This window comes from Serinus canaria, chromosome 5 (assembly GCF_022539315.1).
Source record: "Serinus canaria isolate serCan28SL12 chromosome 5, serCan2020, whole genome shotgun sequence".
Taxonomy (NCBI): Eukaryota; Metazoa; Chordata; class Aves; order Passeriformes; family Fringillidae; genus Serinus; species Serinus canaria.
The window spans coordinates 59264542-59336145 of record NC_066319.1 but is presented as its reverse complement, the minus strand read 5'-3'; the positions used below and the strand labels follow the sequence as shown (position 1 = coordinate 59336145).

Below are 71604 nucleotides of genomic sequence, written 5' to 3'. Positions count from 1 at the left end.
GCGCTCCCTTCCGGTCTTGGTCACCATCCCAGCACGGAGGAGCCCATTTATTCCAACGTCAGATGACTTCCCTGCAACAAAAGTGTTCCAGGAGCACTTGCCAGCCTGGCCAACAGCAGCATTTTAGTGCCTCGAGCTCTGCTGGGACCTGAAGTGGGACTGGGCCGAGTGGAAGTGCTCTTGCTCTTGTGCAAGAGCAGGACACGAGATCCCAGGTGAACATCTTGGTTTAGACACTTTCCCAGTGGGGTTTTTGATAGGTTACAACATCAGTTCTGAGCTGCCTTACCCCAGGCAAGGGGGGGATGTTGTATTTCCTGACACTTCAGGCTCTCCTAAGGAAAGAAGTCTCCTATTTGAGAAGGAAGAGGCCAGGAAAACAAAGCAGAGAACAAGACTACAAACCAGCCAGCAGCAGAGCCACTCAGCTCAGCAAAAGCAATGACCACGTGAAGACACAGGATTGAGCTCAAAAATATCCAGGGTCTGTCCAAATCCTGTAGGAGCAGAGCTCCAACACCTCTGGGCAGTGGCAGACCTGGGTCCTGTGTATGCAAAACAGGAGATTTATTTTTGCAGCCCTGTGCATGTGTGTGTGTTTTTGTGGTGCATGTGCTCATGATAAGCCAATAAAAGAAACCCAAGTGAAATACAGACTGGGAAAAACGTAACCTATGAAAGCCAAACAGAATCTTTTTTCCCCCCCTCATTTCTTGCTCTTTTTCAGTTTGTCTAAATATACCTCAGGGCTCTTTCTCTTGGTTTCAGTGTGCTCGTTCATGGATAGTTTTCAATGTATGTTGAAGTCGCTGGCTGCTGGCAGCTCAGATTTTTGCACTGCGCGTCTCGGCTTTCTCTTCCATTAAGACAAAGTGCTGGCACTGCTCTTTGACCAAGCACATTGTTCATGGTACTGAGCAGCAATTTTCCATCTCTGACTGTCTTTGGGCTCACCCCAGGAGGAAGGGTGAGCCTGGCTTATTAAGCTCTTGTTTCTCAGAGAGCAGCAACATCTGGAGCGCGGGGTGGGCTGCTGGCATGCCTCAGCGGAAAGGAATTCGGCATGGGGTGAGGTCTGCCCAGCTCCAGAGGTGTCACTGCAGTCGGGTCTGGGGACAGAGGAATAATGAAAGCCCACATAAAGCAGCACATTTCAACCTGTGCTGGGCTGCTCTGAGGTTTTGTTTCTTCTGACAGGAGTCAGGAGGCCCAGGAACCAGGTTGGTTTTGGGTTTTATCATCCAAGGCTACATTTTGCTCTCCTACTATGCAAGATTTTTGAAAACTTGTGCTGCCCTTGATGTCTAACTCCATGCACTACCAAAAACCAAGGCAGATGCAGAGGATGAACTCTGCTAGCTGATTTCATTGAAGTTCCCTCTGAGGCACTCCTGAAAACCCATCCCAAACAGAGCTGTCCCCTGCAGACCATGGTACAGAAACACCTTTGGCTGAAGACAGGTAGCACTTGCTGTGCCCAGCAATGTGGGCATGCCCCCTGCCTCTGTTGGGTGTCACTTTGGTCCAGGTGAGGAGATGACATGTCCTAGAACCAGCTGGTCTTTGGGACACAAGATCTACACACAAGACTCCCATATGTAACTCCTCCACATCTTTTCACCAAAATCCTCCTTTTCCTTGTGCTCTTACACACCCCAGCTCTTGACTTTTCCTCCAGCTTTCCCCTCTCAATATTACTGAGTGTCACATGGAAAAAAAACATTGTTGGATGGGGCTTTCCAATGCAGTGCTGAGGAACTTTAACTGAACCTCCCCCCAAAATGTTTATGCCTTTGGTCCCCACGTGTGTTTGCAATTGCCCTTGCTGGAAAGAGCCCACCACCACCATGGAGATAAAAGCCATCCAGCATGCGACTCCTAGAAGTTTATTTTGGCTGCCAGGCCAAATGTGGAGATAGTCTCTAATTAGAAGTGTTGCCTCTGCAGCAGAGCAGAGCAGTAACAAGAGTGGAATTTGTCTGAAGTGTGCGCTGCACTCGCATGGCCATGGTGAATTAAGCAAAAATGTCAAACTCAGCCTGCAAGCAGCAGACACCCTGCATCACATTCCACGTTTGCACCACACAGCAGCCTGGCTACGGGGCATGTTTCTTGATGATGTTCATGCTACTTCGGATTTAAACCCAGAAGAGCCTGGGATGTTCCCCTCCCCACCTTTTCAGACTACTGTGATGATGATTAAGGAAGGAGCGTTTCTAGTTAGAGCCTGTCATCACTCAGCTTTGGGAAGATGTGGAACACATTTCATCCAGTGAACCCCAACAGCTGGAGTACACCCACTCAGGGTATTCCTCCTTTGCTGCAACATTTATTTACTTAGAGCTGACTTCTCCAGAGATGTTTATCCTTGCAGAAATATTTGCAAACATCAGGAAATCAGTGTAAAAGCTTTCTGCCAAAATAATACCTCTGCCTGATTTTATTTTAAAGACTTTAGACCTTAATGTAATGTACACAGAAATGGTATTTACCTACAGATGCCCAGGAGTTACAAAGACTACGGAGTTGAATGAACAGTAGCATTTTATACCATCACAAATACACTGTATTTCTCAAAGGAAGAACCATATTTTAAGGATTTATGATGCTCTTACTGAGTATATTACTACACATGGACATAATCCTCAGGTAAAAAGGCCTCTTTCCCACTTTTGGGGTTTTTTTCTGTAGCATTTTCCCTAGCACACCCCAGCATCAAAAGACAAGAAATAAATAAGCTAAGGAGAACCTTCCAGGAATTCTTCTAAACCCAACGTTTTCTTATATGATGACAACGTGACTCTAAGGCAAAATGTTCTCAAGAGCTACAAAACTTAGAAAAAGCTCCTCCACCAAATGCAGGTCTCTGGTTTGAAGCCTGGGGGACCAGACCTGCTCTCAAGAAGTGTGAAGCTATTGATTTCCTCCTCTGTGCCAAACACTGTCAGTACCCCCAGCCCCTTGCCAGAGCACATCACTACACACCAAGCAGGAAAGAAAACCAGGAGTGAAAACAAACCTGTCAACCCTCCTGGCCCTTGGCTAGAGCTTCACAGGGTCAAAAGAGGCCAAGACACAACTGTAAGAATAATTTCTCCCCACCTGCAAGAATTAGTCTGTTTATTTAAATCAGATTAAAAAAAAAAAAAAAAAAAAGAGCACAAAAACCAAAAAAACACTCTTACAAAACCTCTCAATGGTCACATATTGCAACATGCTCAAACCTTTCTAAAAACTAGGGCAAGCCTGGTGCTCACAGATGGGCACATCCAGTTACACACCCAGTTTATCCCAGCTTGGTGACACCTCAGGCAGTTTTGAAGCACGGTGTCTTCACCAGGAACTGCCCCTGGGGTGGTTTGCTCCCAGTTAACTCCAGTTAGAAGCTGTGCCTGAAGCACCTGACTGTGAACAATCGTTCCCAGCAAAATCTTGTGCAAGCAGAACAAAGAATTTTCTTCCTAATAAAAGCAAGACCTTCAAGATTGATGGAGCCAACAAGTTAATCAAGTTTCCTACTAAACAGGAAGTTGTGTGACTGTGGCAGGAGGAGAAAATCTGTGTTTTGGCTGGAGAAAGAGTGGAGAGGAATAATACAAATTAACCACTGGGGTTTGTTGTTTATTTGACAGGAAAATACCCTTCAAATGTACCAGTTTGGTCAATATCCAGTCTGATAAGACTGGCAAGAAAATGAAAGCTGAACTTCAGAAAAGGGAAGAGTGAAGCCACCACAGGCATGAGGACCATTGTAACTAAACCATGCTATTAATATTTTTTAGGACTGCTCCCACAATAGTTGTTATTACCACTAATGACAACTGCAGCAATGCTTGCACTGCAGAACTGTTTGGCTTTTCTGCCCTGGAGCAGGATCTCAGTGTGTTGCTCAAATGCAGAACAAAATTAACAGCCCCAAGCCCCAGAAGAAGGTTTCTAACATAGCACGTTCTTTTGCAGGAGCTTTAAAAGGAGAATAAACTCACTGCTGGTTCCATTCTTGTCCATAAAACCAGCTTCCACTTTCAAGGACTTGCACGTTTCCCTGTCATCTGATGGGCAATTAGTCCAGTGCATCTCACAATGGTGGCGACAGACCAAATCAAGAAGAGCAAAAAAGTACAGACAAAAATGCAATCATGTCATTACAGCAGAACATATGACCACATTTTGCTTCAAGCTACCAAGCAGTACTATGGGATGTGTGTATTCATGTGAAAATAAACCCAACCAGTCATTGAGATATATACAAAATGGATGATTCATGGCACTTGTGACACTGGAATTGCTCGACAAAGAGAGGGAAGAAAGCTGTTGATTGCCAGGCACCTCAAGAAAGACCACAGATACAGATAAATTTAATGTTATAGACACTGTGGACGTGCAAATTTCTGTCTGAAGACTAACAGACAGGCCTGTGAAAAGAAATGAAGAAAAACATGCTCTTTAGGTTCAAAATAACTGGGGAAAGTTGAACATCCACCAATTGAAAAAGGGTGAGAGTCAGTATGCAGCACTCAAAGGTCCTAAGGAGCAATACACCCTTTCTAGCCTTAATCCTTTGAAACAGTAAATGGCAGAGAAGACCACAAAGAAAACACAGCCCAGCTAAGGTCCTTCAGCTCTTTGGGATTTATCTTTCTCAAAATAAGCAGCATTATTGAACCCTCAGTACACTGGGCGACTTGAAAGTGTAAGTATTTGTTGGATCAAAGTATGCATTACTTCAAAAGCATGAAATGCTTAGATATTGAAGGCCATAAATCTTCCTCTGTAAAATACATGCATATATAATTTATATGATAAGCTTAATACTGAGATTTTCAGCTTGGCTTCCAACAGACACGAGATGCAGGCAATTATGTTCCCTTAAGAGCGAGTCCATCTGTCCCATCTCAGTCCCAAAGAAAATAACTTTGGAGCCCATTAGCCAATTTCAACCAATTTTGGCAGAGGGATCGAGGGAAGTCTTGAGGGTATGAAGTTCCCATATGCTTTGTGCTCCTAGGTGGCCAGGTAGGAATGGCAGACTCATTGGCAAGGGCCCTGAAGGAGTGGCATCAGTATGGACACCACTCTTTTGGGGACATCAGAGAAGCCAGAGAGACCTCAGGAATCTTCAAAGAGGGATGTGTGAAAAAATTCACATCTCATTAGGCATCAGCACATCAGAGCACAAGACTTGAAGATCTCCTGCTGTTTCAAGCACCCATTTCTCCTTCTCCTCTGGCCCCAACAGCAGCTTTGGTGCCTCCAGAGCACCTTCTCATCCCAATTCCCCACTCACTGCAGTTGTGCCTTTCCATTTAATGGGAGCCCCATTGCATTTTTATGCCTCAGCTCTCTGCTCATAACTGGGGCTATCTCCTAACATATGGAAACAATTAATTTTCTTTGTCATCGTTTGGATCTGAAACTCGGGCACTCTGAAATGTAACTATACATGAATTTCCCTGAACTAATTACATAATATTTATCCTATTTTCTTTAAAGTAATACTCGCTAGCTAAGAAATGAAGAACTGCATTGCTTATAATAAACTCTGCATGCTACATTGTAATCTAAACTGTACAGTTATATATGGTGAAGAACTAAAAGGTTTGAGTTATTCCCCTTGGCAAACATTTTTTTAAGGATTGCTTAAATAAGCAGTACAGAAACCAGATGTCATTTGGTAAGAGTATCTGAATGACCAAAAATTTGCTGTCTGGGTACTTTTTTTTTAACTTTATAAAAACATGAGAAATTCTTTGGATTTATATCATATTTAGCAGCTGTGAAACAGTGCAAACATCTGTTTGTACCTATAGGGAGCTGACCTACGGGGTCCTCATCTCTTAATCACCAAGCAACAAGCCAGTCTCATATACATAGTTTATTGTTTTCTTTTCAGCTGCCTCCTGCACTTCAAAGTTTTTATACTCTCATGTTCCATTATCACCGTGAGAGGGACTGTCCATTCATTACAAGCCCAGATCTGTGCAATAACTGATCAAAAATGGCCATAAAAAACCGTGGACACAGAAGTGCCCTCAAACACAGCCATAAGCAACTCTGAGTATGTCATAAAAATTGTTGCTTCCCTTTTTCCCTCTCTATTATTCATTGTTGGTCTGCTGCTGTGGGTTTGTTTGGTTTTTTTTAATGTAAAGGCTAAAAGAAAAGAAGATGAAAAGCAACAGAAATCTCTTTTTATAGCCAATCCTACTGTGGGAGGAGGGGTTGACAAGACAGCTCCACGAGGTCTCATCTACCCTCTTTTTCTAGGTTTCCACAATTGTCAGTTATTGTAAGAAAAACCTGCTATCTTCTACAGCTCTGGAGCACCCCAATGACTCCAAAAGAAGAAAAATAAAGTAACTTTAGTGGATATCTCCTTCCAAAGAGGTTCTAGTGCTGTGCAAATTCCCAGCACACAGCCTAAGGAAGATCCCATCCTCTGTCAGGAGTTCCAATATAATGCAGGGCATGGAGGGAAAATGAAATTTATTGGAGAAGACTTTTTTGCCCTGTTCATTACCACAACACACATTCACACCCCATCCTTTAGTGATTTAGCCAGGAGCAAAATTTTTCAGCCTCCAAGATAATCTTTTCCCCCTAATGTAATATTGACCCTGGGACCTCGATTTTTATACAGTGAGAGAAGAGTGCAAACAGTGTGGAAGAAAAGATTTGTGGTCCTTGGACATGAGAGTGGAATCAGCACTCCCAGATATACTATGAGAGCTTAAGCTACACTCTGAACTAAGGCTGAAAACAAATGGGAAACACTGTATGATTCCATCCCATTACAGTACAAATAAATCATTTCTGGAAATCTAAAACAAATGGCCCAAGCTCAGCTCTATGGATGATCCAAATGCAAAAAAGCTGCTAATTCCAAAAGGCAGATGCAAGTAACCAATTAAAAATGCAGGGAAAAAAAAATAAGGAGTGTAACTTGTTTAGCAGGAAGATGTTAAGGCCACAGAAGTGGTTCTTCCAATCACCTTTTTTGGTATTCCTGAGCAAACATTCTTTTTTGCTTACGTTAATATGGAATGTATTATGACAACGTTCTTATGGATATCCATGCCTTTTGTCTATCAGTACTTGCAGATACATTCAAAACAGCTGCAAATATTTTTTAAATTATGTAAAAGTCCCAAACACTTTGAAAAGAATATTAATATCCCTTTAAAACAGCAGTGTATTATATTAAATTAAGGATAGGAATTTAGAGAACAAAAAAAAAATATTGTTAGCATTAACATTTTCACTGCTTTCAAATGCAGTCACCTCAGATAAGACTTAGAACTATTTGGTAAAATTTAGAAGCATTATGATGTTTGCACATTTAGATGACAAAGCACATAAGCACACATACAGGTTAAGAGGAAAGGTTTGTCTTCTCAAAGCTCAGCTGGTTTTTGAACATCTATTTGAAAAAAATACAGAATTTTTTCTACATATCATCTCTCCCAAACTTTGCTTTGCTTCAATCTGGAGATCATCATAGCTACAGTCCCATTCCCAGTGCCCATGGAGATGTTATTTCTCTTAGTGCTGCTTCCTCAGTCTTTGTCTCTGCAGCCATAATGAACTAAAAAAATTAAAATAAAATAAAATAAAATAAAATAAAATAAAATAAAATAAAATAAAATAAAATAAAATAAAATAAAATAAAAATTAAACACCTTGGAGGGGTTTTCAGGAGGGATCTGGAAAGGGAAGGTATCATTTCTTGCAATGAGCCCCTCAACCATCTTCCATCTTTCCACATCCATGACATAGCTGGCAGCAGGCAGGGAAGTTATGGGACATAAGCAGCTCTATCTGTCACCTCCACCAAATTCCTGAGGAAGGAAAAACACAAATTGGTGCTTTTCCCTGGCCATGGGAGCAATGCCACAGCAACAGGGGCATTGACACCCTCAAAAGATCACCACAGAAGTACCACAGAAAGTGCAGAATGGGAAAGGTCTGCACTCATCACACCCTTCCACACTGCATTTTTGGGGAGCATCTGCTCTGCAAAGGCAGGAGGATTTGTGTCTTGACTTAGAATCCAGCACAAAAGAGAAAAGACAGTGCATGACACCCAGGGGAGCTGAAACACCATGCTCTGAAATGCACCAAAGCATGTGCATGCAGAAGTGGCTGCTGCTTGGAAATGCATTTCCTGGCTCCTGGGGCAACCACTACTTTTAGTTTTAATTTTAAGGGACACCAATTACATAACCTGGACACAGTATAGGCTGCTTGAGCAAGGGCTTTCCACCATTTCTTCTGGCTGTTTCTTTTCTCATGGACTGCAGTTTCATGTCCTTTGGTCAGGAGTGTCCAGCTCCACTTTCTCCCTCCCAGGATGGACTAATGATATACCAAATAACAGGGAGGATGAACAAAGGAGAGAAGAATAAAAGAGGAATAAAGCTGATTCCATGTGTTAACTCCATTGCCTGGTACTTGTAAGCTGTGGTTACTTTCTTTGGTTTTGGTTTTTTGTTTTTGGTTTGTGGTTTTTGGTTTGTTTTTTTTTGTAAGAATAAACAGCTAATAAATACAGATTTCATGTTCCATAAATAACGTTTTATCTGTCAGCTCACTCAAAGGATAATCAATAGTTACTGCATGAGACTTCACAATACAACAAAATAAGCTCTGCATTTACTTTTCCCAGAGATACCTTGGAATGCTCCACTTCATTTTGTTCTTGCCTAAAACACCAGTTATGTCTCCCAAAAACCAACCAGTGACTTGGTTACACACAGATGAATGCCTTCAAAACTTCTGGAAACATGACCTAGACCTAAATAATTCCTACATCTGTGGAGGCTCCCTTAATATTTGGTCAATCAGGGTACAAATTCTGTCAGAAACATCTTGCAGCTCTTGGCTGTCCCCAAGTGCTAATTCCTTGCTCAGACTTCATCTTGCTGGAGCAGTGTCTGAGGTTGAAAGGTGTGCCTGGGGCTGTGTGTCCAATGTCCATCTGTCAGAGCTGGGCAGTTCTCTGCTGTTCCTGGGGCAGGTTTCTTTATCCCTCCCACAGCCAACCCTCCCTCCAGGAGATCTCTGCTGTCCATGGCCACTGAGTGTCCCTGCAGGGCTGATCACATTCCACCATCCCATGGGGAGATGCTGTGCCCAGGGGAGGAGCCAAGCATTCCTACCTGGATCCAATCTGCCCTGGGAACAGCCCAGCAGCCTTTGCCCCCTGCATTCCCAGAGGAGCAGCTTTCTGCTGCCCTGCATTCCCAGAGGGAGAGCAGGCCCATCTCCAGCAGCCCTGGAGCTGCAGAGGAAAACTCCCCCCTTGGGCAGGATCCCTGCTCCAGCAGAACCACAGCTGGCACTGCAGGAGGGCTGAGCCCCCCTGGGATGGGACTGTGCCACCACCCTGAGCCCCCCTGGGATGGGACTGTGCCACCACCCTGAGCCACTCTGGGATGGGACTGTGCCACCACCCTGAGCCCCCTGGGATGGGACTGTGCCCCCACCCTGAGCCCCCCTGGGATGGGACTGTGCCACCTCCCTGAGCCCCCTGGGATGGGACTGTGCCACCACCCCGAGCCATCCTGGGATGGGACTGTGCCACCACCCTGAGCCCCCCTGGGATGGGACTGTGCCACCACCCTGAGCCCCCCTGGGATGGGACTGTGCCACCACCCTGACACACAGGGGCCAGGGCATGCTCTGACTCTGGCAGGGCATGCTCTGACTCTGTTTTCTTTTTTGTATTATTGCATTTGTATTTTTAATTTTCCTAGTAAAGAACTGTTTTTCCTATTCCCATAACTTTGCCTGAGAGCCCCTTTATTTCAAAATTATAACAATTCAGAGGGAAGGGGTTTACATTTTCCATTTCAGGGGAGGCTCCTGCCTTTTCAAACCAAGACAAGCAGGTTTGGATACACCTGGCTCAGTGCTGTCAGCCCTTCCCTCTGTCAGCTCTCACTGGCTCAGCTCCTGTTATCCTTGCTAAAAACACAGGAGATTTCTGGTGTGCCCATCTTGCAATATCAGCCTCTGAAATGAACCACCAATAAACCTGAGGTTTGAAACAGCAAAGAATTGAAAGGGAACTTGAAGATCTTGTTCCAACTTCCCTGCCATAGGGAGTTTCGCTATACCAGGTTGCTCCAAGCCTCATCCTACCTGGCCTTGGACATTTCCAGGGATGGGGCATCCACAACTTTTTTGGGCAACCTCTTCCAGTGCCTCAGTGTTAACCCAGACAGAATTAGCAATGTCAAACTATCAGATGATTCTTCGCAGTGATCAAATATCAAATCAATAGAAAAATCTCAATTTTTACCTGTAGATTTTTAACTATTAAAAAAAAATCTGCTTGGCTCCTGCTCTTCTTCTTCAGACAGAGGCAAAGCAACACATTCAATGCATTATTATTTTTGCTTTTCACCTTTACCTTCCACCTCATGGGTGGCACTTATCAAATCTGCTTTTGCACCTGTACCTAATTTAAAGGTTATAGTTCATCCATTAACCTTGCTAACACCACCCAAGAGGCACAGCAGCAATATTAATTTAGTGGTATCTGGAACTCTGCCCTAAAACCTCAATTAAAATTTTTTTAAAAGTTTTCTACGCAATGTTTATAAATATAATTATATCTATATAATTATATCTATAATATAATACCTATTACATGTTATGTTTTATATATTTGTATTTATATTATAATACCTATTACATGTTATGTTTTATATATTTTTATTTATAATATAATACCTATTACATGTTATGTTTTATATATTATCTACTATAGATATTATATTATATATAATATAACAGATATATATCTTGGCATAGAGGCACCATTTTTGATGCCACAAACTCTTGTCCTTGGTTTCCCTTGAGCCAATCCCCTTCATGTGTATAAAAACATTATTAGGATGCTTTTTGTGTGGCATCCTTCGAAGCTCCTTGAGTCACCACCCTCGCAGAAGTGGCTGAAATTTGCTGTGTCTGCATGTGGAAACAGCTCTGCTATCTCTGCATGTGGTTACCTGGACATTCCAATGGACAATTTTTGGATTATAATTCCACTATCCGCCCAGCTACCAAATCTTGCAACCTGTCCCTGCCAAGAAAACTCCAGGAGAAATAAAATCCCCTGAAAAACTTGCTTACAATGCTCCAGCTCAGAGCTTGGCAGCTGCCTCCAAAATTAAATTATTCAAGTAATGCTAATGAGACATTCATCCCCTGCACCTTTTTTCTTATAATAAATATGCAGGGCTCTGCATTACAGGTGCATGCAAAATTGCTTAAACAACCATCTTGGAAGCACAGGAAATAAAAACAAAGGACACTCTGGCAGAAAGTTCCCAAAATACTTGAAAATGTAACTGAATAAATAACTCTTGGTTTTGGACTGAAATCTGCAGACCATAGCAGATGTGTCCAAACTAAACCAAATATCCAGGGAACTGGATCTCCTTTCTGATGAGAAATAATGAAGAGCACTGCACTGGCAAGGAGACAGGCTGGAAGAACCCACTGGTCTTTTCCAGCTCCGACTTCCGTGATAGCTCGGAGTTATCCTTAGGCATTGGCTGGATCCATCAATGAAGTTCCTCATTGTGAGCCCAGGCCCCAGGGCTGCCAAACCTTCATCCATATTGAACTGGAAGCATTCAGGCATTCATGGAGTGAATAGGATTATTGGATACTCACAGGCCAGCATGTGCCTCTGTCTTTGTGGGAGGGGAAGCACTGGAAAGATCATGGAAAATAAGCAGGAGGTAAAAGTCCACTCAAGAAGAGGAAAAATATGGGAGCCATTTCTTTTTTTTTTTTTTTTTTTCCTTTTTTCTTTTTTTTTTTTTTTTTTTTTTTTAATATTTAAGAAATGCCACCACGGAGGCGTCAACTTAAATTATTAGGGAAAATCCTAAGGCAAATAAAGAAATGGCATTCCACAGACCTGCATGGAGGTGTAAAGGGGATATTTTCAGTGAGGCTTTTTTTCAGGCCCTGCTCTAACAGTACCTGCCATTGTATTTGCAGGGCAGGGTGTCAAATCTGCTTACAGGATTTTTAGCTGCTCTACTTTGCAATCCTTTCTGCTGCAGGGCCCTGCTCCTCCGAAGGTGAAGCCCACAGCAGAACCCTTCTCCCCAACAGCAATGGCAGCAGGAGCAGGCCCCAAGTTTGTAAATATTAACTTCTTTCAAATGACAGATTATTTACTCTCTGCTCTTCGAACCACCCAGGCCAAATGGACGGGGGCCAAGTTTGTTAACAATAGCTCTTGGCTGGGACACGCCGTAGCAAAGGTTAAATCCTGTTTGCCTTATTCCAGCGTGGAGTCCCACTGCTGGCTTTGGGAGGGCAGCAGGCTTGGACACTGGGACCAGCCCCTGGTTTTGCAGGATGCAGAGAGCCCTGAGCGACCCACGGGCACCGTGCTGGAGCCTCCGAGCCCAGCAGCAAGACCCACCACAGCGAGGGGCTGAAGCCCAGCCAGAGGGGGTTTGTAACCATTGAGGAGAGCCTTTGCTGCCACACCACTCAGGCACATCCATCTGAGCCTTCTCCAGCAGTTGTAGCAGCCCTGGTGGGGACCTCAGTGAGAAAGGAGCTTACAAAATCACAGAATGGTTTGGGCTGGAAGGGACATTAAAGGCCATCTCGTTCCACCCCTGCCATGGTAGGGACACCTTCCACTATCCCAGAGTGCTCCAAGCCCTGTCCAACCTGGCCTGCAACACTTCCAGGGATCCACGGGAGCCACAGATTCTCTGGATACCCTGTGGCAAGGCCTCCCACCCTCACAGCCACCAAGCCATTCCTGCCTGTCCTGTGTGTCTCCATGAGACACCCCTGTTTGCAAGGTCAGGTCTTGCCTCCTCATTGATCAATCATGCAACGCCAAGCAGAGGAAAGCAGCTGCCATTTGGCCACAAATCTCCAAATCCCCACCAAGAAACAAGCCCTGTCTGGCATGATGAACACCCAAAACACCCTCGGCACGGACACAGGAGCTGCCTTTCCCAGAAGAATCCCATTTCCATGCACCAAGGTAGGAACAGCAGTGGCTGACCCACTTTGCACCCTTCCTCAGTCTGTGTATCACCCTCCTCTTCCTGCCAGCCTTCCTCCTCCCAGCTGGTGCCAGGGGTGCAAAACATGCTGATCCACGAGGGCACAGGCTGTGCTTTGCCCGGCGTGACCCGCACAGATGGCTCGCAAAGGAAGCGCTTGCACAGCAGAGCCAAGTGGCCACAGGCTCATCCAGAGACATTCCTCCCCTGATTAGGAAGGCTGGGAGGGAGCCAGGGGTGGATCTCCTTCCTGTGGCTGCAGCCATTCCTGCCACGGCTTGGATCACACCTCTCGGAGACACTCTCGGGTCGGGCACGGGAAGTTCACGGCGGCAAACGCGCTGGCAGGGAAGGGGGAAGAGCACGGGGATGGAGGGGAAGTTCACTGGGGTTCAGCCAAAGCTGGGTCTGGAAGAACAGAGCTCTGATAAAAAGGAGAGAGGAATTGCAATGGACATGACCTCCAGGGACTCCTCATCCCTTATCCAGTCAGTGCAGGATGCTGGACACATCAAAAATGAAGAGTGCAGGTCCAAGAGACCCACAGCTGAGAGTGGTTTGAAGAAGTGCAGGTACAGACCTACCACCACACCTCACCCAGGTGAAAATCAGAATCTCCAGGTCAGAGGATGATATTTCTCACCTCTCCTGGCACCCCCAACGCAAACTGTCCTGCTGAACTTGGACAGGTTTGCTGTGCTGCACACGCTGTGTGCTCCTCAACACAGGAAAGACTAAACAAATCTCTCCAGGCAGCCAGGGTCAAGCCATACCATTTTTATCCCCGAAGCCAAGGAGGAGAAGATTGCACTTCCTAGCAGGGAAAATAACGACACAGCAAAACGAAAAAAACAAGGGAAGCATTACTCAAATTATCTCCACAGCGAGTGGAGGGATGGGAGTCCAGAGAACAAAGAGATCAGATGACCAGATGGGACAGATCAAGCTGACCACAAAGCCTCTGTCCAACATTTTTTGACAACTGCTAGAGCCATATGTTCATGAGGATTGTGGAATAACTGGGAAGGGTGTGTGGACGATTGCAGTTGGAGCTGTGTGGCTCTAGGGTGTGAACCAGGGAACCTTTGGTGTGTGACCCAGATCCCAGCCCTGCACCCTGTGAAGGGAAAGGGGCTGGTAGATCATTTAGCTCACCTCATGATGGGCTCTGACCAGTCCTGCTCGTGTGTTTCCTGGTGTTTGGTCCATCTCTAATGAGCCATGCTCTGGGGGGAATTCTTAGGTCATTTATTTTGCATCATGTCTGCAAGGAGAGGTAGCAGGACTATGGCTAACTAGGAAAGCAGACAGATAGCACCAAACAAAGCCAGGGACAGAGGGATTGTGTCTGGGTGCACGAGGGCTGGGAGTGACCCTTTCTGCCAGCTGCCCCATGGACCTGAACATCAACACTCCTAAGGGCAGAAGCTGCACATCCCAAATGGCCTGTCCTGCCCTTTGGGCAATGTCCCCATAAAAAACACACTTTCCTCATTTATTTTGTCAGCTGCTCCTTTTGATTACTTAGCACATTCCAAGGAGTGCGAGGAAATTCGACGGATGACGTCCTGCAAAGCAAAGGTGACAGTTTTCAGGAGTGAGAAGTAAAGGCAGATACCCCTCCTAGGGATGTGCAGGGACATTCAGCCCTGCCCTGAGGCAGTTTGTCACCCACTAATGAGAGGGTCTGCTACACACAGCAAATTCTGGGCCAGGACCAGCCAGCCACCAGGGCAGGCAATAGTGTTTCCCTCTAAAATTTAAGTGGAGAGAATTTAACCCCATAATATTACCCCTGAGATGAGTGACCAAGGGACCATTTCCCATCATAATATTCCAAACTGCCCCTGGTCTTTGGGACAGAGCCTTGGAGTCCTTCTAAAACCAGAATAACATTAATGACTTCCAGGGAAAAAAAAAGTAAAACAAGTGTCAAAAAGCACCAAACATGGGCAGAGGTGTGCTCCTGCAAAACACCTGCTGGACACCCTCAAGCTGCACCAGAGCAGCCCCAAGACCCCTCTTGCACCCCTTTCCCCACCACTCCAAAGCCCACAGAATCCCACTCCATTCCCTGGATCCCCACACGATACACAATTTTCTTTCATCTCAGGAGACCAGACTGCCCCTCCATCAGCAGATCCAGCTTGTGCTCTTTGCTCTGTTGTAAGTCCCCAAAACTCCTGACCAGAGAAGAAAACACTGCAGCATATTTCTCATCCTAAGGGCTGTAGGTGCTTTGGGATAGTGGTGCTGGAATTCATATCCCACAGGCTGCACTTGGGCAGTGGTGGTGGTGTCCTGGGGTGGTGAGGACACCGAGACAGGAGGCCAAAAGCTCAGCAGATGTCCATGGACCAAAGCCCTGGTGCCACAATCACCTGACTCTCCTGCACACTGTGAAGAAGTGAGTCCAGAGGACTCAAATCCCAATGATGATCAGAGGGTGGAACACCTCATCTATGGGGAAAAGATGAGGGAATTCAGATTGCTCAGCCTGGACAAAAGGAAGTTCCAGGGTGAACTTTCTGTGGCCCTTCAGTACCTGAAGGGGCTACAAGAGACATTGAGAGGGAGTTTGGACAAGGGCCTGTAGTGACAGGACAAGGAAGAATGGCTTCCCACTGACAGAGGGCAGGGCTAGATGGGCTACTGGGGAGAAATTCTTCCCTGTGAGGGTGGTGAGGCCCTGGTAGAGGGTTCTCAGAGAAGCTGTGGCTGCCTCATCCCTGGAAGTGTTCAGAGAGAAGTTGGATGAGGCTTGGAACAATCTGGTCTATAGAAGACGTTCCACTCACAGCAGGTGAGTGGAACAAGATGATCTTTAAAGTCCCTTACCTTAACCATCCTGGGATTTTAGGATTCTGTGAAGAAGAAAAAGGGAGAACTCACAGAGAAAACCCTGTGAATAGAAGCATTCATATTGTGACTTCACCAGCCTGGAGTTAGGGACAGCAGAACAGCCAAGGACTCCTCGGGGAGGGAGTTTCCCACCACTCTGATGGGAGCGTTCCCCTTTGCCAGGACAGCACATCTGCTCTGCAGAGTGGCCACCCTCCACAGGGGCTGAACCCACCCCTCCTCTGTGCCCAGCAGCACTTGGAAGGGGCTGGCTGCCCCTCCCCATCCTCAATATCCCCACCCCCCTATCCAGGGACATTTCCTGGGCAGATGGAAGCAAGGACCAGGTTAGGAAATTCCGCAGGAGCGCGTTCGCTGCCGGGTAATGTAAACAGGGCTGTGGGGCACGGCGAGTGCTGCCAGGCTTTGATCAGAGCCAGCTGCATGGCCAGGCTCTCCCCAGGGCCATGGTCCTGCCTCCTGTCCTGTCCCTGCAGGGACCTCGTCCTTCTGCTGGCAGAGAAATGAAGCTCTCATGGCTTTGCATCTCACACCGGCAATTTTGGGATAGAGGAGAAATAATTTGGGTTATTCCCCACCAGCAGCTGGAGGAAATTTACTCCCTGCTTTTGGACCTGAGAGAGTTTCCCGAGAGGAAAATGGTGCCTTGAGTTTAGGGAATTTTGTGAGCATTTGAGCTCAAATGTAGCTCACTTATGGTTTTTGTCCACCAGCAAAGCCAGGGAGCAGGAGTAAGATCTTCCCATTGTCCAAGCTGCTCATGGCTGAGCCTTTTCCCCTAGATTACCTCACCCAACCTGGTGAAACACTCCAGGTTACAAAAAATAGGAATTTGGGAAGTGTAGACCTTTCTACAGGTCTGGATCCCCCCAGGGATGTGGTTCATGGCCCACCTGCAGATGGTTTCTCACCCAGCAAGGGGCAGTAGGGACATCACACCTCACATCCCACCCAGCTGCTGCTCACCCTGTCAGGAATGCTGCTCCATTCTCCCTCTGGATCTGCAGAGTCTGACCCTGACCAACACCCAGCTCCTGGGATTTGAGCACTGAGGGAGGGAAGGGGATGTATTTGAGCTACAGGGACATCCCCTGCCCATGTGCCAACAAGAAATTTTACAAGTAGTTGTTTTTCACAACAGTTTTTCCAGAATTCTCATATTTTCCTCCCTGCTACCTTAAGATCAGTTTTACCTCACTGTTTTTTCTATTTATTACTCAAAGTTGATGTCTTTCACCTGTTATAAGGCAACCACAGCCTTAAGAGAGACAGAGTGAATAAATTGGCTTCTTTTGGTACAGATTTTGTCCACAAATGTGCGATCCCTGTGTTATGGTCAGGAGAAAAGTGTCCAGGGCTGGGAAACACCAGCATTTTCTGCAGCAGCCTTTTTGAAAGTAGTAACAGCTCAATGAAGTGGTTTGGAGTTTACAAGGGCTTGGAAAAAATTACCTCCTTTTAGAAAGTGTTAATTATATGACTAATTAAATAGAGAGGAGGTTGAAACACTCTCCTAGTCATAACCTGTGTGCTCCTTGCCCACTCCTTGCGTGACAGAGAAAACAGGGAATGGATCCTGTTTGGCCTTCATGGCAGGAAGTGGCTACTAAACCAGCTCTAACTTCTAATTTATTTACCTGGGAAGCCGTAGGGAACTGTTTTAAAATTGACCAACGTTTCTGCTACTTAAAAAAAAAAAACCCCAAACCCACCAGCCATTCAGTAAAAACACATTTGGAACAGCCTGAGTTTTAAGTAAGAGATATAAAAGGCCACTTTGTTTATGTTTTTCAGCAATGGTATGTTGGCTTCTTTTTTTCCTAAATGACGGCGAAGAAAAAAAACATTATGTTAAATCTCTTATCTCCACACAAAGTGGTTGCAGCTATCATAAAACACACACATTGTGTCATTTCAAAACACAAATGGGCTCACGGTCAAACATTCTTCAGATTACCTCCTCTTTTCTTTTTCCTTTATAATTTTGTGGGCATTAATAAAGTGCAGCATATTCAAGTGGGGTGCTTTGTTCCTCCAGTGAGGAATTAATCACATCCTTCTGGAGAAGCACAAAGAAACCACAGGGTCAGGACTGAGCTGCAATTGCTGCAAAGCCCTCCATGATGCCCAGTGCTGAGGCACCAACCTGCCCCTGATCCCATGGGCTTTTATAGTGACAAGAAGTGATGGGAATGGGGCTGTGATGCAGGAATCTGGAGCCAGCAGTAAGATCCCTGGTCCAGAGCTCTCTTTGACTGCAGGCAGCTCATTTAACCTCCCTGTGCCCAGCAGAAGAAGTTTAAAAGTCTCCTTCCATGGGGGATTTAATTTCCATCCAGTGGGACTATATCTCAAACACTTCAGGCCTGGAACCTGAGGACAAAACTGCTTTTTTGACAGTCCCAGGATGATCTGAGCTCCCCAGGCTGCCACAGGGGAGCTGGCAGGAAGGACAGGCACTTCCACCCACTGCCTTCTCCCTGCCCACTGCCAAAACCCAAGCTGGCACATCTGGCCAGCTGCCACCCACCTGGGCAGGTCCCACTGTTTGAGGGCAGGGCTTAAAACCCTGAGCCAGCTCCAAGGAGAGAGCCCCAGCACGGGGGCAGCTCAGCCAAAACACAGGCTCTAAATATAACAAGAACAGGAGAGGTGGAAAGCAAACAGTGCCTGCTGAGGTGTGCTGTGCCTCAGAAGGGCACGTGGGAGAGGTGGTGGCACAGCTGGAGACTGCCCTGACCCACTGAATGTGCTGCTAGTCAAGAAGAAAACTCTTCCAGCACAGACAAATTTATATTTTTGGCACAAAAAATAAAAAAAAAAGGATGTTTTGGCAAAGCTCGGCACTTCTGATGCTGCTGGAGCTATTGGGTACCTGCTGGCCACCTGAGCAAAGGGAGGGGTGTCCCCTTTTCCTGGAGCATCCAGAGCCCCTCCAGGACATTTCCATTGGAGAGGTTGTGCACCCCAGAGCCCTCCTCTATCCCAAACTCCCTCCCAGGGCTGCTGGAGACCTGTTTGACTCAGAGGTTCCCGTGGTGCCTGCTGGTTTTACTTGCCACATCCTGCCCCATTTCAAGGTGACTCAGACAGTGATGTTTGAGTCATGTTTGAAGATGCTGAACCCAAGGCATCATGCTGAGATGGCCCAAAATTACAGGTGGGTTTTCCAGCCCTCAGTCATGAGTATTTCCACCTCCTCCCAGTTCTCTCTCCTTTCTGTTGCTTTTAAAGGCTTGTGGCTGCAGAGAGCTGAGAAGAGGATGTTGTGCAGGGACATGACAGTGGGTATTCCTGGGGGAAGTTGCAGTGCCACCAGGCTGGAACTCCTCCCTGAGCAGATGCAGGTCATTAATATTTGACTGGGTGAAGCAGCCATGAGGTGTTCCAGCCTGTGAGGAGGCAAGGGAGAACCTTCCACTTCCACACCCCTGGAGCTTTTTTACCCCACAGTGACCCTTCAGCCTCCACCATTAACAAATGGCATCTTTAAAGATGCTTCCAAATAAAGGAACCAGCAGGAGGACTGACAAAAACTTGGATGTGACAGAGGTGCTGGATTTTTGAAAATGAGGAACCACAGGAACAGAGATGATCAGAGTTTGTCCTGACCAGTGGCACCTGACCAACCACCACCAGCATGGCCAGGCAGCTGGGACCTCTAAAGTCTGTGCTGTCACAACACCCCAGTGTCACCAGAGCAGGAGCAGCCTGGGGCTGTGGAGATCTTGAAAATTGTGGACCCAAATCCAGCAGAAACCAAGATTTGCAGGTGGTTTGAATGCCAGCATTGACCTGCATCCTCAGGGCTGTGCTTTGCTGTGATAATTTGGTGAGCTTGAAGGTCTGGTACCACCACAGGGACACCTGAGGGTCAGAGATGACCAAACCACACTTGGCTTGGGGAGAGGTTTCCTCCTCTTTCAGCAATGGGAACTTAGAGGAATCACAGAATCTCAGGATGAGCTGAGCTGGAAGGGATCCACAAGGATCATGGAATCCAACTCCTGGCCCTGCACAGGACCATCCCCAAGAGTCACACCCTGTGCCTGAGAGCATTGTTCAAATATTCCTGGAGCTCTGTCAGGCTGGGGCTGTGGCCACTTCTCTGGGGAGCCTGTTCAGTGCCTGATCACCCTCTGGAGGAAGAAGCCATCCCTCATTCCCAGCCTAGGCCTCCCCTGACATTCCAAGCCATTCCTCATGTCCTGTAACAGGTCACTAGAGAGAAGAGATCAGTGCCTTCTCCTCCTCCTCTTCCCACCATGAGGAAGCTGTAGACTGCAACGAGGTCTCCCCTCAGTTTCCTCTTTCTTTTCTCCTCTCAAGGCTGGACAGACCAAATGCCCCGAGCTGAGGTGAACCCCACAGGTCTCCAGCAGCCAGCTGGATGCTGCCAGACCCCATCAGCAGGAACCAGGACCAAAACCTGGAGAGAGAGTGTCCTCTCCAGGTGATTCACACACTCCTGCCCCAAATCCATGCTGGTGAGAATGCAGGACATGACACACACAGAAACCACCATCACTTTGCACATCCATCCTTCCCTCCACGCTGCCCAACCCAAACTCTGAGCTGATCCCCCTGAGCCAACTACCCCAGAGAGAGCTGGGACTGAAGTATATTCGAAATATAAAAGGTTAAAAGCAGCACAGACTGTGAAAACAAAGGCTTGGGCTTCAAAACAACCTCAACACACCATTTCAGGGAAATTTCTGAGAGTGTTTGTTACCGCTAGTGCCACGAAAGCGATGGATTTAAGGAACTTGGACGTGCTGGAAAAGGCTCTGCCGTGAGTCACCCGCTCCGAGCGGGCACGGCCAGCAAACAAACCCCCGGAGCACCACACAAACACTGATAACACTTGCACCAGGCAACAGCCACAGGACCTTTCAGCAGCTGAACTAATCTATTCCCACTGTTACGCCGCGTTACTTCGGGCACAAAGTGGGGAATTTTTTTTTTTTTTTTTTCCCTTTCCCTGCTAATTAACATTTGTTCGCGCACAAAATGCGGAGGCCGGTGCCAAGCGGACATACCTAGATAGAGCCTAATATTAGATTTCACAAAAGCATTCATCCTGTCTAAACAAACATCCTCCATAGAGTGTTAACCTCAAAATCTTTGCCCAGACAGATGTTCCCACCGCGGGCACGGCTCGGCATCGTTTCCCAGGATGGAGCGAAGCCTCCACATCCATGACCATCCCCAATTAACCCAGGCATCGACAGGAAAACACTCTGTTATTTTAGGAAGCTTTGCAGAAAGCTTCCTTTTGAATTTAAAACCGGATCAGTCGTTATTTGTCTCTAGCAGAGGCTTCTCTTCAAGTTACTCACTTTTTGTTACAGCCAGAGACAACGTCCTGCTTGTAAGAGCTGAGGAAATTCTCTGGCAAATGGTATGGGGTGTTGATTAACCAATATATGGTTCGGGTCTGGTCTAACAGGCAGGAGGCTGAAATGGGAAAGCAAGTTTTTTAACAATTTGTTATACACAGTAGCAAGAAAAACAGGAAGTAGGTGTTTATTAGCAGTTTCCAAATATACCAGCCAAAATAAAACTCCCCGCGCAGTCTGAGGTATTCAAAATACAGCGACGACCAGAATTCCTCAGATTATAAGAGGGTAATTAATCACAAACAGTGTTCACAGACCAGTGATTTGGAAACTTCCTTTTTATTGAAGATCTGGATCAAGAGCAAACTTCAAAGCAAAACTAATTGATCTGAGATTCATTGTGTCTGGGCGATAAAGCAAAAAAATAAAATATCATTCTGACGCAGCCAGGTCCGTGGTTTACATTCATCCTGCACTGACAGCCTGTAAAGCACATTAAAAAGCCATTTTTCCCTGGATGCTATAGCTCTGACCTATTGCAACATAAAAGCTATTCATACACGGGAGACTGTTGCTTCCTCACAATCAGTGTATTGCACCCAGAGCCAGCCGTGTTATTCCAGGCTTGTTCCTCAGGAATGTGAGCATATCTTGGAGACTGATTCATAAAAGGAAGAGAGCAGCCCATTTCTGGGCCAGGCTCACATGCTTTATTCAGAAGTGAAATTTTCTGAATTTTGTTTGGCTCCAGCCACTCTTAACTCTGCTGGAGCCAGGAGAGCAACTTAAAATGAACAGCTCTGTCCTCATTTTTCTAAAAATTGCCAGAAAATAGCAGGGTTCACCAATTTTTCTCCATCAAGGTTGTATGCAGGTCCCAGCCAGGGACTGCCATTCACCAGCAGCCAGAACTGATTGAAATATTTGTGATTTAACCTATGTAATCTGTCACCTAAGTCATCTGGCTTTTTCTCCTTGTCCTCCACTGGAGGATTCAACAGATCCCAGTGATACTTCCACGAACACACAGCCCCCCTCTCAATCCATATGCCATAAGACAAATAAAATATAAGATCAGTAAGCTTTCAAAGATATTTTCTCCACACCTGTTCTCATGGCATGTGCCATAGATGCTCCTGATTCCCACATGGGATCCTGTCATCTGAGTTCTCAGGTGGCTGAGGCAGGGCCATGGGGCAAGAGAAGCAGCTGGATTTTGCAGGGTTAATTTTCATGTCAGGCTGAAATGGCATGGTTGGATACAGAGTTTAGAAAAAGGGGAAAGTTAATTTCCTTTTTGACTGCAATAAATTCCCAGGCTGAAAGAACTCACCCCAAGCAGAGCTTTTCAATCATGGAATGGTTTAGGTTGGAAGGAATTACAGAGATCATCCAGTTCCACCCCCTGCTATGGGCAGGGACACCTTCCACTATCCCAGGTTACTCCAAGCCCTTTCCAGCCTGGCCTTGGACACTTCCAGGGATCCAGGGTCAGCCACAGCTGCTCTGGGCATCCTGTGCCAGAATCTCACCACCCTCTCAGCCAAGAATTCCCAATATCCCATCTTCATAACAGCCCTGCCCCTGGCACTGGGAGCCATTCCCTGGCTCCTGTCCCTCCATCCCTTGTCCCCAGTCCCTCTCCAGCTCTCCTGGAGCCCCTTCAGGCCCTGCCAGGGGCTCTGAGCTCTCCCTGGAGCCTTCTGCTCTCCAGGTGAGCACCCCCAGCTCTCCCAGCCTGCCTCCAGCCCTTGCAGCAGCTCCATCATTTCCTCTGGACCGGCTCCAGCAGCTCCAGGTCCTTCTGGATGTTGGGGACCCCAGAATTGGACACAACACTCCAGAAACTTCCATCCATGCTTCTCCTTTGGTTTTTCTGGATAGTCTGAGGAGTCAGTGGCAAATAAGCACTGAGGTGATTCCCCCTCCAGCCCCAGACCTGCTGGGCAGTTCTGCATCCCGGGGTGTGTAAAGGACCAACTGCTTGGAGAAGGAACTCCAGTGGCCTCTGAGCAGGAGATGAGCGCTGGCTCTTCCCTCCAAGGAAAGTTCTCAGGGGGTGAAGTCTGGGGAAAGGTCTTGATCCTGCTAGGAAGACAGAAGTCCCAGCCAGGCCGTGGGATGGGGTGTGTTGGATCACACACCAAACCCTTCCAAAGCCAAGACTTCCCACTTCAAACTCTGTCAAAACACAGACGATGCGGACGCATCCAATTTATTCTCAATAGGTTTTGCAGACTTTCGCTTTGCTGGGCTGCTTTCCTGGAATCAAAGGCAGAAATCTCCAAGCTGCCAGATCGCCAAAACCTCTGATAAAGATTTAATCCTAAACACAGGCTGTGATTATTTGATTTTTATTCCTTTTTTTTTTTTTTTTGTCTATTGTCTGCTGATAGTTTCACCTGTGTCATCTTCTCTCAGCCAGGCAGCCCAGTGCTATGAACAGGAAAGATCACCAGGAACAAAACCTTTTACAAGGGATTAAATTTCATCTAAAAGCATGTAATTCTCCATAGCCAGGAGCAGTTTCTAATCTTCATATATAGAAACTTACAAGGCAAGGAATTCAAAGCCACCGGATTAAATGAAAAATGTGAATGAAAAGCTACATGCTGATACTCAGCTGACCTAGGCAAGTTACTGTACATTTTTCAAAGTTTTAAATTACCACTAATGGAAAACGTGGGGAGTAAGGCTGAAGTGTCTCTCTACATCATTCCTTCTAAAAAAAAAAAAAAATGTAGTCCAAAACAATGAATGAATATTTTCAGCTTAGCCCCTGATGCTTTCCAACACAGTTGGCCTCACTTTGCTCTTACTGTATAGATCAGCAGGTATCATCGGATTAGATTAAGACCAGCTGTTGGTTTCTAGTAAAGGAATTTCCCAAAAAGGTAAAATATAATTCAAGCTTAGCAGCCTAGATATTTTGGAAGAATAAAAACCTCCGCTCGTGACTGTAAAAGGCAGAGAAAAAGACATTATAAAGTATTTAAGAGCTTTGGTTTCAATTATTTTATATTAAAGGATAGGTAAGCTTAAATTGCTCAAACTCTTTATAAAAATAAAAGGGATTGTAAATAAAATTGGAAACAGATATACAACAACCAAGTTCCCACAGGTGCATTTTCTTTACTGGGGAAATACCCGTGTGAATTTCCAGTTTCCCATCATGTAAGGGGAGACAATGAATTCTGAAGTTACCCCGTTTGCCTTCGGACTTTGCCACAGAAGAAGAAACCTCTTGTCTCTTCAGACCCCGATGTCCCCCTGTGTGTGTCACAGCAAAGCAAAGGTTTGTGCTGCCCGCCGGGGCTCAGCCGAGATCAAAGCTCTGGGCCACTCACAACAAAACAAGAGGGTAAAGCCCAAAGAATCAAAGAGACAAAGGAAAGGTTTAAGAGATAAGGATCAGCCCCAGATATGATATTTCATCCCGATCAGATCCGGTGCAGAAGTTCAATTCAAAGTTCATAAGACAAAAATACAAAAGAGATCAGCTCCGAGGTTTTGTTGTTCTCTATCTCTCCAGGTTTGCAGTGACATTCCCATCTTCCAGGCAACAAAGGTTTCACCTGTATTATGCAAAACCATAGAGCTTATCTCATCTCCTGCTCCTGGCTATGCATCTACTCAAATATGTATTTCAGGCATTTCTAATATCCTCACCCAGCCCCAAACCAAATGCCTCCAGCTGCATCTCACAAACAAGGTGTGAAGTCCTGGGGTAACCAGCCAAACCAGAAACTCACTCCTTTCCTCAGAGAAAGGCTCCTCTCCTCTCACTGAAGCTCCACCAAGACATCATGGTGAAACATCTGAAGTTTAAAAAATAAAAAAAAAAAGACCAGGGAAAGAAAAAGAAAAAAAAATCCCAAACCCTGCACCTCTGGATTTCTCAGAGGTGCCAAACCTGGTGCATATTATATTTACATCTATAATTGTTTTGGCTTGCAGAGGAGTGCTTGGGAATTGCTTGGTTGAAAGAGTCCATTTATCAAGAATTTAGGAATGAGGGAATGAGGGCTGGGGAGGTCTGTAGGTGTTTGAAGGTAGAGGAGGCAACTGGGAACTGAGATGTCATTGCCCTCAGGCAAGGCTTGGCAGTGGGAACAGCTCCTCTGAACGAGGTGAAAATATCATCACTGACTCTCAGCTGCTGCAAGCAGGAGCAGAGGCTGCAGAGAGCTGTGATCCACAAAATCCTGCAGCTCTAAACTTTTATAAAAACACAACCAACATCTTCCCCTCGGTGTTACAGACCTCAGCTTTTTTCATAGAATATCCTGAGCTGGAAGGGACCCACAGGGATCATTGATCCAGCTCCTGTCCCTGCACAGACCCCCAGCAATCCCACCCTGGGCATCCCTGGCACCCTCTGGAGCTCTGGCAGCCTTGGGAATGATCCCTGGGGAGCCTGGGCAGTGCTCAGCACCCTCTGGGGGAAGAAAATTTCCTGATCTCCAACCTGAACCTCCCCTAGCACAGCTCCAGCTGTTCCCTCAGGCCCTGCCAGTGTCACAGTGAATTCAGCTCCTACAATCTGGTCCCCAGGGCGTCCCCAGCTGCTCCAGACCAACACAAACCATGCAGCTCTTCAGGGTGGGCAGGTGACAGCACACCTGGGCAGGTGACAGCACACCTGGCCCTGGGCACTGCCCATCCCCAACCTCCACATGAGCACTGCAGGGATGCTTTGCAGCAGCACACAGAGGGCCCCCAGGGATGCAGAGCCTGGGGAAAGGGCTCAGCAGGACTGTTTGCCATGGGGTTTTGAAACAGCTGTTGCCTAAACACAAATGTGATTCTATCACTTGTCAGTCCCTGTGGTCTGCAGACAGCCAGGTTATTTCAGGCAGGGCTGAGCAGAGCACTCAGTTCCCTCACAGCAGGTGAGGTTTCTGCCTGAACCCACATCTAGCAGAGCCTGCTCTGGCATCCTCACACCCTTCTGCTGGCTTTCCTCACCCCACTGCTCAAACAGAGTCACCCTGTTCCACAAATATTTACTGGAATGCCTATTTCACTGTGTTGCAGACGAGAACTCTGTGACCTTGTCAGGCACCACGTCCAAGGCAGCAGTCGGATGCAGGAGAAGACAGGAGCAGCATGGAAAAGTTTGGCAGGAGGGATGAGCACCTTCCTGTGCACAGTGGGAGGCAGCTGTCATTGTCTCATTGTCTCACCCTTAGGTAGAGCTGCACAAAACTGTGTGGAAAAAAAAAAAGCAAAAAAAAAAAAAAAAAAAAAAAAAGGTATTTAGGAAAGTGCAAAAGAAAAAAAATAGCGAGAAGACTTAATTCTTAAATTTGGTGAGTGCTGCAGGCTTGTGGTCAGGTTAGGCTGGTTAAGTAAGTGCTGCAAATATCCAGCAAATGGGTCAGGGTTCAACAGAGCATCCATTCTCTCGCAGGGACGCTTTTGGCAGTAAAATATTGAAGGACATCAGCAGGCCTTGGCTGGGTGAATGGCAGTGCCAATGCCCCCAGTGACAATGGGACTGCACCTGAGCCATGGGATCCATGCACAGCCTGGCAGTGAGGTCACCCTGCTGGCACCAGGGCAAAGAGGCATTTTCTGACCCAGCTGGACCCCATGGTGCTGTCCCAGGGTGGCTCTGGGTTGTCCCACTGCCTTTCCACCCCGAAGGAATCTGGACCTCCCAAAGGAGCAAGGTTGTGCTTGTGGGGAGAACTTGTGGCACGGAGGGAACCACGTGGCTGTCCCAGTATTTCCTGCTTTGAAAGAGGTTTGGGGATGACCCATTCCCAATCCTCTGGCACACAAAGACCCCTGAGAATCAGAGGCAGCTGGACCATGAAGTCTGTCCCCACCACTGTTTATCTGATGCAGCACCACAGTGTCACTCCAGAGGTTTCATTTTGGCCAGGGGGGACACTTTGCTCCCTGCCAACACCAGACAAAGGCACCTCCTGTGGGATGTGGGGTTTTCCATTTTCCCCCAGAGATCACTCACACCTTCTGGGGTTCCCTCACATGTTCCCTCTCCCAAGGTGCTTTCACAGCCTCCACACCACGGGCACAGCAGCCAGCCAGAGCTGAGCACAACTCCAGGCCCATAAATCTCCCAGCAATTACGAGCCCTCATTCAACCTCCCCATGAGATAAAACAATCTTTGCATGGTGGGATGGGAATTTTTGTTCCTTTTTTTCCCCTCTCTTTCCAACACATGGAGCTGGTGAAATGACAAGATGGGAAGAGGTGGGATTGTCCAGGATGATCCTTCACTGCAGTGGCTGGGAAACCTGCACCCCTGCTGGGACCCATGGCTGGGTATTAGGTAAAAACCCAGGTAAAAAAATGCCAGAATATAAAAATAAATATATAATGTAAATAAATACATCTCTAGAATGTATTTATATGAATAATTATAAATAAATAGCAATAAAAATAAAGATAATAAATATAAACATACAAATATGTTCCCAGAATAAAATAGTTTAGACAAGACTATGCCAAAAGTAAAAATAAGGGGTTCTTTAGTGCTGCAGTTGTGGGGGATATTATTAGCATTATTACTATTATTAATATTAACTTCTTGTCATTGTTTTTGTTGTTATTATTTTTTGCTGTATGTAATTACTTCAGTTCTTAAAAAGTAGAACCTATGGCAAGACGCAGAAAAATAAAAAAAAGAAGATGAAAAAATCCCCCATGTTTAAATTTGTTTTTGTATTAAGCAGTCTTATAGCTTTGATCAAAAGAAAATGGCAAAAAGAGCAACTGATCTGTCTGTTCTTACCTGGAGTCTTGTCACAGCACTTTTGCACTTGCTGAGTATTTTTAAAAGGCTCAATCAGATGGGGTTGAATAAAATTCAGAATTTCAGTCCATTGGTCATCTCTAATACCATGCCTCCTGTTTAGATATTTCATTAGAATTTTTTAAAAAATTAAATTATCACAAAATATGCTAAATGAAAAGTTTGGGGTAATTTCTGTATCAGAATCATCAATTTAATGAAACTAAAATGAAACCAAATTAATAAAATTAATAAAATTAAATTTAAAAATAATAAAATTAAGTTAAAATAAATTTCAGAAGGTTTATTTCAGAAAATGCAATTTTAAAATTTTGCACTGAAACAAATCAGGCTTCCTAGAATTTCAGGAGACAAAGAAATGAGGGTTTTACCTTTTTTCTTTGACCAAACCCCATCTTTAATGGAAAAAAATACAGTCACCAAAACTGCAACTGAATCTGTTAAACTGTGATTTTTGGGCCCCACATGAGCACAGGTGAAACAATATCCTTGTCCACAATGCCATGGAGCTCACAGCAATTAGGTGAAGCTGGAACAGTAATTTGCAGCATTTGTAGTTTCATATTTTCAGATCCTAAAGGATTTCATCCTTCCCAGCCCCAGGACACTGATCCAGCCCACCTACTCCTTCTTTCCTCAGACACACAACAGACTCATGGGATGGTTTGGGTTGGAAGGGACCTTTGAAGGGCACCTTTTCCCACCCCTGCCATGGCAGGGACACCTTCCACCATCCCTGGGTGCTCCAAGCCCTGTCCAGCCTGGCCTTGGGCACTGCCAGGGATCCAGGGGCAGCCACAGCTTCTCTGGGCACCCTGTGCCAGGGCCTCACTGCCCTCATCCTAAATAATTTCTTCCTTGTATCTAGTCTGACTCTATTTTCAGTTTAAAACCATTACCACCCCTTGTCCTGCCAAGCATCACCAGCTGTGATCCACCAGGGAGAAATAGAGGAATCCAGTCACTGCTGAGGAAGGGAAGAATTCCCAGACATTCTGAGCCCAGCCCTGTTGGCATCACTGGGTGACAGCCAAGGGCAGGCTCTGCAAAGATTTCCTGCAAGTCCTTCTTGACTTGCCAGAGCTTCCCACTGCTGCTTGTCCAGTAGCTGGGAAATGTGGGAAAGAGCTGAATTACTGGATTTTGCTTCACTTGCTGAGCTCCATAGGGATGGAGCCATGGGTACCCTGCCCAGACTTTCCTGTACCCCCATCAGCAATGGAAAGTTGTTTGGGTTTGATGGGCAAACGGCTTCCCCTGGAAATCTCTTGCCTCTCCAAACACATGACTGTGCTGCTGGACGCCGTTCAACTCAGCAAAGTCATCAAGTTAAGTCATCTGAGCACATTTTTGCAGCGAGAGGAGGCTGTGTGGTGGGCTGGCTTGGGAGAACAGTTGGATGCAAAGGTCCCTGGGGGGAACAGATGCGGATGACACGCTGGAATCCGGCTGCCTTGCACGGCACCGTCCACTCCAGCTCCCCAGCTTTACTACAGCCACTCCACGCTGGCCAAACACTGGCCAAGGGTGGTACCAAGCCATTTCTACATCTGCCTTCTGCCACACATCATCCCAGAGCCCACTGCAGGGGCCTCTCTGCTACCTGGCCCGGAGCAGAGCAGCTTTGGGGCTGCTCTGTGTTGTTTTTGTTGTTGGTCCTGCTCAGCACAGCTGAGGCATCTTCCTTCCAGATGTCTGCAGGGTGTGTTTGTGCTCACTTCGCTGATGCATGAGAACAGTCACAAGACAAGATGCTCAGCACCAGCCAAAATGCCCCAGCCTAAATAGCAGCCTTTATTTCCACCTCACCTGTCCCCAGAACAATGGGGTTTGTGATTTCCTAAGTGTGTAATACAGCAGTGAGCGCTGAGTAAATAAACAGGAAACCCTTAGGTCTGATGATGTTGCTCAAGAAAGGCACAAAAGCAAAAATTCCACTTTTCTGAGCATCCCTCCCAAATCTGCTTCCCACACAACCTTTTGGGACATCACGTTTGCATCAGTTTCCTCAATTACTGATTCTTCAAGTGGCCTCCCAAGGGTGCCCCAGAGATGAGCTGGGGGTGGGAGGAAAGGGGGTGTAGGAACTTAGCTCTTGTTTTCCTGAGTGCGCCTGAGGCCACAAGCCTCGAGCTTGCAGCTTGTGATTTAAGCAGGTTTCCTGGAAAGGCAATTCCTTGGATTCTCATCCTACACCTTCCTCCTGGCTGAGCTCACACCGGTCACACCAACCCAACCTGTGTGTGTGGGACTGGGCTGGGGCTTGTGGCAGGGCTGGAGGGACTGAGATGGGCAGGGAGAGAGCCTGGGGTGGCTGAGGCTGAGCAGGGACCTGGAGCATGGAAAGGTGTAAGAAACCATGTCTAAAGGGATCTGCACTCCTGCACAGGGACCAAGGGATCTGCACTCCTGCACAGGGACCAAGGGATCTTCACTCCTGCACAGGGACCAAGGGATCTGCATTCCTGCACAGGGACCAAGGGATCTGCACTCCTGCACAGGGACCAAGGGATCTGCACTCCTGCACAGGGACAAAGGGATCTGCATTCCTGCACAAGGACAAAGGGATCTGCATTCCTGCACAAGGACAAAGGGATCTGCACTCCTGCACAAGGACCAAGGGATCTGCACTCCTGCACAGGGACCAAGGGATCTTCACTCCTGCACAGGGACCAAGGGATCTGCATTCCTGCACAGGGACCAAGGGATCTGCACTCCTGCACAGGGACCAAGGGATCTGCACTCCTGCACAGGGACCAAGGGATCTTCACTCCTGCACAGGGACAAAGGGATCTTCACTCCTGCACAGGGACCAAGGGATCTGCACTCCTGCACAGGGACCAAGGGATCTGCATTCCTGCACAGGGACCAAGGGATCTGCATTCCTGCACAGGGATTGAGGGATCTGCATTCCTGCACAGGGACCAAGGGATCTGCATTCCTGCACAGGGACCAAGGGATCTGCACTTCTGCTCTCATGCACAGGGACCAAGGGATCTGCACTCCTGCACAGGGACCAAGGGATCTGCATTCCTGCACAGGGACCAAGGGATCTGCATTCCTGCACAGGGACCAAGGGATCTGCACTTCTGCTCTCATGCACAGGGACCAAGGGATCTGCACTCCTGCACAAGCCCCAAGGGATCTGTACTCCTGCACAGGGATTGAGGGATCTGCATTCCTGCACAAGGACCAAGGGATCTCCATTCCTGCACTCCTTCACAAGGACCAAGGGATCCGGAATTCTCGAGCGCAGGCGAAGGAAATCAGAGCATGGGATTGAAAGACCGCTTGGAAAACATTAACAGCTCATTACTGATGGTCTGTTTAAAAAACCCCATTAATGTATATACACATGTCCCTGGACAGCACGTTCACCCCCAGCTAATGGCACTGAGTGGAAGCTGGAATGATCTGTGCATAACGACTGAGCAAACTCCCAGCCCTCCCTCATTTGCACCTCTCCCGCACAGGCTCCTCCTGACCTCTTCAAATCCCATCCCAATTACAGCCTCCCACTTACCCTTCAATGTAAATAAATCCTGCCTGGTGGGGATGGCTGCTACCAGCACAGATAAAAACAGAGCAGGGAAAGCAGGACCTGCAGCAGCTCTGGAAAAGGGCAGGAAAACAAAGCACAGGAGGGAGGGACAGTGGGGCTGAGCCGTGGGATGGGAGGTGACACCCTTGGGAGCCTCAGAGCTTGGGCACAGCTCAGTCCTCTGGGGAGAGCTCAGAGTCATTCAGGCTGGAAAAGACCCCCAAGTCCAACCATTCCCCCAGCACTGCTAAAGCCACTGCACAGCCACATCCCCAGGTGCCACATCCACATGGCTTTAAAATCCCTCCAGGGAATGAGACTCCTGGGCAGCTGTGCCAGGGTTGGACAACATTTTCCATGAAGAAATTTTCCTCACTATCCAATCTAAGCCTCCCCTGGCCCATCCTGAGGCCATTCCCTTTCCTCCTGTCCCTGTCCCTGCCTGTCAGGAGTTGTGCAGAAGCCACAAATTCCCCCCTGAGCCTCCTTTTCTCCAGGCTGAGCCCCTTCCCAGCTCCCTCCTGGTGCTCCAGGCTCTTACCCAGCTCTGTTCCCTTGTCTGGGCACACTCCAGCCTTTCCATGTTGTCATGAGGGGCCCAAAACTGAGCCCAGATCTTGTAAGGAGATCCAAAGCAGCAGAAAGTTACCCACACCAAACAGATGGATATCCAGCAAGTCCCTGCAGGTTATCCATGCAGCTGAGTCTTCTCCTTGCTTGGATGTATAGGAAACTGCCTCAGGAAACTTAGGATCTTCCCCTGGGAAAAATGTCATCTCCCCAGATGTATTCAAGAGGGCTCTGAGAGAAAACACCTGGATCTCTGTTGGCTTCCTGCAGCATCCTTAGGCTGCTGCTGCACTAACAATATTTTCTCTGGATTTGTGGAAGCTGAAGAGGGGCACTGGGGCAGGGTGAATGCCAGATGGACACTCCTCACAGCACAAGATGAATGGAGAGAAGGAGACAGCTGAAGCCATCCAGGCTGTTCACTGCTAAATCTCACCTCTAAAGGCATCTTCCTCAGCTTGCACCCAGCCTCATCCCTGGACTGGGATGCTGGGGTCTCACACTGCAGTTTCCCCAGGAGCCAGCTCTTCCTTTGCAATTCCAAGCCACTGGGGTGTCACAGGTGTGACAGATCTTGGATTCCAAGTTGCTGGAGGCTGGGGGTATCTTTTAGATTTTTTTTTCCTTATTTGTGGGCTTAATGTGGGATTCTTCTACTGATCATTAAACAATTACCCTGTGGCTTGAAATTGTTTTCAAAGGACTAAATGATGTTCTAATGCTCTGGAACTGTCAGCTTAATATATGGGGCTGTATTCAGCATAAATTATAGCAGTTTCCATGCCACAAAAGCCACACAAGTTCATGGATCCAGCCAAAATATTCAGCAGAGAGTTGTGCCAGGCCGCAGGGCCCGTTCTGCCAAGACATGCAGGTGTTCACCATGGAGAGCAGCCCCACCACTGATCCAGGAGATTCCACATCTCCTCCCAGCCAGCCACGTTCTCCTTGGGACACCTGAGCCAAAGCGTGGTGTGATGCCAGAAGCAGCAGTGGGGATTTTTGGAGCTGCTGCAGCCCTGAGGTGACACAGCCTTTCACCTGCAGGTGCAGGAGCTGTGGATGGAGACCTTGCCAGCAATTTCGGAGAGGTTCAGCTCCAGGCTGCAAACAGGGCTTGGAGCCTTGGGCATCACTGGGGCTTTGTGAGGTGACACAAGGCCACCCACTTTCTTCTAAGTCATGGGGCAAGTCCTTTCCTGTCAGGAGAGCAGAGTTTGGAGGTTGGAATTTTGAGGGACAGATTTCAAACACACAGTCCTGGAGACAGGGCCAGCTCTGTGGGACATCCTCTCCTTTCCCCCCTCTTCTGTGCCTGCAGGGATGGTGAACTCCAAAGCAGGGCAGAAGCCCCAGAAGCTGGAGATGCTCCTCACCCCAAGTTCCCAGCAGGTGGGAGATGGGTCCTGTCATCCAAAAGCCTCAGGGGACATTGGGAGGATGGAGTCCCACCAACTTTTCATGGCAAGTTTGTCCACCAAGCACTGGCTCCTCCAAGGCAGGGATGGAAGAAAATTCAGCAGCATTTTTGTGGCAGATTCTTGCACTTGCTTGGCCTGGCTGTGCCTCTTGCAGGGAGCAAAGGGAAGAGCCCTGTGTCCTCACACAAGGGCAAGGTCAGGAAATGCTTAGTCCATCCCTGCTCCTGGTTTTGCTGAGTCTGAAGTGAGCTGTCCAGAGCAAGATAAACGAGAGCAGCGGATGTGTGCACGATGCCATGGGCTCTGTGCAAAACATCCTGTTGTCCTCTGCCTCGCAAAGTGGCAGGGACAAACACAGCTCACCAGGGTGGATGCAGGGCCAGCTGTCCCATCTCTGCATCAGGGACCTCCTGTAGGATGGAAAAATTCTACCCTGCAATCTCCTTTGGGTGGCTTTAATTGCTGGCTGGGCTGAGCTCGGTGTCAAGGATCCTGCAGGAACAATTACCTGCAGCAGAGACAAACCCCTGCTACGGTGTCAGAGCAGGGCTGAGAGAAGGGAGGGGAGGACCTGGCCCCCAAAGCACAGGTGGCTCTCCTAGATGTCACATTTTGCTCCACAAATGACACATTCCAACAGAAAACACTTCAACCCATCGCTCATGTGGCCTCTGGATTGGGCCCACCCAAACCAATCACATCTGCCCCCAAAACCAGAAAATGTCCCCTTGTGTTTCACCTGCTTTTCTGTGAGCATTAACAGCCACATAAACCCTTCACCTTGCAAAGGAAAGGGGAGAGACAGAAAGCAAAGCCATGGCAAGCACCAGCTGAGCCCCAGTTACAACTGAGCAGCCCCAATCCAGGAGGAGCCGAGCTGCTCCAGAAGGGTTTCCCCACACGGGGCCTTGGACCAGGCAGGATCTGGGGATGCCACGTGGCAAAACGATGGGATGTGGCAGCAGTGTCAGGATGGCTGTCCCCTGGTTGTCCCCAGGCTGCTGGGATGCTGCCACCACCCCGCTCCCAGGCACCACATCCAGCCTGCAGCTGCAGGCAGCCGTCATCAGCCCCGGGGCCTGTCTGTGCTGGTTGGGGACTTTTATCCACAGAAGATGCTCCTAACCAAAACCAGATTTGATTCCCAAATATCCCCAATCTCCCTGAAAGCTTACAAATCTTCCACACCTGTGTTTGCTCATTGCTGCTGCTGGGCCCTGCCCTGGGAAGGAGATGTTTATCCCACTCCTCCACAGCTATTTACAGTGGGGTTTTCGGATGGAGATGGAGCACATATTTGTCTAATGGCAACAGGGCAGTGAATTTAATTCTCCTCATTAACAGTCATCAGCTTAACGGGAAGCAATAAAAGATTTTCTTTTTTTTTTTTTTTTCAAGAGCAGCTGCTTGTGAGATAATATTTATGGCTGGGACTGTCAGCAGGATGAGTGCATTGCTGGCTTGTGAGGGGGGAAACTGAGGCACGAGGCCATTCACTGATCCACCCTGGACCACACAGATGGAGGTGGGAAGAAAAGGAAAACCAAGCCCTTCTCTCTCCCATCCTGAGGCTGTGCTGCCCCAAGCCCTGTTGCTATCATGAGCCAGCTGTTCATCCCACAGGAAGGGGAATTCCTGAGCAGTGCCACATTTCCAGCACCCAAGGGAGTCACAGGAGGGCACCCCACCTTCTTTTTTCTGTTCATAAGCCACTTCCAAATCTCTGACTGGCTGGGGACAGGAAATGCCCCTTCCCATGTCCCCCCCACCACCCATCCAACCAGGAAGGAGCATTTTGACCCCACTTTGATGATGATAAATAGTTTTGTCTGTGGTTGTTTCTCTTCTGGCGGTGGCTGGTGAGATCCACAGTGAAGCCTGGGATTGCAGGTGGTCCCTGAGTGACTTGGGGTCAAGGTGCTCCCCTGACATCCAGTGCCCAAAGCTGCAGAGACCCCCAAGCAGGGCAGAGCTGCTCTCTGCTCTCCTGAGGACAACTTTTTGCTGTCCCATTGGTAAAGAGGAGCCACCTCCAAACAAGGACAGATTTTTGACCCTGCTGAATTGGCCCCTCCGAGATCTCCTTATTGATAACTGGATTTTTCTTTCCAGTTCCCCAAATGTTCCTGCTCAGAGACGAGCAGCCCTTCCCTCTCACTGGTATTTACCCCAAGACACACACAAAATTCCCCTCCAGCCTCCCATTTTCCTGGCAGAACCTGACCAGGCTGCTCCCTAAGGTTGTTTGATCCTGATACCAGTCCAGTAAGGTCTGAAACAACTCCCCATGAATGCAGGGATCAGAAAACCAGTCAGCATTCAGCCCTGCCCTCGGCAGCTCTGGGGGAAAATCCTTACTTCATCCATCCCAGGTGTAGTTTGGGCTCTCTTGAGTTGTGTTCAGACCAGCAAAGCCCCCAGGTCTTTTTCTGCCCTATCCAAGAGCTGCTCAGCTCTCTGTGGAACCCTCCTCACTGCATTTCATTGCTTCTACCACCAAATTTTGCTCCCAGATTCCATCCTGCTACCGAGGCACATGTGAGTCCTGCTCAGTGCTACCATTGGTTAATCAAATTAAAAATATTATCTTTGCAAATGATCCTTGGGGACTGCCTCTTACTGGGAAAGTGTCCAACTCTACAAACTGTCTTTCAAGGAACACTGCTGTGATTATTTTTAATCCTTTCAAACACCAAAACAAACAGTGACTCCTCAAGCTGTATCTATTAAATCTCTTCAAGTGACACCTAGTACCTGTTTCTGGTGCTCTGAGCCCAGAGGTGGGAAGGGCCAGGATGTTCCACAGGATGTCTTGCTTGGTGCCTCTGCCAGGAACGTTCATGGGGTGAAGGCCCTTGGATGAGGGTTCCTCTGGTGAAGAGCAGGAGGTGCCATGTGGGGTTGGAGCCCTTCTCCTCAGACACACAGTGATGAAATAAGGCCCTGGTTTTCCTCTTTGATGTAGAACAACAGCAAGAAATGCCCCAGGACCAGCCCAGCAGTGTGGGGTGCCCTCAGAGCAGATCCAGTGGAGCAGTGCTGGGGCTGTGCTGCTCCCACCAGCCCCAACCCACAACTTCCTCCCTTTACTCCCTGCTCCCCAAAGAGCTTCTGTCAGCCCAGAGAAGCATTTTCAGAGACCACAGACTGGTTTGGGTTGGAATGGACCTTAAAGCTCATCTCGTTCTGCCCCATGCCATGAGCAGGGACACCTTCTGCTAGACCAAGGTGCTCCAAAAATCAGGGATAAAAGGCTGTGGGTGGCTCTCCACTGAGCTCCCCAGTCCTCCTCCTTTGGAGATAACTGCTTAGTGTGGCAGTCAAGCAGAGTGTTTGCTTCTATTTATTTCATTCCCTGTTAAACATCCTTCAACCTGCACATCCTGTCCAGGGCTCCCCTGGTGAGGTGTAAAATCAATTTGGCATTTCTGAGCTAATCTTGGCATGAAGGATTTCACTGATTCCAGTACTAAATAGCAGGTGTGCATTACAGCCCAGACAAAACCCACGAAGCCAAGAACAGCAATGCAGATTTGTCACCTTCTTCCCTCAAATCTGATACATAGAACAGTACAGTCTGCATCAGGAGATCAGTTTGTAACATATAATCTCATATTTCTGAAGGAACAGGTGAGGGACAGGTGGATTGTTTGGAAAACCACTTGCTCTTTGCCTCTGGGACTCTACTGTGTCCAAAAACATAAGAACTGTGGGGCATGAAGATGAACTTCTAGGTGATGGTTTCAAAGCAAATAAAAGGCAACTGTTCAAAAGGAATGGAGAAATGAAGTGTGGGAATCACTGGCACAGGATTACACTGGGGAAAAAAAATTATTAAACTTATAAAATAATTCTAAAAAATTACTGGCAGTAAAGTTCGCAGTGGCCTATTAAATACAGTGATCCTGATTTTGGATCTGGAAACTCTGACCTGTAAACAGCTGGAGACTGATGGGTGCTGCAGAAAAGAGTTGTTATAGGCCTGCTGTGTTCCTGCCTTCTCCCACAGCACTAGGTGGACTTTTGGAGACAATTAGCACAGATTTTTCCTTTTTTTCATTGTGATTATAGAGACACTTCAACATTTTCCATCCATAGTCTGCTAAAACTGGAAGCCAACATTTCCTCTGGGAGCTGTGTGCTCTCCCTGGATCTGCACATCTGTGACCCCCAGGAAAAGGGAGAATCAGATCAAAAGTCAAAAGGAAAACCTGCATCTGTAAATACATTCTGTGCCAACACCTGAGTGAAGACTGAAGAAATGCTGATGGTGTGAAGCACCTCGAGGGGCAGCCACACCTGGGGCACAGGGACAGGCTCAAAGCAGAGGGCTGGATTGGGATAAGGATTTCCTTGGCACCCTGATGTCATGGAATGGGCAGCTCATCACAGGTCCTTCCTAGGATGCAATCCTACTGGTGATGAGCAAAAGGTCCAGGCAGCCCTCGTGGTCTGTAACACAACTCTTGAGCTGGGAGTGATTCCCCATCCCTGGAAGGTTGGACAGGGCTTGGAGCAACCTGGGATAGTGGGAGGTGTCCCTGCCCATGGCAGGAGGTGGAATGAGATGGGCTTTAAGGTCCCTTCCAACCCAAACCATTCTAAAATTCTGAGATTTTATGTCCCTGCTCATTGCAGGGGGGTTACAAGCCCTTTAGGGTCCCTTCCATTCCAAAGAGTTCTGGGATTCTGCAGTGCCTCTCCTGGACATGGATCCATTAGCTCCACTGCCATTGCTCAGCTCTCCACAAGGCCAAAGCAGAGTTCTGGGAGAACTCAAGGGATCAGTGGGATCCTGCTGTTCTTGTGTAAAACATGGAATCCAGGCACGAGCAGGAGGCAGTGGATGAAAAACACTGACTGTGTGGAAAACAGCACAGGGCTCCAAGCTGGGGCAAGTTCTGGATGGACCACTCAGAACCAAAGTCCCAGCACATTTTTTTTATCTTCTGGGTGGAATAAATTACTCACAGCTGATCCAGCAGGGCCAGAGTTCCCCATGGAACCTTCAGACCCCCTTAAGCTCTGCTAAGGTGCAAGTGATGGAATTTTTCCTTCACTGATTGTGTATAATGGATACTCTGCAGTCAACTAAGGAGCAAGTTTGAGGCACTTCCTTAGGAAGCCAGGTGAAAATAAGGTATTGAAAGTCCTGTTTTACACTTTCAGACTTGAGTGCAGGATCCATGAAGTGGATGAGCATTGTCTGGGCCATTTCTAATGCTCCCTGTCATTATCACTCCTGCCTAGAAAAAAACAGGGACTTTGTAGCTTCCTCTCCATTGTATTATACAGGAATCCACCTCTGGTTTGAGGTGAAGTGATGGATCTGCAGGAGGCCCGACTCCAGACCAGAGAAGAGTTTTCTGCCATCCCACAGGACAGGGACTGAGGGGTCAGATACCTCTTCTGGCTCTGCCTGCTCTTCACACATGACTCTGGCCAAGCCTCTTCATCTCTGTGTGCTCAAAAACTTTCTCTACAGGGGGTCAGGGATATCTCCTCTTACCTGTTTTAGTCCTGTGATTCCAGATACAGACTCCACAGCAGAGGACCTTCAGACCTGCTTTCATGCCATGAAACCCCAGGATAAAGAGAACAAAGCCTCTGTTGATGCCAAGATTTCCAAGCCCTCCCAGCCTGACTGTGCTCCTCACTTTGTGATGGGTGAGAAGTTTACCAGAGGTGTCCAAGCACTGCAGCAGGGAAGGGCCCAATCTTCCTTTGCTGGCTCTGCTCCTCCCAGAATAGCATCGTGCAAACCTTGGTGCTTCTCTTCCAAACCCATCTGCATTTTTAGAAAATAATTTGCAAAGCCTCTGCCCCTGTGGCTACAAGCAAAGCCTGGCTGGCTGTGCAGCCTCCTCAGCCACGGCATCTCTGGGGCAGCAGCTTTGCCCAGTGTGATGCTGCAAACTTGGATTGGGGCTGGATTTACAGCTGGAACAAGAAAGTCCTGCCTGAAGACTCTTGGGATCCTAAAGCCTACAGGGAAAGGGTTGGAGATGGGCTCAGTGTAACCACAGGTCTCCGGGGGGAGCTCCTGACACACGGCAGAGCCTGGGACCCTGTTTTCCTGCACACCTGAACCCACACTCTCACCTGTGCAAAACATCATTCCAAAGCATCCAGTGGCTCTCACCATCACCACCACAGTGACCATTGGAGCACAGGGAGCTGGCAAACCCCACTGAGCTCTTCTCCTTATTTTCTATATCCATCAGCCACACAGACAGTACTTTTTAGGTATCCAAAGGCACTGCCTTCCTGGGGAAGGCACAGAGAAGTCTCATCGTGGTGAGCTGCAGTCCATCTCCCAGGCAGCTCACACTTCTGGCAATGCTGGTCCATGGGCACAGCCACCAGAAGGACACCAGATGGTGGGAAGTGGCTGCACACCCACCTTCAACCTGCTCCCCTTTGGTTCACAGCTTGGACTGAGTAAGGGGGGATCAAACTGATTTGCCTTATCTCAGCCCTCCCAGGGATCCCTGCACCGGCCAACACAAACACAGCTCTCGCTCTGAAATCAGTCACATTTGCAAAGAGTAAGTTCCACAGTCAGAGGGATGATGGCATGATACATTTGTCATATTTTTAAGCAAAGATAAGCACTTGTTGCCTGATATTAAGCTTCACTCCAGGTCTGCCCTGCTCGAACCAAACCAGCACTTCTATGGCACAGAGCACTTGTCAAACAAGGTCAGCCACCACATTAATTCCAGCATGGGATTAAACCCCATAACTGCTGCAAGAAATGCACAAAACAATGGCCAGAAACACTGTGAGGAATTTCAGGGTCCCTCCAACACTGATACTTCACTCCCAGCTTCCCAAAAGCAACCCTGCTCCTCCTTGCCAGGATGGTGAAGAAAACTCAGGTCAACACCATTAAAACATAGCACAAACTGAAGTGGGGGGAAAAAACACCACCAGCTGTCCCATGGAAACTTGAAAGGGACTCATTCTGACTTCACTTCAGTTTTGGTGGGTTTTCCTATTTTAAAATGATTTAGCAGTTTGAGCATTTAGCTAAGGCTCTCCAATCACACAAGGCTGTGCAGCAGTTTGCCTCCCATGTGTGACAAGGACACACACGAGGAGGGGAACCCTCAACCCCTGTGTTCTGTGTAAAATACAGAAGTTGAGCAGTTATGAATAAATTCCCTAATGCATCCATGAGTATTTTGTTCCTGAGATCACATTTACTGTCAGCAGGTTTATAACCACACTTTAGATTCCTATAAATTTTACACAATTAAAATACTTTTTTTTAAACAGTTGACTTTTTTCCTACACTTTCTGAGCAGAACACCCCATGTAGGATCTCAGCAGCCCAGGCAAAGGAAAATCTCCCAAAGGCCTCAGGACAAGAGCACCTACAGAAAAGCAAGTGCCTGTGCCTCCACAGGGTCAAAGCTTTGATTTCATCATTGAAACGCAATGCAAAAAGAAGCACCAAAATAAACAGCTCCATAAAGCAGCAGGAACGCAGCAAAGCAGGAGGCTCCTCCAGGAGAATGACCTAAATCCAAGAGGCATTTGTGCAGATGCAGCTCCACACCACCCTGACAGCCTCGGGACAGCCCGGGATGCACCGACCAACAGGGAAGCGAACCTGGGAGAAGCCTCTTTCTTTTTAGTAAAGTCACGGTGATTTTCTTTAATTTTTTTTCCTCGATGTACCCTCCCACTGTGGCTGCCCCACATCCAGGGCTGCCTGGGGGCCCGGAGCCCCCTTTTCCCAGCCGACCCCGCAGCAGCCGGGGTTATCGAGGGAGATGTGTGTAATTGCCCTGTCAGGCAGCTGAAAGGCGCTCGCCTTTAGCTGATGCCACTTCAAAATGAAATTCTTTCTTTGGCATGGCTATGTCTGATATGCAGGCATCAAAGGGGAGGCAGCAGGTCGCCGATGCCCCAGGCCACACATTTCCCTTCTAAAGGCAGGAATGAGAGTGTCAGCTCGGGGCCGAGGGGGCCCCGGAGACCCAACACCCATCGCTCCTCCATGGGGCACTGGGAGCCTGGGAGGACCCCCCAGCACCCGGAGACACCCGAGGGCTCTCAGATGGGACCCTGTGGCCTGAACACGGCTGGGATGGAGGGCTGGGAAAGCCTCATGGCACAGAGGAGGTCGAGGGCTGGGGATTTTTCTTTCCAAGAGAACCACAGGGTCATGCTCTCTTTCCCCCCCGCAGCTCCCATCTCCTCTCTCCACCTGCACTCTTCAGGGAGCCAAAGCTTTTGGCAAGCTTTCCGCTCCAGTTTTTATTGGTTTCAACTAAGCTGCCCCTTTCGGAGGGTTGGAAAGGTTCAATCATTAAAGGAAAAGAAGGAAAAAAAAAAGGGGGGAAGGAAAAGAAAGCACCACGCACCCTTCACCCTGCTGTCCATTCCCCACTCCCACGTGGCCCCACACCACCCATCCTAGGCACAGCTCCCTGTTTTCCAAGCCCCTCCAATGCATTTGAGGCAGGGTTTTCAAGGCCCATCACACCTCCAACTGTACCTGCTCAGCTCCAATCACCTTCCTGCTCGGAAGCAATTTAGAAAGGACACAGCACAGGTAGCTATTAGCTAACACATATTTAACTGCTCCAGATATCTTTTTTTTTTCTTTTTTTTTTTTTTTGGCATTGTAATGGAGTGATTTGATCTTCAAAGGACCTGTGGAAACCTTTGAAGCTTCCCAATCTCCAGTGGGGAGGGGAGGAGGGGGGGAAAATGTTAATAGTTTTAAAACCTGGGGAATCCTGAAGTCAGAGCAAGGGTATAAAACCCAGCGGGTTTAGCATAAAGCCCTCAGGTAAATCTTCACCTTCTTTTCAAATGCATTTTTGGTGGGTTGCTTTGGAAAGGCTTGGGCCAGGTTAGCAAGGTCGGCTCTATTCCCAGCGGCTCTTAAATCTCCACGGACCCTCATCTCCCACGTGGCACAGCCCCAGCACCAGGAGATCCGCGGAACCTCGGCGAGAAATAGAAAGACTAAAATTTGCAAAGCCTTTAAGTGAAAAGAGGGTGGGGGGGAAAGGAGTGGAGAAGGAGAGAGTGGGGTAAGAAGATAAGGAGACAAAATAAACTCCCGGCTGCACTCCCAGCCAGCACGGCCTCAGCAGCACCCTGAGAGGCGAGACACAAAATGCATTTACCTTTAAAATAATGACTCATTTTATTTTTTTCTTTTAATATGTAGTTATAAATATATTTTGTCAAAATATATGATCATTATTGTCAAAAACATTTGCACATAAAGTCATAAATAAGGTCAAGGTGAACGTTTAGTTTAGAGAAGAGTCCAGCTATAGCAAGCAGTTCTGGGGTGGGACGGGAGGGAGAGAGAAGGGGAGGAGAGGGCGGCGGGGAAAGGAGAGGTCAGCGGCACCCGCACCCCTCCACCACCATCTCCTGGTAGTTTTTCAGGACCACCTTGTCATACTCATCCAGGTAGAGCATGGAGATGGCGCTGAGCTCCGTGGGCACGCAGCAGGCCTTGGGAATGCTGGAGTTCACGGAGTTCACCAGCGTCTGCACGATGGCGTGGTTCGTGGAGTTGAGGTGGTCGGCCAGAGGGAAGGGGCAGTCCCCGTGGCAGTAAAACGCCTGGTAGCCCGGGGGTGCCACGATCCAGTCGTTCCAGCCCACGTCGCTGAAATCCACATAGAGGGCATGGCGGCGGCAGTTTTTTTTGTTCTTGCGGGAACGCTGGTGCTTGGGGCTCCGGCGGGCTCTGCGGGTCAGAGCGTGGCCTCGCCCGTCGTGCCCAAAAGTGACCAGGAGCGGCCTGAGCTGCGCCCAGTCCCCACGCCCTTGAGGTAAAGATCGGCTAATCCTGACGTGTTTGCCCTGATGAGTCTGTGCGTGGTGGAGGTGGGTGACCTCGATCACCAGCCCGTGGTTCGGCTGCTTGTCCTTGGTCCACCGGATCACGGCCGGGCTCACATCAAAGCTCTCCCAGCGCGTTACGTTGTGGTGCACCAGCCTCGTGTCCAGCAGGCGCGTAATGGCCTGGGCGCGCTCCGACAGCGGCTTCATCACTTCGTAAATGTTTATCCGGTGGAAGCCCCTCTCCCACGCCGTGCTCGGCTCCTCCACCTGCTCCCGGTACAGCCGCAGCTCCGCCGAGGAGATCACCTCGTTTTCCGGCACGCTGCTGAGGTTGAAGACGAAGCGGATCCGGGGCGCCTCGCTGGGACCCGGGACGGTCTCCAGGTGCTCTGGAGGAGAGCAGGGAAGGGGGGGAAGAGGTAAGACAAGCAAACGAGAGCACGTCAGCCTCGGGGCACACGGCCCCGGCACAGCCACAGCTCACACCCACGCTCCACCTGCCCGGCAGCCACCGGCTCCTCTCCGCATCCCCCACGCATCCCTCCCGGCCGCACCGGGAGCGGCTCCTGCCCCGGCACCGCTGGCTCACCCGCGTCTCGAGCACTCCACCCCTTCCCAACTCGCCTCCCCCGTTCAGGGAGGCTTTTTCCCTTCAGTTTTTCCTCCCCCAGTCTCTCCAAAATCATCTCCCCGGCGAGATGCGGCGCCACGGAGCACAGAGGTGCCTTGTTACGGGGGGCAGGGGGAGAAAGAGAAGCAAATTCCAACGCAGTAATGATGCGGCTGGATTAATAATTCAGATTTACTTTGGAAAAGAAACATCCGCTAGGAAACATTTGGATCAGATTACAAGGGTCTATTGAATAAACCTTATAAACACACAGCTGTAAGTATTAAATTTGAGTCGGGGTTTGGGGGGATTTTTTTTTCTTTTTTCTTAAGAGTAAAAGCAGGCAGCAATTGCTTTGATAGTTCAAAAGAAACACTCCAGGGGCGAGATCCCGCCCTCGCTTTACTCCCGCATCCGATCCAGAGCCATTAAATCCACGCGAGCCCAGGCAGTGACCCCGAGGCAGAGGCACCGAAGGAAACTCGCTGTTGTCAACAGAAGCAAAAGCACTTCAAAATATGGTCAAGCTCGGGTTAAGCACAGGATGCTGGAAAAAATAGCGAGCAGCACGCCTGTCACCCACACACGGCAGGCTGGGGGTGGGGGGGGGGGTGGTTTTCCTCCCATAAATTTAGGGCCGGGCACGTCCTGCTTCTAAAGGCATTTGTGAGCTTCCAAACGCAAGGAAATCCCGATCGCTACCGGGGCTGGGAATTTACCGCCTCCCATCACTGACCTTCATGGTGGAAACTCCTCACGGTGTTTGCCCGGCTGGTCGATCGCTCAGGGTACTGCAGGCTAATTTCCTGGAGGCTTTCCTCCTCTTCTCCGGACTGGAGTCGATAGAGATCCAGCATGTAACTAGGAATGACGGCTGACTTGCTGGGCTGAGGCCGCCTTCGGAGCCCAAACATCTGCAGCAGAGTTGTTTCGAAACCCCGCAAGAGTTCATGGCTTTGGGCAGAGCGGCGTCCGGATCCGGCTTGTCCCTGAAGCTCTGCCACTTTCTTCCTGCCGGTCTCAGGGATTAGGCTAGCATGGTTAGTACCTCCTAGAAGGACTTGGCATAGTAGGATGACCATCAGCATTCGGTTACCAGGAATCATGGTGTCTCTGGGGTGTAAAAAATACGATAACAAACAAGAAGGAAAGTCAGGATGAGAAGCGAAACCCCCCTCCTCTTCCGAATAAACTTAAAAATAATAATAATAATAATAGTAGCAATAATAGTAATGATAAATGGCAAAAGGACACGGGGAGCAGCCCCCATTCGAGCGGCAACCGGCGCGCCCCGGCGGGCAGGGACCGGCCGCCGTGCCCGGGCTGTCCGCAGCCCCGCAGCCCCCTCGGGCAGGCGGGTTCCCGGCGCATCCCGGCCCCGCTGCCCCGCCGGGACGGGACGGGACGGGAGCGGCACCAGCGGCGGTGGAGCCCGGCGGGGAAGGAAGGGGCGCGCAGCTCTGCCCCTCTGCAGCCGCCGGTTCGAATGCGCCGCCAGACCCCGGGAGGGGACACCGCGATAAGAACAACCAAAAGTTTTTCTTAAAAAAAAAAAAAATTAAAAAAAATTTAAAAAAATATAAAGCCCTGCGATGAAAACAAAAAGCGAGGAGCGAGGCGGAGGAAGAAGAGGGCTGTACTCACTGACAGCAAGCAAGGCATATCAGCACAGTCCATGATTCTGGAGAGCCAGCCCGGACCCAGCGCGCCGAAAGCCCCGGGGCAGCGGCTGCCGAGCGCCTCCCGCGATCGCCGCCCGGCGCAGTGCAGCCGCCGCCGCCGCCGGCCCCGGTTTTCTGCCGGCCCCGCAGTCACGTGGAGCCGCGCTCGCCGCCAGCCCGGCCCGGCCCGGCCCGGCCCGCCGCCCCCGGCCCGCCCCCGGCCCGGCCCGGCCCCGCGGGGGACGGCCCTGCCCGCTCCGCCGCCCGCGCCCGGCAGCGGGGGGAGCGCGGGGACCCCCGGCGGAGCGGCCGCGCTCGGACCCTCGGGGCGCGGGACGGGGTCGGCGAGGTGCCCCCGGGATCCCCCGCGCCGCTCAGGTGCATCCCCGGGGGACCCTCCCGCCCCGCCCTGTCCCCGCACGGCCGGGGCGGGGTCCCCGGGGAGGTCGGGGCACCGCGGGGAGCGGGCTGCTCCGCGGCGCTCCCCGAGGGACCGGGCTGGGAAGGGAGGCTCGGGACGGGAAACTCGGGAAACTCTCGTCGGCTGTCCCCCGACGAGAAGGGAGGGAGAGCTTGGGAACCAGAAGCAGCTGCGCGGCCAAAGGCACGGCGGCAGAGCGCGGATTTCTCCTGTGCTCTCGCCACCCGCCAGCCCCGAGGGTCCCCTCTCGGGGGTTGGTAGTCCGTTGCCAGCACCGGGGGTTATCCCCAGTGCCTGTCCTGGATTCCCTCTCGTCCTCCAGATTTTCTCTTCCTTCTCCCTGGCTGCCTGAATAGCAGCCCCCTCTCCCCCTTCCCTCCAGGCCGGGTTCCCGGACCCCACCGAGGGTGTGCAGCAGGCGCCTTCCCAGCCCCGCACGGGCTGTGTACGGCCACAGCTGGTGGCCCCAGACAGGTACGGACAGGGGTCTCCGGGAGGAAAGATGCTCCCTGCCTCAGTTCAACCCCAGAATTGCTCTGGGCCAGCTTTGGGCTGAGAGTAAGAACCAGACTTCCCAAGGCTTGAGGCTGCTCCCCAGAAGGGGTTTTGGGACAAACTGGTTTACCATTAGCACACATTAACTGGACACAGCACATTTAGGCACAGGGTGGGATTCTTGGGGCTGTCCTGTGCAGGACCAGGATTTGGACTTGGTGATCCTTGTGGATCTCAGGATATTCTGTGATTCTATTACCTACTGGGTGTGATGTATGAACACAGTGTGGAGAAGGCAGCTCTGGGGAAAGACCCTCTGAAGGAAGTATGACAGATGCACCATCCTTTGGAGACATAGAGAAGACTGAGCAACCCCATGTTAAATCAAGCCAGCTCCACCAGGGCATTAAAATCTGTTCCTTTGCCCTGCTGGGGTATCCCTTTGTGTTGGGCAAACTGTCACCCACAGTGAGAACACAGTTAATTTATGAGACCAAAAGATGTGGTCATGGAGTGGCCATGGGAACTCCTAAGCTCATCAATTAACCACAACCAAAAACCAGCTCAGAAATGATGACTGTGGCCACAAACCACCGGGGCTGCTGTGCCTGAGTGCAGCAAACCCACACCAGTGCCTTGGTGTCCTCCCAGCACTGCCCCAGAGCTCACACACCATCAGAGACGCCTTCTTTTCATATTTCACTTTTTTTTTTTTTAGCTCAGACCTGACCCATGCATTAGAAAAGCCCAGGGATGTCACTGAAAGGACACGCACAGATAAAAGGCAGTGCTGACACTGTAATATCTCTGAGTTATTCCTATACCACTCCGAGTTTAAAAGAAACATCTGTTAGCAAGGTATTTGGACTATGAATCCATCAAAATTTGTGAAATATTGCTATCACCATTTCAAATGTATCACACTGTGTGTTATTCTTAACAAGGAAAAACAATTTTGGGAGTAGCTGCTGTGCAACTTTTTTTAAGTTAAATAACATTTTCATTGAAAATACTCCAGTCTATAAACAAAGTTTACATGAGGGCCTGTATAGTGCTGTTCCTGAAACAGACCTCTGGACTGGGAAAAGCAACCAGCTCCCTCTTTGGGGGGTATGTTCCTCTCTTTGTCTGAAGACCTCACTTGGGTTTTGTAAGGATCAGAGAGTGGCCGTGCTGGAAATGTCTGTCCTGGAGGAATTCAGTGGCACGGCATCCAGCACCTCTCCTCAGCCATCCTGCTGAGCTGAGATCCCAAAAATTGCTTATGTAACACTGGTTAACCATGCCCCTGTGCTGGGGCCAGAGAGCCAAGGCAGAGCAGTGTGGTTTGGGGTCTCGTAGGAGGCAAGAGCGTATTTGAGTAGCTCCCTGGTTACTAAGAAGTGTTAGTCATGGGGAAAGCTGTAGTATTTATTCCGTAAAATGTAAATACATAACCCAAACCACAAAGGAATAACCATGGATGGAAATAGTGTAGCGTTTACTGAAGGAGTTGGGCTGCCTTTCTACAGAAGCTGTATTTCCTTGGCCCCATAGAGCGTAATTCACCTTGAACGGAGCTTCTGCTCCAGCCCGTGGAGTTACACATCAGCTGAACTCGGTCCAGGCACTCTAAACAACCCAGTGTGTTATATATTCCAACCAAAAAAGTGATGCCAAAACGGAGCTAAAAATACAAATGTGGAAGGTTTGAAAAGCAAACACTGCTTAATTCAGCGGTGGATGCAACATTAAAGATCCAGCACATCAAAACCAGAGAATATTGTGTCTGCACTCAATGCAAGGCTCAGCTCCCCTGATCACACCTCACATCGGCAATGGGGGATCGATGGTGGTCTTGCCTGTGACCCAGTCCCAGTCTAAGGGATCTGCTGCCAGGTTTTTTCCTCTCTGTCTTCTGTGAAAAACCTGGGAATCTCTGCACCTGGATCGCAAAACCATTGGTCTCCTCTGGAAGCAAAGCACCGGGGCGTTGGGGACGTCACCCTACAAAGGCTGCCCAGACCAAGGGGTGATCCATCTCGTGCAGACCTTGGCTGTGACAGCAGACTGCTGGTGGCAGTGAGCAGCCCAGGAGCTGGCAGGTGTCCTGGAGCCCCAGAGCCCAGCTCTGCTAGCAGGGATCAGCAGCTGAGGGCCAATTATTTGCTCAGTTTTGTTTCAACCCAATAATTGTGGGTTTGCCCAGACACATTTGTGATAAAATCCCAGCCACTCACATCTGACCCATTTCCAGGTTTTGTGTGCTCAGGACCTACCAGCAAGCACTGCAGGTTGATGTTCAGCACCTCTAGAAATTAGGCCAGCTCTGTTTACAAGGAAAACTTCTCCTCTAATGGCAACATTTCAGGGGATGCCTCTGGACTCAGACCTTCCCAAACCAGTTCTTGGATCCTGTGTTATTTTTAGAGCAGCTGCACCTTTTTGGGCTCTAAAGTCTGCAAACAACCTGCCTTGGGAAAAACAAAAAAGAAAAAAAAAGAAAAGAAAAAAAGCAACAACAACAACAACAAAAATAACTTGCCTCACCAGATTTGTGCTTGAGTAGAAACAAGCCTTAAACTATAAATAAATAAATAAATGCCTATGTAAGAGACATTTTAATGACGTGAGTTACAGAAGGAGATGCCCATAAGTGTGCTAAGATCAATTCCCTCCTACCCTTTCCTTTCAACTGCCTAAGCTTGTCAATTAAAACAAAGGGAACTGAGCAAACAACTCCAAGGGATTACATTTTCCAAAGTAGCTCTTCACTAAAGAGCTGACCGGTAAAAACAAGTGCAGCTGCTTGAACAGCAAAAGGAACATTTTTTACAACCACTCTGAGATTTTCATGATTTCTCTGAGTGCTTCAGAACTGGCCTGTTCTACCAGAATATTCTACTCCTCCTGAATAAATAAATTCATACTTCTCCTAAAACACAGAACTGGGCCCAGCTTGGACTTTATTTCTGCTTTACATTAAAGTGTCTCTGCTGAGGTGTCAGGACCACGTCTAGAAGCACTCCTGAGCTAAGAGGAGAATCAGGTTCAGCACTGCTCTTTTATTTCAAACAGGTTTTTGGCTTTTTTTTTTTTACAAATCCCTACAAAAACATTGTGTGGGAACATTAAAATAATGCAGTTCTAAAAAGGCAGTGTTTGGTAATCAGACACAAGGCAGTCGAAACAGTAGGATTGTCTGCTCTTTTCTATTTTTAAGTCTTGAAGGATGATTTTTATTGTTTTGAGAATGCTATTAAAAGGTTGGCTGTCCCACGCAGGGTGAATCTTAAGTTGCTGTTACTTGACTCAATCCCTTTGTCACTTTTCAGAGATGCCCAAGAGTGAGCAAGGCTAGAAAAGTTACCCCTTGCTGTTCATACTCTCTGCCTTCTGCTGTGAGAGTGTGAGGTCTCTGCTGCTAAATAGTGTTCATTTAGAGATGCTGGGCCTCAAAACTCAGAGGTCTGGGTCTTTCAGGCTGGACAGCAGGAAGAATTTCTTCACAGAAAGTGTGGTTAGGCATTGGAATGGGCTGCCAAGGGTGGGAATGAAATCAGCATCCCTGGAGGTGTTCAAAAAACAGCTCAGTGTTTTGGTCTGCTTGGGAAGGTGGTGAATGGCCAAAGGTTGGACCCAATGACCTTGGAGCTTTTTCCCAACCTTAAATTTCTATGATTCCATGATTAGGGAAGTGCTTCAGCAACACAACTCATAAAATAAAGGGAGAGCCATTTTAATGGCCTGTTGTTAAAATTCCCCTGAGCTGTGTTAGAAACACATCTGTTGTAAAATCATCTCCACATCAGTGGGTTTCCTCGAGGGATGTGACAAGAACATGCACTGATCTCATCCAGCTTTTGGAGAGAATCGCTGCCTTTAGCCCACATTTGCTTCCACACTTTGTGGCTCCCCACTCCCTCAAAGCCTCATCCCTGAGAAGCAAGGAGGACCTCCAAAGATGAAGAACTCATTCCTCCTGCTCTGCAGTTGTGGCTGGTACTAATAAAGTCCATCATTCTCCTAAGGAGTGCTGTCCAAGCACATGGCTACTGGAGATAAGCAGATTCCTTTTGGATCTGATGAAGGGTTTTGGAGAACACCACAGGGCTGGCAGCTCCCTGACCTTACAAACCACTCTGTGTGTCTCTAGCCCTGAGATGTGGCTTTGTCTAAGCTCTCCCGTTACTGATATTTTGCTCTCCCTTGCTGCTAAAATCTGCAACTCCACACAACCACGTAGCACCTCTGGGCTGCTGACATTTGTCTTTGTCCTTTAATTGCAGCTTGAGATCTGCTGCCAGCAGAAGCTTTAATGATCTCAATCACTACTACAAGGTGTAAATAAGCAGAGCAGGACAACTTCTGCAGAAATAATTCACATGGGCTCTATTGGACTTTTAGCAATAGCAAAGGACTTTACTGGTAGGTGCTATAGCAAGCTCTGGGAAATGTCAGCACATGGATGAATTTTGAGTTCATTAATGTGAACATCCTCACCTGAAAGCAGAGGGGGCGGATCCTGCCCAGGAGTCCCTCTTGGGAAACATGGCTATGCCCTGTGGCCTCCATCTCCAACAATAACAAACTGGTGGGGCTCGTTTGTACCAGTTGCCTGGTGACAAGGTTCATACTCACAATTAATCATCATTCTTAGAAAGTGCTCTGAATAAACTTACACAGGGTGTGTGTGAGCAGAGCACAAGTTCCCACAGACACGTGACACTGAAAAGATGGTTTCTGGTGGAAAGGCTCCTGCTCATTCTGTCATAGAATGTCCTGAGTTGGAAGGGACTGACAGGGATCAGAGTCCAACTCCTGGCCTTGCACAGACACCCCAACAATCCCACCCTGTGCCTGAGAGCAGTGTCCAAACACTCCTGGAGCTCTGGCAGCCTCAGGGCCGTGCCCATTCCCTGGGGATCCTGGGCAGTGTCCAGCACCCTCTTGGAGAAGAACCTTTCCCTGATCTCCAGCCTAAACCTGACACAACTTCCTGAGAACCCTTTCAGCAGGACCTACTCCAGCCTAGCACGGCAAGGCTCTCTGTTCTACTATTGATCAAGCAACAAGTGAGGTGTTAGCTGGATTTATTTTCAATTAGAGACATTCCTACTTACTGTTACCTGCTCTGTTTCTTGGTGGGGCACCAAAAAACCACTTGTAAGCAGAATCAAAGCCCACCTTCTCTCCCAAATAGCCATGACCAAAAAATACTTTAGTGGGGGCACAGTTTCAACAGCAGTGAAACCTGATTTCATTTTTGGCTCTTTTCTGCATAAGCAAGTACCTATTTTCCTCTTCCCTGCTTCCATCATGTACAGACACTGACTCAGCAGCCCAAAGGATGCCTTTAGCAACCTGGGAATTTCAAAGGCCATAGATTTGGTGCAGAGCTGCAAGTACTGGGATGCCTAAAGGAAGGTTGTCCTAGTGATGAAGGACCTGATTTGGACTTCAGAAGGTCTAGGTTCAGCTTTGTGTTGCTGTGGCAGTGTCTGAATCATCAGGAATCTATTTTATCCGATGGTTAAGAGTATATTAAACAGTCCAGAGTAATTAAAAAACATGGGGAAAGGAGGCAATTAGAATTAAAAGCAGGTCAGAGTCTCCTTTCTGGAAGAACAAGAGCATTTTGCACCATTGTCAGAAATAAATAAAAAAATAAGCATTGCTTCTGAACAGGTCCTCAAATTCCAACCCAACAAACAAAAGTCTTGCAAACCCTTTCAGTGGGACTCCAAGCCCTGGGAAAATACTGGAGGAATAAGAGGACATGGAGACTCTGTACGATCTCTGATTTACAGCACATGGAACAAAAGTGGTGCTGCCCTGTCCATCACTGGAGGGACACCTGGTGACTCACCTGTCACCCATGGCAGAAGAAGAGGAGGAAGAAGAAGAAGAAGAAGGAGGAGAAGAGGAAGAAGAAGGAGGAGGAGAATAGGAGGAAGAAGGGAAGAAGAGGCAAAACTGACTATGCCTGGAAATGAGAGATTAAACACATTGTAGTCAGAGGTGGGTTTCCAGCTTTTTCCAGAAATACTCATCAGGGCTTTGCATTACTGGCTGGCAGCCACAAGGGCTGTGAACTGAAGGGAGGCCAATTTCTTGACCTGCAGGTTTCAATGCAAAGACAGTCTGTCCTCTCTGATACCTTATCCAAACGATGTGGGCAAACCAGCGCCGTACGTGCGTTCCGTGCGTGTCCCATCCCACAGGCAAACCAGCCTTTCCATTTCCTAAAATACCAGCCACCAAACAGCTGACAGAGGGATAGAACTGAGGAACTGGCTCAAAAAAAAAAAAAAAAAAAAAAAAAAAGAGAGAAGGAGAAGAGGGAGTTTTAGAAAAGGAAAATCTAAAATATCTAAAAGTCAGTTTGAAGAGGGGAAAAGTGAAATTGCTAAAAAGTAATGAATCTGGAGGAAGCTCATATCTCTTCCTTGCATATGAAGGGGCCTTGGAAGTGAGGGGGTGCTCACCTCCACAGAGGCCCACCTGGGCAGAGGGTTTATAGAGCCAGAGCCCACAGGATCAGCAGGAAGACAGAACAGGAGAGAAAACTGATATGGGAAAGAAGTGAAAACCAAGAAGGCAAATTCAGTCTGGGCAAAGGGCCAAGGCAAGGCCAAGTGCAATTCTAGAAAACAGGACTGGAGCCAGAGGCACCAAGGTGTTATGACAGGCCTGCACTGGTCTACAGTGACAACCCAGAATGATGCACCTGCCAGGGGCACAGCATCACCCAGACATGAGGAGAAATTGGCTTAAAAGTAGATTTTTTAATGTAAGTCTCAGGATGGAAGGTCTGGACCAGCAGTTTCTACTTGTGCAGGATCTGGAATTAGCATAAGGCTGGTATCTCCCTGTACCTGCCCTCTGGGCACACTGGAGTTACTCTTTGAGTCAGGGAAAGCAGAACTAAGTTAGAAAAGTTTCCCTGAGGACCTGTTTGTTCCCCTGGTTTCACCCTGCATTCCTGCTAGTTCCACCTCTGTCCTGCTGACTCTGCTGCCTTTTCCCACCCTCTGTACACATACCTGATAGAGCAGCAAGCCTCAGAACCAGGTATTGTGTGCAGCACCACACCCCAGTTCGAAGAAATATTGCAAAAAGCAAATGTGAAACGTCATTTGTAAAACTGGCATCAGCTCACAAACGTTCCTCACAAAGATCCAACACTGAGGTTACTCCAGGGCTGCCAAAAAGTTGCCTGTCCTCTCTCCAGAGGCCTCAGCATGTCACTTTATCTCCCATCAGTGTTTCTCTACATAGCTCCTAGGTGCAAAGTGGGGCAGGAATGCTGATGCCTGTCCCCCCAGCCCAGTCTGAGGAGAAGCTGAGTGGGGTTGAGGCTTCAGAAATTGCAGGATAAAAATGAAATGGATGAAGACAGATGTTTGAAGAGCACAGGATAAAATTAGAAGGTCAAATAGGACTTAGAGTCCATGAGTATTGGCTCGAGTCAGGAATAGCGGAGACAAACCATAGACACAAAGCACAAACTGGCAAGGTGGGATTGACAGAATCTCTCTCAGAGTGGTGCCACAAGGAGAGCTTGGACTTGGACATCTGTTATGTGATTTGTTTCCCTCTCTTGGGACCACTGGCTGCCCTCAGAACAGCCACCATTCCTTTTTCATAGGTTCTCCAGCTGATAAGCACCAGGAGCCCAGGATGAGCCCACCACAGGAGGTGCCTTGGCATGGATGGCACAACTGGATCACTTCCATTGTATTTTCTGATAGAGGAGAGGAACTGGAAGCAGATTCCTGAATGAATCTGTGGGATTTAGAATGGCTATGACCTGGGGGCTGAGCAAGAGTCACCAGAACTTTGGAGACCAAGCACTGTACCTGTGCTTGCAGGAGGTGCCCAGCTCCAGTGTCTCAGAGTAACTCCCAATCCACTCTCAACCTTTCCAGAATGCAGGGAATTTACCTTACCCAGTATCATCCCTTCCCTTTCCACACAGGATCACCCTTGCCCTGCTGGGCAAAAACTCCTTTCACCCAATCCAGCAAAACTCAAAGTCCAGTCTGAAAAAATAATAATAATTCTCAAACCCAAAATGAAATCCAAAAACACAGCAGTGTACAAAAGGCATTTTTAAAACAAAAACTAACGAAAGGCTGGGCTCGGTTCTTTTGCTTGAGGCATGTAAATGCTCTGTTCATACATTTCAAACTCTTCCCAGCAACAGAGCTCCCAAAGCACTCTGTGTCTGTGGGGTGAGCAGCTCCCTGTCTCCCATGGCAGAGGGCACACACGGCGATCTGGCTCGCGTTACTGAGCAGGATCAGGTGATAGATGAAGATCCACGATGCTGAGCAGCAGCTCACAGGTCAAAGTCTTTCCCCTTCTGTCTGAAAATCCTCCTGCACCTTTCTTTTCCAAAGTAGAAGCCCTTAATTCTCCAAAGGTTTTTGTTGCTACCAAGCTTTATGTACTTACACATCCCTACTAGAGCAAGATTTCAGCACAAGAGAATTGGCACAGTATGTTACAGCTCACATAATTTTTTTTTTGTTATAATAAAATCTTTTGTAAAGCTGTTCATTCTCTTGCCCCATGAGAGATGAATTGTAAATCCAGCCAAAAAAAAAAAAAACTGCCCCACATCCCTGATTCTTAGGAAATGTAGATTTGTTACCTTTCAGTCTCTTTGTATGCTGTTAAGATTTTCTCCCTGTAATTTTATGCTGCTCAGGCACCTAATGACCTAAGTGGTCCCAGGAGAGAGGAATTGGCATTCTCTAAATAAAAGAAATATTTTTTTTTTTAAAAAAGGTGTTTATTTGCAATTTACCTTACCTGAATTGTTTAAAGTGTTATCAGAATGCAAGCACCTACTTTCTTCTCTTCATTTTCACAAGATATCCAAGATTGGCTTGAATTCGGAATGTCTAAAGCCTCAGGCATGATCCTGGGTGTTCTCAAGACTTAAATGTCACTGCTTAAAGAGTTAAAGATCTAGATGGCTGCACTAAGAGGATGATAAACTAATCACTCACTCACTGCTGGTGAGCCTGGTGTCATTTACTGAAACATGGAATGCATTTAACAATGTAAGAGAAACTCCATGCAGTCCAAAAGCCAAAGATTATTGTTAGATTGTCAGGGTTTACTTTGGAGAAAGTCCTCAGTCTAATTACCTACGTTTAAGCAACAGAAGTATTTTTGCCCTCGTTGAAGAAGTTCACATTTTCCTTTCAAGCCAATGTGTGGTTAGGGTTTTTTTAATGCTACTAAGGATTGCAGATTCTGTTCAGGGGGCTACAAAAATTGAAGACAGGGACTGGGTAGAAGAAATAATTCTTCCAGGGAGCAAGTAAAAAATGTTTCCTATCATTATAACCAGGAGAAAAGTAGAAATAATAATTAGACTACTAGTACTGAACATTCATCTATTGATTTGTGTCTTCCAGTTCTGTGAAATGGCTGGAAAGAGAAGGACAGCTCTCTGCACTCAACAGAAATGCATATTTAAAAGCCACACTCTTTTTTAGTGTTATTGGAAAAAAATGCTTGAAATCCTTTTCACTGCAATCTCTGAGCCTTGGAGGAGGAGAAAGAGCAGGTCCAACATTTTGGTATTGCATTTTTTGCACCAGAATTTGGTGAATATTGGAAGTTTTTCTTAAAACAAAATCTTAAAATCTTTCTTAAAACAAGTTAAAGATCAAGATAGCAAACATGAATAAAACATCCAAGGGATTTTGTGGTGCTCACCCAGTGGGCATCCAAACTGCAAATATCACTTTATTCTTTTTTACTCTATTAAACTTTGAACAGTACAACTCCCTTGTGTGAGCAGTTGGCACAAGACCCTTTCCCAGCACACCAAATCCCAGAGATACTCCCAGAGGATGCCACCAGAAGTTTTCTGTTGATGGGACAGCAAGGCCTGGAGTGACAGGGCCAAATGAAGGTGTGACCATAACTCATCGTGGTGGCTCAGTGTCACTTTGACCCAGCAAACACAGGCAAAAACAGGCAGTGAAGTGACATCAGCATGTCCTGGCAGCCAAACCACCCTCCTGGTGGGTGAGACTCTGGCAGGGTGCTCTGATGTGGCTGTGGCACATCCCTGCACAGCAGTGTCAGTCTGACCTGGCAAACACAGGTAATAAAAGCAGAGGAAGCAATGGCAGCTCAGCAAGGGTTAACAGCTTACCTGTTCTGCAGAGACTGCAGGTGGGCACTCTGCTCCCCAGCTTGGACAAAGCTTGTCCCATGGCTCTGCTGCTGTGACCCAAATGACTCTGAGGAGGAGAAGGAGGAGGCAGAAACACCTTCTAATGACACCTGCCTTCATAACAGGCCTGGCAAGACAGCACATGATCATTTTCCCTGCTGGGTGATGGCTGGTGGCTCAGGCAGTTCTGCTGACCTTGGTTAGGGCAGTCTCTGAAGAAGTAAGCAAAGCTCCAGCCTCAACCAAAGGACAAAATTCCAGCTGTATGGGTGGAAATTCAACAGATCAAACAGAGGCATCTTCAGCATCATCCTGAAATAAAGGTCAAAAATAGATCAGATTGTTCTCAAGCAGTGGCTATTTCCCTGCACACCTAAAAGGAGAATCCAAATGAGTAAGTCAGGTGTTGCTGTGCACACTGCAGAGATCTAAAGGCAGCAAAGAGAAATGCTATTCAAAGGAACCTGCTCTTCCTGTTGTGTAAACCTCTCCCTCTACAAAGATTCAACATTTTCCCTAGGAACTGTGTGACAACACTTGCCTCATTGCACTGCCTGAAAGACAGAGCAAACACTTTGAGATCACTGGGACCAAGACATGTTTTTTTTACAAGGGCATGGAGTGACAGGACAAGGGGAATGGCTTTAAACTGACAGAAGGCAGGGTCAGATTAGAGATTAGTAAGAAATTCTTCCCTGTGAGGGTGGGGAGGCCCAGAGAAGCTGTGGCTGCCCCATCCCTGGCAGTGTTCCAGGCCAGGCTGGACAGAGCTTGGAGCAACCTGGGATAGTGGAAAGTGTCCCTGTCCATGGCAAGGGGTAGAACAAGATGCTCTTTAATGTCCCTTCCAACCCAAACCAGCCTAGGATTCTATAATAAGAACTGGAGAACTTTTGAAATACACTCACAGCTCCACAGACCACAATTGCTACTGCAGCACAAACTGTTTCTATTTCATCTATATGTGCATGATTTTAGGACTTGAAAAACTGCTGCCCTTGTACTTCTCAGCAGCTAATAAAAACCCTTGTTAGCAACATCTGGATACAAGATAAGGGAACCTTGCAAGGAAACATGAGGCATTCAGCAGGTTTCTGCAGTGGGTTCTTCATCGACCCTCTGAGGACTCTGCTCCAAAGTCCGCTGAGGTGTTGAGGTGTTTTTCCATTGACTTCACTGGGCTCCAAACCAAGACCTAAAGCCTCCCTGCTGTGTCTTGGACATTTATTTGTGTTTGATCTGTAATAAAATCTTTAATTTCTCTTATTCCTGTAAAAACAAATAAAGCCAGAGCACAAGAAAGCAACTAAACACATGCTTAGCTTTAAGCATATCCCTAAACCCACTCACTTCAAGTCCTTAATTCTATGGACTCCTGGGAAAGAAAAGCACATGTTAAAGTTAAACACGTGCTTGGGGTCTTTGCTAATTACTGATGGCCTTGTGTCTTACAGGGCCCTAAACACTTCTTAGAGCATCTGGGGTTTTAGGGCCCATATGGGAGAAATTACACAGAGACCATCTCAAAAGTGCAACTTTTAGTATTGGATCTGATGCTGGAAGCCTGTCTTTAGTGGCTTGCAGACTGATTCTGCTACAACACCATTTACAACTAGTTGAGGGAAGAGTTTCTTAGATATTTGTAAAAATAAGAATATCTAAAACCAGAACCTTTCCTTGGCTAATACTATAATACCATCTCATCAGGACAATCAGTCTAATCAAACTAAAACTCCTTTTTGGAATGGATGTGCTTACTGGCATCTCAAGACCAAAATTGTCTCACTTCAGCCAAAGTTTTCTCCCTGACTTCCTTCACCTGGCTCAGAGGATGAGTTTGGCTCTGGAAGACAAGCCAGCCTTTACCTTTGGGTCAGGCAGCAAATGGAAGAACATTCCCAATAAACCACGCTGAGCAAAAAGCATTTTTCCTCACTGCACCATGTTTATTTTGGACCTCTGCTAAAGTGTTAGAACTCTCAGCTATCTTGATCAGACAAGGCCTGAAATGTAACATGTCTGACAGGTCAACTCAGTGTTGTTCCCAGTGAGAGAACATTGGGGAAGTTTCTTCACAAAACATGTGCTAGCTAGCAGGAAACCTCTCACCTTGTCAGCATCTCCTCACAAGGACTGAAACTTGTCTTTCTGTGGCTCTTGAAGTCTGTCTCTCATATCTTCCTGAACTCTTTTTCAAGGTACATCAGTGCACTCAGTTTTAGACGCTCTTGGACTTTCAGCTCTCTCTAAAATTTTATGATGTCCCCTGTTTATGGATTCATTGTTCCGCAGGCAGAACAATGAGGCCATGTCCATTAGTGAGGAATCCAGATCAGATGTGAGCACACATTTCTCTCAACTGCCAAAGCACACAGCCTGGTGCTCCTGCTGGCTTTCCTATTTATACAGCCTGTGGGAAGACAGGTGATATCTGAACCCAGCATAAAGCCTTCAGAAGAACTTTTTTTTTAAAAGAAAAGTGATTGTTTCAATGCTTTAAATCACATGGCTGCAGTGTCTTTGATCTGAAACTAGATTTACCACAGCTTCACACTTACCTCTGAGGAACAGGGAAGTTGTGAGTCAGTGCATCAACCATCAGAACCACCACAAGCAAAAAGCTGCTGCAGGCTGTGCTTGCCTAGAAGCACCAGCAGCACAGTCCTCCCCAATGCCAGGTCTAGTTAAACACCTAAAATAACCTCAGCTTAGTCCTTGATGTTTTATGGATTGAAAGGTGGATAAACACAGGGAGCTTCTCCTGGATCCTTCTGCAGCCCCTGTTTTTAAGCTGGTGATCTCCTAAACTCCCTGGTTCTTCAGTGCTCAAGATCCAGCTTATAGTGACTGTACAGAATAGATGAAACTTTTATAGGAGGCATCAGATCCACCTTCTCTCAAACTCAAAACAGTAGATGCAAAGCAAAAAGGCCCAGGATGCCCATCTAATGACAATGCCTTGGATGGTTTTTGCAGCTGAAACACTTGACCTGGTATTTCCAATGTTCTCTGAGCAGCCCATGTAATAAAGGAGAATTTACAACCAAAAATTCATCAGCACCTTCTGTGCTGAGTCTCTGCATTAAATGTCCTGGAGTTATGATCCACTTTTAAACTACTTTTTGGGGATGACCTATATCACTTGTTGAAGAACAAGGGTTGATAGCCCTGCAGACAAGCTGATTTTAGAAAGCCTGCATGAAGAACATACCATACAATTTCAAATTAATCTCTGGTAGCCTGCTCTGTGCTTTTCCAAAGACCACTGTCCCCACAGCCTGTGGAAATAAAATACTGTCTTCCTTCTGGTAGCAAGTAGGTAAAAGTGTTTCCCAGGAAAGTTGGGGAAAGAAAATTGTGTTCAATACACTTCCTAAATCCAAAGAAGAATGGAAGGCTGTACTCTCTGTAGACCTCAGAAAATTCACTTCTTTCACCACCAGATTCCTGTTCCCAATGCTAACTCTAACCTCTCTGTTTCCCTTCCTTTCCACACAAGATTGATTCACAGAACTTGATTTAAAGGATGTTTATTTCCATAACAAAAATGATCAGGGGTCTAGAAAACATGACCTATGAGGAAAGATTGAAAGAATTGGGTTTGTTTAGTCTAGAGAAGAAAAGACTGAGGGGGAGACATGATAACAGCCTTCAACTATGTAAAAGGTTGTTGCAGATAGGAAGGTAATAAATTGTTCTCCATGTCCACTGGGTATAAGACAAGAAATAATGGGTTTAAATTGCAGCAAGGAGGATATAGGTCAAGCATTAGACACATTTCCTAAGAGGAAGGACAGGTGAGAACTGGAATAAATTAGTCAAGGAGCTACAGACTCTACTGTCACCAGGAATGGCTCAGACCTGGCAAATCTTGCCTTGGGGTAGAGGGATAGATCATCTCTCAAGGTCCTCTCTGCCCCTTTTTCTACTGGTCTATATTTATATGGTCTATATACCAGTCAAAATAATCAAAAATATGTTTGTTCTAAGGAAAGGAAAGAGAAAAATCTCTCTGAGAGTTTTCCTGCTAGTTTTATCTGCTGTTGCAATTCATTTGGAGGCATCCACATTCATTTCCATTTAGACAATTAAGGAAAGGACCATTTTTACAGCCCTATGGCCCTGCCCATGTTTTCTGTTGTGGTTCATGCTATAAAATGATGTGTCTGCACTCTGTTCAAAACCTTTTCTCCAGGTAAGCAACAGCCCCACAGCCCCACAGCACAGGTTGGGTTTGGATTTTGCATCTCAGCTCTGCTCATACCAGTTGTGTCAACCCCTCCAGTGCAAAGGACAATGGAGAAAAAACCAACCTCCTTGGCCAGTGAAGAAGAGATGATATGGACAGCAAGGAAACTTCTTCTTTTGGCATTTCGTGGAAGCAAAATGGTTCTGGATCCACTTATGACTTTTTTGTGTTTCATCTGCAAAGCAAAATTAGTCAACGTGAGGCAAAATATCTTCTGCCATTTATATTTAATAAAGTTTTATGATGCAGTGTCTCCATTATTTTAATTTATTTTCAAATAGCAATAGATTACTTTACCTGTGGAGGTCTGGGTTGCCATGGTACTTGAGGACAACCATTATAATTCAATCTGATTAAAAAGTTTTAAATAGCTATCCCAGTCACCAAAAAACACAGTTTAAGAGTGGTCAGGCATAAAGGTTTATTGTGTCAAGCCCAGCTGCAATTTACCTTCCATAAAAAGAAAAAAAAAAACAGACAAAGGCAAGAATATTTGTATGAACCTTTTTTAAGAAGTTCTGATTGTTCATCCAAAATGCATTTTTGAAACTCTTTGCATAAGTGCATTTCTAAAGTGGTTTATGCATGCACACATTCCCATGTATAAGTAACCCACCAAAAATAAATAGAACATTTTATTTTAGGCCAAAAAAGCATTTAGTACCAAGAGATCTTCTTTTAAGAGGACATCTTTTCTTCTTAAGTTCATGCTATTAAACATGTGCAGACAACAACAGCACTCAACATTTCATAAAAGGTGTTCTTCCTTCAGGTTTCCACCTCAGCTTCCTGGAGAAAAAAGCTGCAAATCCTACAGGTCCTGCTCAACTGGGCTGGTTTGATAACAGGGTTTGTCTCCATCTGCTGGTGTTTCAGCTTTTAGAGTCTCAAATGTCTGAAAAAATAGTAATATTTTTCAAAAGATTCAAGAAATTCAGGAGATAGTCATCAATAAGTTCTCTAACTCCTAATTATTACTACTGAGTCCAAGTATTGTCTGTAGGGCTGGATGCCATTAAGTAAAGTCATATTGATATATTGATTCTGATGAGGAATTTATTTTCTCTACCCACACTGATTTAAAATTCTTTTTTTTTTTTTTTCTGATATTGGGTAACCTCCTCCTTGAACCACCCCCCCAGGGAGGGTTGCAGATTTACATCCAAGGTAAAGCCCTACATCATCCCCACACAAATCACCAGCTATGGAGCACTGGTGTCCACCTGTGAGACTTGATCCTTTGACTTTGGAATGACAAAATCATCAGGAATAATCCCATTAGACAGGGCTGCTTCCCTCCATTGATGCCAAAATGTGACAAGTGTCCCAGGATCCCTGGATATGTTCCAGGCCAAGTTGGATGGGGCTCAGAGCAACCTGGGATAGTGGAAGGTGTTCCTGCCATGGCAGGGGGTGGAATGGGATGGTCTCTGAGGTCCCTTCCAACCCAATCCAGTCTGGGGCTCCAAGTGCAGGAACAGATACCTCTCACTCTGCCATCTAAAGCCATGAAAGGCACATCTCATCCTACAGTCCAGGTGTTAACTGCACCCCAAGGGCTTGTTCCCTCGGATTAAGATGAAATCCTTGTCTTCCAGCTGGATTTAGATGGGGAAGAACCTATCCCAGGTCTCTCCCAGCAAGGCACAAACATTTACAGTGATCTGGCAGCACATCTAGGAGTGGGGGAGATGATACACAATACCTCGTGCACTTCTCATGGCAGGATTCATCTTACCTAACTCTATCCACCTGAGAGGCAGCCTCAGCTCTGAGCCAGTCATTTTAGCTCCCTGAACACCCAGCAGAGAGATGCATTTCCAGAGGGCAACTTATTCCATGACTTCAAGACACCTGTCTTTGGCAAGATAAATCCAATCCTAAGAAAACATTGTTACCTACATTTTTTTTTCACTTCAAAATAAAAGATCACTGTCAGCCTTCCCACCTGGCAAACAGCAGATCAGAGCTGGACTCAACATTCATCTGATGGGCAAGTGAGGCTCTGGAGAAGGCAATGGAAATGCCCTGAATTACTTCAGCTGAAAACTACAGTTGTTTGCCTATGTCAGAACAACTACCCTGGCCTGATCCTACAAAATTTAAATGCCTTTTCCAAGGACAGTGCTCACCAGGACATTCAATTCCTGGGAACAGGAAATAGGTTTTAATGTCGTGTATTCTCAAATAAATAAATTTCATTGTAAGTTGTTTCACCAGTGATTCTAAAGATGATGATCATTAAAGTCCTCTGTCAGATTCTACATGGGCTGCATTTCCTTTTACTTTTAAATGCCCACATGCACATAAATGCAGCCATCAGAGCACCATTACATCAAGAATATACCATTACATCAAGATTTATTTACCTGAATTCCCCCCCTAATTAGGTCATAAGGTATGATTAAGCAGTTGTTAACTGTGTCATAAGGAAGTCTACAAAGGGAATGAAATATTTAAAACAGTAATAACATACCTATCCTGCTTTGCTATTTATGCACAGTTAAACACATAAAAACAAAGGAGCAACTCTTAATTACAAGGACAATTTATTTTGCTGACCTTCTTTTTAGGACATGAGCCAAACCCACTGGGGGTTGGTTTGGTGGTTCTCTGGTTGACTTTGCAAGGAAAATGTCCCAGCCCGTTGTTGGAGAGGCTGCAGCTCCTGCCTGGAGAGAGCAGAGCCTTTCACTGGGCTAATTTACAGCCTTCCCCAGTGGTCAAGGGCAGCCATGAAGTACACAAATTACAGTTAAAAATAGAGATGGCTTTGTGGAATCTCATTCCGGTGGCTTCCAAAGGTGCAGGGCCAGGGACACACATCTCATTCCACACTGCCTCTAAGCTCATTTTCATCTTTTTTATTTCCTTTTTTTTTTTTTTTAACTTTTCCCCTTGGATCCTGAGCTCCACTTCAGTTTTGAACTTCCATAGGAAGGCAGGAGGTTAAACCAAACTGCTAACTGTGTCTCTTCAAAACTGACATTTAATACAGGGTATAAATCACTGTGGGAGCCTGTTATTCCTTCAGGAATGCAATTACATAGGGTCAAATAAAACATGAAAGAACCCAACAAGTTTTAAAATGTAGTATGTTCTCAAAAGCAGGCAAGAAGGAATGCAAAGCAGTCCAAATATGCTAACATCCACATGTTGTCCTGTATGAGGGGGATTAGAAGGGAAGGTTTCTGCTCTTTAATGATTATGTTGTTAAGGGTAGGTTTGTTGCAGGTTCTTGCTGAATACCAGCCCGCTCAGGGAGCTTTGGGCAGATTACTGTATTTATTTAAAGCAGGTGTCTTTTATATATCTCATTCTTTTAATTGCCACCGTAGTTGTGTTTGAGATAGCATTTAGCACACAATGGGATGTGCAAAGTGGGCATTCACCTTTTCCTCGAGACTCAGAAGTGCAGCCCCCACTCTGATATCTCTCCATCACCCCCATCAGTGGTGATGGAGAGATATCAGAGACACATCAGGGGAGAGAGGAACACAGCACTGCAGAATCAGCTCTTTAATAAACAAATCCTCCTGATTTAGGCCACCTCCATCTCAGTCTCATCGGTTTGCTTTTGAAACAACAGGCAGAAACATTAAACAAAACCTCATGAAACCTGTTAAAATCTGAACCAAAGGTGATTAAGCAGGTTCAGCACCTCCTACAACATCCCTCCCTGTCACCATTCACATTTCACTCACGTTTCTCTGAGAAAAACCCTTCTGATTTCACATTTTAAATATATTTAAATAGTCTGGAAGAAAAAGGCCAGAGGTTCTAGCAAATTTTTGAGGTCAGATTTGCCACCCTCAATTTCACTACTCTGTATTTTACACCATGAATAGTTAGACTTACCAAACTTTGAAGTTATTTAATTGAAAATCTGGGGCTTATCAAAGGCAAGTTTTATCTGAAAATATTTTTTTTCAGCTAAAAAGGATTTTTAAATTAGAAATTAAAGGCCTTTTGAAAAAAAAAACCCAAAACCAAACCCACAATTTTTAAGCATCTAAGTATAAGAATTCCTAGAAATTGTTCTTTTTCTCTTTTTAAAGAAGTTACTTCTCCCCAAGAGTTAGTGATGTTTAAAAACTACATATATGAGGGAGTACTTTGTTTTTTAAAGCCTTATATTTTTTAAATTGCTTCAATCTTGCTTTTAAAAGTTTTGCTTTCCACATTTAAATGCAAACCTTTCACTTTTTAACCCTCTCCCTAAGAAAGTAACACAAGCAATACTCTGTATTTCAAATGTTTCCAGGGAAAAAAAATTTAAAAGAAATATGTGAAATAACTCATTTTTCTCTTTTCAAGTGAAGCAGGGAAAACCTTAATAAATTGGGCAAAAGTAAGGGTTTCCTCCAGATCTTTTAAAAATTAGATTTTTACAGCATATTTCCTAATGGGAAAATTACAAGTGGGGATTTTTTTCCCTACAAAATCCCCATAGCTCCCACTCTCAGACTCCCTGATTTCACCTCCACTAAGGCTGCCAGAATAAAACTTTGGATCTCTCTCCTCTGTTTTATAGCAGCCCACTGCATTACAGCTCCATGGGTCACTGGTCCTGCCAACACTTGTACATATTCTCAGAACAAAGCCTGGGAAAAAGTTTTTGCAGAAGAAACCTTTTGTTAAAGGTAGAACTAACACTACTGTCCATTACAAAGATAATTAAATACTTCCTATTGCAAGGATATGGTTTTATTTGCTTAAAATGTTGCCTCACTCCAGCTACAAGGGTGAAATACCCCATGTTAATCGTGGCCCTCAGGGTTGGTTTGTGTGTGGGGAGGATTTTTTAATAAATTTTTAATATCAAGCAGAATGACTCACCTGTTTCAGAGGGGAACAAACACTGCTCCAGGGGTTTCTCAAACAATCCCTGAGCCCTGGGCTTTGGAATGTTCTGGTGTCCTAATTCTTTGTAGGTAGGGCTTAAAAATTCCTAGCAAGGGAATCTCTGGATAAAGAACAGATTTTTCACTGGTCATGTGAAACTGTCCCCAAATGCAACTAAATTCTGAACATTTGTAAATTACTCTTTGCACTCAGGCACAAACTGAATGGAGAAAGAAATTTGAATTTCACTTCCAGTTTGAAGCTGTCTTCCACACTTAGAGAATTCCTCTTTTTCAGTATTGTTTGGGAAAGAAATTACAGTGAGGAAAATCCCATCCTCACAGAAGACACCCCCAAAATCTGAGGACACGCTGGGTTTGTTGGCAGAGGTGCAGGGTCTGTGTGGTGCCTGAAGCATCTCTAAGACTCCAGTCCTGATGCCTGTGACATGCTCTGAGCCTGAGCTGCCATGTGAAATTAGCTTGGAAAACACTACTAACCTGGCAAAAGTTTAAATGTTTTTCATCCTTTCTAGGAAGTCCTCCCTCCTTCAGCTGGGAAAGTTACCTCCTTCAGATACAGCTCCTTGAGCTTTGCTGGGAAGAACTAAACCAATACCAGGTAAAATTCAGGTTAGATATAGGGAAAAATTCCTTGGCTGTGAGGGTGGCAGGCCCTGGCACAGGGTGCCCAGAGCAGCTGTGGCTGCCCCTGCATCCCTGGAAGTGTCCAAGGCCAGGTTGGACAGGGCTTGGAGCAGCCTGGGACAGTGGGAGGTGCCTCTGCCCGTGGCAGGGATGGGACTGGATGGGCTTTAAGATCCCTTCCAACTCAAACCATTCTAAATTCTAAGCCCATTTTGTGTATAGCTGAGCCTGTTCCAAGAAAAAGCTCCTTCCCACATCCGTTCAGTGACAGCAGATGTGCTGCAGAGATGCTCCTGACTGCAGAAATCTACAGCAGGTCTGGATGGTCAAGGTAGATGTTGAACACAGAGTGAGTAAAAAGGTGAAGTTTGATCTTTTTAGACACATCCAGTACAAAGAGTCACAGAATCATTAAGGTTGGAAAAGCCCTCTGAGGTCATCAACTCCAACCATTCCCCCAGCAATGCCAAGGTCACCACTGCCCCATGTTCCTAAGTGTCACATCCACATGGATTTTAAATCCCTTCAGGGATGGAGACTGCACCACTGCCCTGGGCAGCTGTGCCAGGGCTGGACAAACTTTTCCATGGAGAAATTTTTCCCAATATCCAACCTAAACCTCCCCTGGTGCAACCTGAGGCTGTTTCCTCTTGTCCTGTCCCTTGGTCCCTGGGCAAAGAGACCAACACCCAGAACACAGAGTTTGCAGAGGTCCCTCAAGGAGAAATATTCATTTCACACACCCAGTAACACTGAAATAGTGAATTTCTCTGCTTGAGCAGGGAAAGAGAAATGTCAGTCCTGCTCTGAACGCTGAAAGAAGTAGCCCATGGAACTGCAAATCTGCTGATAAGATTTATTACACTGAAACTGATACCTTAGAGAAAAGCAAAATGTAGTGGCTTTATTTAATGAGAAAAAAATTCAACTTGAGCACTCATAGGCACAAAACAGCATTATCAATATTATCCAAAGGTTCTGAAGAAACACTGGATAAAGTATAAACAGCTGTGGCAAAGTGTGACACAGGGGACAAACTTCAGTCTGGATAGAAGTGGCAGACTCTTGTACCAGGCTTCTCTATCCAAATATTAGGAAAACCCTTGATAGGTTGCCACACAGCATTTCTGGTGAAACTGGAGAACAGAAGGATGAGACAAGTGTTGTAAGGAGGATAATAAATTGTCTAAAATGGAGATGAGAGCATGTTGCACTGATGGAACAAGTGAAGTGAAGGGAGGTTACTGGAGGAATTCTCAAGATCAGCTGTGGGATGACTGCAGTTAACACTGCCTCTACCATGCTGCTGCTACACGTGGAATCATTTCTATCCAAATTGCCTGAGGCACAGAGTTAAAAGACATCATCAGTACCAGGAAGATCCGAATATCATACCTGAGGGAATGACCTACAAACCACAAGATGACTCAGGAACCAATACAAACATCTACTACAGTCACTGACACTGAGCAGGGCACTCGTGATTCTTTCTGATGAATTCTCTGTTCAGTTGTGCTTGAAACAGATTAGCTCAAGGTGGGGGTAAGTGTGGAAAACAGGTGCAAAGGCTGGTCAAGATCCAGAAGACATCATGACAGTAGAGGGATGGAGTAAATGGAAGGTCAACACTGGCAAGTGTGGCCATGAATAAGAAGGGAAGGATTTCTAAGGACCATGTCAGTGGGGCTCATGAATAGGATCCCAAGAGGAGTCACAAAAGTCTGAAGCTGCAGGCTCATTAGGTTAAAAACAGACATAAAATGAGGCTGCTTGCTCTCACTCATGGGAAGCTGAGCTATCAAAGGGGAGAGAGACTTAATCTCAAAAACCTGATAAAAACAACACTAAATATGGGTTATTCAGCAGGAGGAGGAAAGTGCTGAAAGACAGGATGGACTTAGCAAGCACTTAGAGCTGAGTAGTGTGTTCTCTGCTGATAAAATTGTGGCTCAAGCTCTGTTCCCATTTCCTAAACACCCTGAGTGAGCACACATTTCAGAGAAACCATCAGAGGCAAAGGCACTGCTTGTTAGACAGGATTTCCATCCCCTAGAAAGAAGCTGTACTAGAAGTGCCTCAGAGACCAGCAAATGCCTGGATTACTAGGCATTATTATCTTTAGATTTAAAACAATGTTCTGATTTGGAAAATCCAGGTCAGATGGAGGGTTGCAGGGTAAATCATAAACCAGGTGTGTGAGCAGTTACTGTGCCTGCCATAAACACAACGGCTGAGCCCTAGGGGCAGACCCTGAGGATCATTTTCAGTTGGTGCTTGATCTCTCTTATCCCACTGGTGAAACTGGATTTTTGCTAAGTATTGTGCTGGAGATCCTCGTTCCACTCCACACAGGCACACACACACACACACACACACATGCATTCAGGCAGGCAGTCTCATAAACTTTAACTGCATACAGAAATTCCCATATTGCCTCCTGGATATGCTCCAGCTCATGAAGGGGCACTGTGGATGATCAGTACCTGCCAGGTACAAAGCCTTCTCTTTTCTCCCCAGGTCATGGGCTGTCATGAGCTGCCCTAATGCCTTTGCAATAAAACTCATCAAATTCTCCCAGTATAAAGTAACAAGCTGTAGCCCTTCTACCAACCTACATCTGCTACTTACAGCAGGCCAAGAAAACAACCGGCCATGTCAACTCTTCATTCTGTTCCTCAGATCATCAACTCTCTGAAAATAACAAAATCTGAAAGGCATATGGACCTTCTCATAAAAACAACAAACACACAAACAAAACCTCAGATGAGTTTCCCAAGTCAGCAGGATTTGCCTGCTAATTATTACAGTACAGAGGGACTGACCATCCTGTAGCCAGAAATTACCCAAGAAGAGGCCTGAGTTCTTCCCCCAGGCTGGACTGTTTGGACACACTGAACTCCCTCATTTCTGGGGATAATATGTGGGATTTGGCTGTGCAAATCAACACAGCCACAAGACCTAAAAGGCTACGTTTAGATTAGATATTGGGAAGGAATCCTTCCCTGTCAGGGTGGGCAGGCCCTGGCACAGGGTGCCCAGAGCAGCTGTGGCTGCTCTTGGATCCCTGGAAGTGCCCAAGGCCAGGCTGGACAGGGCTGGGAGCAACCTGGGATGGTGGAAGGTGTCCCTGCCCATACCAGGGGGTGGGAAATTGATGAGCTTTAAGGTCCCTTCCAATCCAAACCATTCTGGGATTCTGTGATAGCAGAGCACTTGTGGTGGATGTTGATGCCTTTACCCTCACCTACCCTCACCTGCCTCTTACATGTAAGACAGTGTGGGCTCTGCAGAGACAGGGAACTCCTCTCTGCCTCAGGAGTCCTTGAGGAGATATTTTGACCCACACAGAGGGAAATGCAGATTGATGAATAGTATTGGGCCTGGAGAAAGCAGGCTGGAAAAAAAGGAGAGAGAAATATCTGTAGCCACAGATGGTTTTGAGCCTGGAGTGCTCTCTCCCCCACCCATCCCCTCTGCTGACCTCAGAGCCTTCAAGGAAATGTGTCCATGGGTCATGAGAGAATAGAGATGGGAAGAACACAGCATCCTACACAAACATGACCTTCCCTGCAGACCCAGGGTCTGCTCTCTCCTCATCACCAAGGGCAGGGAGAAACGATGTGAAGCAACAGGACAATTACCTTCAGCAGATGGGCCCCCCGTGCAGCCCCCACCGTGTCTGTGCTCAGAGCTGCTGCCAGCCCTCTCTTCCAGGGAGAGGATAGAGCTCACCTCCCCATCCAGAAAAAAAAAGTAGCATCTGTGGGAGAAAGACATATGTCTGGCCTCCACCGTGAACCCTGCGCCTGGCAGGAGAACGCGATGCCGATTCCAGCCCCAGCTTTTCATTCCTGTTGTAACAGTCATAAACGCCTGCTGAAACCTAAGAAGAACAAGACTGTAATCCTAATAAAACAACATTCTGGAACCCTGAAAACTAGATGGAGGCTTCTCAGGCCAACTTTAAAAGTATATTCGCTTTTCCAAGAGCTGCACTTCGTGTGTGCCGGCGGGATGGACGCTGGCAGGCTGACCCCGATGGGATGGGGGATTTCAGCAGGGAAAGGAGAGGAGGCAGTTCTGCAGCACAGAAGCTATCCTGTCCCAAAATAGAGAGAGAATCCCCCAAGCCCAGGCTCTCAAGGTCCCCTCCAAAAAGCAAGCCTTGATATTTTTTCTCCAAATCCAGCCTTCTTTTCCAGATGCCCTGAAAGCCTGACTCTATAGAGCAGGAACAGGCTGTGCTTGTTTGAAGGCAAAAGCTCATTCAAAGGCCCAGCTTTCCATGCTGAAATCTTTCCCTCCCTTTTTGGAGTGTGGTGTTAAACAGAAGCCGTGGGACTTTGTGCACCAGGCCCCTAAAGTGAAGAGCAGGAGGAAAAGGAGTTCAGCTTTCCCTACTATCCATCACACAGCTCTCCAGGGATTCTGTTCTCCCTTGCTGGCATTGTCTTCAGCAAGGCACCACATCAACTGTGTTTCTCTGTGGGCCTTAAAACACTGACCAGCACCGAGCCCAAGGGTGGCAGGTCCTCAGTAACCATCAATTTGCATCCTTCCCCTGGCATCTGTAGAGCTGGAGCTGCACCAGCCAAGAAGCTGCACTCTGGAATACCAAGATGTGCCGGCCCTTTCAGAGAAAAAAATCCTCAGTTGCCAACTCTTGTGATTTTACTGCAAATCTTCCCTGATGTTACGTGAAACCCGAGCTCCTGATGTGCCACTCCATCCAAATCTGCGGTCTTTCTGGTCTTAAAGAAAACATTTTTCAGGAGGTAGCCTGAACACATGCTAAAGGCTAAAAGCAGCATTCACAGAATAAAACCATGTCATGATTTTTAAAAGGTTTTTGCAGTTCTGGGGGCCAGACCTGTGATTTGGGGAGCCACAGGTTATAGAGAACCCAACAATTGATTGGACAAGTGCACTGTGTGATAACAAGTATTGGTTGGTGATGGTGGAAAGCATGTGACAGGTCCCTAATCAGCTCTGTGGGGATGACATGAGTCAGTCCCTGCAGGGAATAGCACACTGGAACTGCAAACAGCCACAGGGCACTGGTAATATTTATCCGGCAAACGAGCATTTTCTATCA

General features: G+C 47.2%; 1 protein-coding gene across 2 annotated transcripts; it reads right to left on the bottom strand.

Annotated features, from left to right (window-relative positions):
• Positions 1-42701: 42701 nt before the first annotated feature.
• BMP4 (bone morphogenetic protein 4) lies at positions 42702-56834 on the bottom strand. 2 transcript variants are annotated; one of them, XM_009101620.4, is made up of 3 exons: positions 56748-56834; positions 44745-45121; positions 42702-43787 (listed from the first exon to the last, which is right to left on the bottom strand). In XM_009101620.4, exons 2-3 carry the CDS (start codon positions 45112-45114, stop codon positions 42946-42948), a joined length of 1212 nt encoding a protein of 403 aa, XP_009099868.3. In that variant the 5' UTR covers positions 45115-45121; positions 56748-56834; the 3' UTR covers positions 42702-42945. The 2 variants fall into 2 exon arrangements, with proteins under 2 accessions (XP_009099868.3, XP_050831648.1); XM_050975691.1 differs by lacking the exon at positions 56748-56834 and adding an exon at positions 45653-45771 and having other exon boundaries at positions 42713-43787.
• Positions 56835-71604: the final 14770 nt, after the last annotated feature.

Excerpts from the sequence above, each read along its gene's own strand:
- BMP4 (XM_009101620.4), bottom strand. The coding sequence starts at position 45,114 with ATGATTCCTGGTAACCGAATGCTGATGGTCATCCTACTATGCCAAGTC. Across the intron at positions 43,788-44,744 it reads GAGGAGTTTCCACCATGAAG|AGCACCTGGAGACCGTCCCG; the intron begins GTCAGTGATGGG and ends GCTCTCCTCCAG.